Source organism: Helianthus annuus, chromosome 10 (genome assembly GCF_002127325.2).
Source record: "Helianthus annuus cultivar XRQ/B chromosome 10, HanXRQr2.0-SUNRISE, whole genome shotgun sequence".
NCBI lineage: Eukaryota > Viridiplantae > Streptophyta > Magnoliopsida > Asterales > Asteraceae > Helianthus > Helianthus annuus.
In genome coordinates, this window is record NC_035442.2 from 109,593,682 (window position 1) to 109,665,770 (window position 72,089).

Genomic DNA, 72,089 nt, shown 5'->3' on the forward strand with positions numbered 1-72,089 from the left:
CTTCTACGCATCGATGACTTATTCGACCAGTTGCAAGGGTTGAGCTACTACTCGAAGATTGATCTGAGGTCAGGCTACCACCAACTGAGAGTCCGGGACGAGGACGTCTCCAAGACAGCATTCAGAACTCGCTACGGCCACTACGAGTTTCTGGTCATGCCCTTCGGGTTAACAAACGCGCCTGCAGTCTTCATGGATCTTATGAACAGAGTGTGCAAGCCTTACTTGGATAAGTTTGTTATTGTATTCATCGACGACATTTTGATCTACTCTAAGAGTCAGGAGGAACACGAGCAGCATTTACGACTCATTTTGGAACTCCTTCGAACAGAACAGCTGTACGCCAAGTTTTCAAAATGCAACTTCTGGCTTCGTGAAGTCCACTTTCTAGGCCACGTGGTAAACAAGGATGGGATTCATGTTGATCCATCCAAGGTAGACTCGATCAAGAACTGGCCTGCACCTCGCACACCGACGGAAATTCGCCAATTCTTGGGTTTGGCGGGCTACTACAGAAGGTTCATCAAAGACTTCTCGAAGATTGCGCAGCCGCTTACTCTACTGATGCAGAAGGGCGTCACTTATCGTTGGGGTAATACACATGAATCATCATTTCAGCACTTAAAGGATAGACTTTGCAGTGCACCTATTCTTTCATTGCCAGAGGGCACAGACGACTTTGTGGTTTACTACGACGTATCGATTCAGGGTCTTGGTTGTGTGTTGATGCAACGGGATAAAGTCATTGCTTACGCCTCGCGCCAACTTACGATTCATGAAAGGAATTATACTACACATGATTTGGAGCTGGGATCTGTTATTTTCGCGCTCAAGATATGGAGACATTACCTGTACGGTACCAAGTGCACCATCTACACCGATCACATGAGTCTCGAGCATATCTTCAAACAGAAGGAAATAAACATGCGTCAACGACGATGGGTCGAGCTTTTAAACGATTACGAATGCGCAATAAAGTACCATCCGGGCAAAGCTAATGTTGTGGCCGACGCCCTCAGTCGAAAGGATACTACACCTAGGCGTGTACGAGCGTTGCAACTCACCATTCAATCTAGTCTTCCTGTACAAATACAAGATGCTCAGGTAGAAGCATTGAAACCAGAAAACGTCTGGGCTGAAGCCTTACGCGGCTCAAGGCAACGGATAGAACAAAAGGAAGACGGCGCCTACTATGTAACAGGACGCATTTGGGTCCCACTCTATGGCAAGTTACAAGAACTTGTGATGGATGAAGCACATAAGTCTCGCTACTCAGTACATCCAGGTTCGGATAAGATGTACCATGATCTCAGAACTACGTATTGGTGGCCTAGCATGAAAGCTCACATAGTAACTCACGTTAGCAAGTGTTTGACTTGTGCGAGAGTCAAGACGGAATATCAGAAAACATCAGGCCTAATCCAGCAACCAAAGATACCACAATGGAAATGGGAAGAAATTTCCATGGATTTTGTTACTGGTCTGCCTAGATCTCAACGTGGGAATGATACTATTTGGGTGATCGTGGATCGACTCATTAAGTTTGCACACTTCTTGGCTATCAAGGAAACAGACAAGTTCTCTACTCTAGCAGACATTTACTTAAAAGAAGTGGTTTCGAGGCACGGGGTGCCAACCTCTATTATTTCCGATCGTGATGCACGTTTTACTTCGGAACTGTGGCAAGCAATGCACAAATCTTTTGGCTCTCGATTAGACATGAGCACAGCTTATCACCCTCAGACGGATGGGCAGTCTGAGCACATTATTCAAACCCTAGAAGACATGCTCCAAGCATGTGTAATCGATTTTGGCAACGGCTGGGAAAAACATCTCCCATTGGTGGAGTTTTCTTATAATAACAGTTATTACACCAGCATTCAAGCCGCTCCATTTGAGGCATTGTACGGGCGTAAATGCCGATCACCTCTTTTTTGGGCAGAGGTAGGTGATAGTCAGATCACGGGTCCAGAACTTGTAGTAGACGCAACGGAAAGGATTGCACAGATACGACAACGAATGGCGGAAACCCGTAACCGTCAGAAAAGCTACGCTGATAAGCGCAGCAAAACCACTCGAGTTCCAGGTTGGGGATCGAGTGCTACTCAAAGTCTCACCTTGGAAAGGTGTAGTTCGTTTTGGCAAACGAGGTAAACTTAACCCACGTTACGTTGGACCGTTTGAAATCATTGAGAAAATAGGCAAGGTGGCCTACAAACTGAACCTACGAGCAGAACTCGGTGGGGTTCACAACGTATTTCACGTGTCAAATCTGAAGAAATGTCTGTCAGATGAGACCCTAATAGTTCCTTTGAAGGAGCTCACTATCGACGATCAGTTGCGATTCCTCGAGGAACCAGTTGAAATCACGGACCGAGATGTTAAGGTCCTCAAGCACACCAGAATACCTCTTGTTCGAGTTCGTTGGAACTCCCATCGTGGCCCAGAGTTCACCTGGGAACGAGAAGATCAAATGAAACTCAAGTATCCCCAGTTGTTCAAGAACAATGCAACCACTACTGAGGCTGAAGCTACTACAGAATTTCGGGATGAAATTCCAAATCAACGGCGGGATGATATGACACCCCAGGAAAACTAGTAAACTACACAACACAACTAGCTTCCTCAGTAACCGCATGCTAAATTTCGGGACAAAATTTCTTTCAAGTTGGGGATAATGTGACAACTCGAGTTTCCAAGATTTCCACTTTCGCATTTATTGCACGATAATTGTTAAGTTATTTGGTTGCACGACTTGTTTGCTCAGTAATTGTACACGTTGGATTATATATTGAGAAGTTTGTTTAATATGTTATCTATGTAATGTGATTAAGGTGTTTATCATGTATCCTGTTTGAAAAACTTAAACTACTTAAACCTTGAAAAGGCCCGACGAAACACAAGTGTTTCGCCATAGCCCACACGACGAAACAAGGAGTGTTTCGCCATAAACTATTCCGACGAAACAATTGTGTTTCGTCACACACATCTCGACGAAAAAGCCGTTTTGCCGGCCCAATGATTCGCCAAAGCCCATTAAGGGCCCAGTACGTTACACGGATATATATTGGGTATTCTGTTTCATTCGTCACACTGTTAGCAGTATATAAACCCTAGAACTCTCTCCCCTTCTGTGCGACGGCAGTTCGTGTTCTCCAAGCTCTCGATAGCGATCTATCCATCACTCATTCTATCTCGGTTAGCAACACTTTTGTTTAATTGATTCCGTGATTCTTTAAGTGATGGATATATGTTTACACATATGTTTTTGGATTGATGAGATGTTCTGTGGACATAGGTTTTGTTCTAGAAAATCACGACCATATGTTGAATTGATTAGGGTTTCATGAATCTTACAATTGTTGTTGCATGTTAGTAATGGTTAGTATAGTATCTGATTATTATTTAGATCATAACCACCTGATAATTCTTGTGATAGAAAACCAACAGAACTGAATGATTATCAATTGTGCATATGTATTGATAGTATAGATTTTAGGGATGTTTATAGACATAACTACATATAGAACATGTCTAAGAAGTAAAATTAGTACCACCAACGAACCAAATGTACAACCACAAACAAGCATGACATGAAACTAAGAGGACTTAATCTTTGTCACGGTATGCACAACTTTTTTTAACTTTAGCAATTGAGTAGACTTGTGAAACTCTAACGAAAGTTCACCGCCAAAAGAAATATTGCAAGATCTCAGATAAGAAGACCATCCAACAACAACGTAGTTGAATCCAGTATTGGTTTTTTGAGATGTTGTAAACAGTTCCTTGACTTCACATTTGAGATTCTGGATCTTGATAGGCTTAGGATTATCAGTATGCAGATCCAACGCAGAAGATACATCTGATGGCAGATGCTAAAAAACAGAAAATGAATAGTGAATTTTATAAAATATTGATATATAACTGAAATTGTTGAAATAACGAAACAAAGAAACGACTGCAAAAGCTTACAAGTCTGTCTTCAGCATGTATGGTGAAGTGTAAGACTGATTCTAAAGTGGATGATACTAAACGAACCTTTTGAACTTTACACGGTCTATCAGCAGCTTGGTTATCCTCTACAATTATCTTGCCATGAAGTTTGTGCATCTTATCCACCTAAGTAAATTAATTTAGAATATAACAACTCTAAATTCTTGAAATTTTATAACTTTCTTTATCAACACAAACTATCTTCTCAACTCAGCTTTGAAGTTTAAGACTCAATCATACAGAAGAATATCAATATATTGAGACAATAATAAAATAGACAGTATAAAATTAATAAACGCTTACATTAGATACAACACTTGAAGAGGCAGAAATGTCACGAACAGGAAAATCTTTAGACTGTAGTTGAGGATCGTTAACATCATCAGCTATTTTACAGAATGATCTTCAGGCTACAACAAAATTTAAAAAAAAACCTTCTTATACTTATTATACAATAAAATATATGCGTAGAAAATTATAAATTTACAGCATTTTTAACATCTGACTCGTCAAATGTGACAACTCGAGTTTCCAAGATTTCCACTTTCGCATTTATTGCACGATAATTGTTAAGTTATTTGGTTGCACGACTTGTTTGCTCAGTAATTGTACACGTTGGATTATATATTGAGAAGTTTGTTTGATATGTTATCTATGTTATGCGATTAAGGTGTTTATCATGTATCCTGTATGAAAAACTTAAACTACTTAAACCTTGAAAAGGCCCGACGAAACACAAGTGTTTCGCCATAACCACACGACGAAACAAGGAGTGTTTCGCCATAACCACACGACGAAACAAGGAGTGTTTCGCCATAAACTATTCCGACGAAACAAATGTGTTTCGTCAAACACATCTCGACGAAACAAGCCGTTTCGCCGGCCCAATGATTCGCCGAAGCCCATTAAGGGCCCAGTACGTTACACGGATATATATTGGGTATTCTGTTTCATTCGTCACTCTGTTGGCAGTATATAAACCCTAGAACTCTCTCCCCTTCTGTGTGACGGCAGTTCGTGTTCTCCAAGCCCTCGATAGCGATCTATCCATCACTCATTCTATCTCGAACACTTTTGTTTAATTGATTCCGTGATTCTTTAACTGATGGATATATGTTTACACATATGTTTTTGGATTGATGAGATGTTCTATGGACATAGGTTTTGTTCTACAAAATCACGACCATATGTTGAATTGATTAGGGTTTCATGAATCTTACAATTGTTGTGCATGTTAGTAATGGTTAGTATAGAATCAGATTATTATTTAGATCATAACCACCTGATAATTCTTGTGATAGAAAACCAACAGAACTGAATGATTATCAATTGTGCATATGTATTGATAGTATAGATTTTAGGTATGTTTAGCAAACTGTTATGCATAGATTACAGGCTGTATACGTGATGATCATTGGTTTCTGCTTCGTATGATAGCTGGTTGTTCATTGTTAGGGTGTAACGGCTGTTGATGAGAATTAGGGTTTTCTGTATGTAACTGATATGCAATGTAACTGACATCTTGGACGAAACGCAAAGCACGGCGAAACAGGGGGTGTTTCGCCGAAGGGATCATGACGAAACGGAGGGTGTTTCGCCGAAGGGATCATGACGAAATAGAGGGTGTTTCATCGAGGGGTTGCACGACGAAACAAGTATGTTTCGTCAAGGGTTTAAACTGCACAGTAAACTCAGTTAAGTCTGTTAAGGGTTAACTGAGTTAGTTAACTGTTGTTAAATGATAAGCATGACTTGCATGAACTTGAATACGTGCTTTGTGCTAATTGGTGATCACTGATTCAATGCCCACTGTGATTGTACTTATACGTGAACTTCGTGAATAAAAACTGATTATGTGCACGTGCATACCATAGGCCTTGACTGATTAATTGGAACCAAGTAGTTAACCAAACTGAGCAAACCATTGTGAGTTCACACTCTTTCCAAGGCATGGGATTCCCGGCGGGTTGGGAATAGGATTTGTGTGACTACCCGTACGTTCATCACTACTAGACTACTTAATACCGTCCTCGGTTTAGGAAGGACGCTAGTGCTAAAACCTACATAAAACCTACGTACTATTGTCCTCGGTTTGGGAAGGACACCAGTGTTAGAACCTACGTAAAACCTACGTACTATCGTCCTCGGATTGGGAAGGACACCAGCACTAAAACCTATGTACTCGTTACGTACTACTGTCCTCGGTTAGGGAAGGGCACTTACGTAAAACCTACGTAAACTTATACTTATCACTGTCCTCGGATTGGGAAGGACACCTATAGATACAACTAGTCTAGTACATACAACATGGGAAGCCCCCACTTATTATTGTAAAGATTTGGGAACAAGGGTACTGGGTAACGCATGACTATGAAACGATCTTACGATTTCTGAAACGAACTCATTAACTAAACAATCAACTGTGAACTCGCTCAACTTTGTTGTTGACTCTCTGTTACATGCCTTGCAGGTCGTTAGGTACTCATGGAGCTTACACTGGGAGGCGCAGTCGTTGTGGGACATGGACAGTGGATGCCATGTTAAAAACACTATGACATTTTCAACTTAATACTTATGTTTGGGTTTTCACATTTATGCTTCCGCTAAACACATAACTATGCTTTGTTTTGAACACCTTTTATATTGATGGGTTGAACTTTATTTAATACTTGCAATGTTCAATATGATTAGTGGCTTGATCCTGGTCAGTCACGCCTCCATGCAGTGATACTCCGCGAGTGGATTTCGGGGGTGTGACAGATTGGTATCAGAGCCATTGGTTATAGTGAACTTGGTTTTAAAAAGGGGAAAACTTTTGGATAAAACCAGACTATAACCAGAATAGTGCTCAACGATCCACAACGACGCTTCGCTCCACGTGCAAGACTCAACACTATAGGTGATATGGTTTATGTTTTATTGCCTACTTGTTAGTTACATAGAACTTTGCTCATAGTATGCTTAGATAAACGTAGCAACTATTGTTTGAAACACATGTGTGCTTACTCTCCTCTGTCATCGCACTTTCCCGAACCTCTCTCACTCATGTTTCCCTTTTGTTGTGAAGATCATGAGTGGACGTGTCAATATGACTCAAGCCCAGTTGACGGCTTTGATTAACAAACAAGTTGCTGCGGCACTTGCAGCCGCTCAAGCAGGAGGTATACCCTGCAGTCGCAACTCACTCTAGGATCTTTAGATCCTACACTCCTAAACCAACTCTTGTGTTTAACTTTGTCCTGTTCTTATACACAACAGGTCAGCACGCTCAGCCACCTGTATGCACGTTCAAGACTTTTATGGACTGTCGTCCTAGCACTTTCAGTGGCACTGAAGGGGCCGTTGGACTCCTCCACTGGTTCGAGAAGCTCGAATCGGTCTTCGAGATGTGTGAATGCCCTGAGGCTCGCAGGGTGAAGTATGCCACTGGTACTCTCGAAGGCATTGCGCTGACTTGGTGGAATGCGCAAGTTCAGATGCTGGGGTTGGCGGCTGCTAATGGCACCCCATGGAACGACTTCAAAGAATTGATCAAGCGGGAATACTGCACTCGTGATGACATCCACAGGTTGGAAGTGGAGTTCTTTAACCTGAAGATGACAGGGTCAGAGATAGAGGCGTACACGAAAAGGTCAAATGAGCTGGCTATCTTGTGTCCAACTATGGTGGATCCTCCTATCAAGCGCATTGAGTTGTACCTTAAAGGCTTAGTACCAGAGATTCAAAGCCATGTGACCTCTGCTAATCTTGCTACTATCCAGGATGTTACTCGTATTGCTCATCGTCTTACAGACCAGGCAGTGGAACAGAACAAGTTGCCTAAACGTATCAGTGCTACTACCACTACTACTTCTGCTATTCCCAGTGATAACAAGCGAAAATGGGATGGGGATTCCAGCAAGGGTTCGACTACAGTTCAGTCCCAGGCACAGCAGCGAAAGACTGACGACTACCAGAGTCCTGGTCAGCAATCTTCTGGTAGTCAGGGGCAGGGTGGATATTGAGGAAATCACCCAAAGTGTAACAGATGCAACAGACACCACAGTGTTCAGTGCAACAAGGTTCGTTGTCAGAGGTGTCTCAAGATGGGTCATGAAGCTAAGGATTGCAGGAGTTCACGGCCTGCAAATCAGATTCGCCAGCAGCAACAGCAAGCACCGCAGAATCAGCAATGACAACAGGGCAACAAAGGATGTTTTCATTGTGGCGCTGAAGGTCACTTCAAGAGACACTGCCCACAGCTCAATCAGAATCAGAATCAGAACCACAACCAGGGCAACGGGAACAATAATGGAAACAACAATGGGGGAAACAATGATAACAACGGTGCTAGGGGTCATGTGTTCGTGCTGGGTCAGGGTGAAGCAAGGAATGATCCTAACGTGGTGATGGGTAAGTTTCTTCTCGACGACTTTTATGTTACTGTTTTATTTGATTCGGGTGCCGATACCAGTTATGTGTCTCTAAAAGTTAGTCAAATGCTCAAGCACACACCAACACTTTTGAACACCAAGCATGTTGTAGAGTTAGCAAATGGTAAAAGTCTAGAGGCCCCACACATAGTTCAGGGTTGTAATCTTGTCCTCGCTGGTCAGACCTTCTCTATCGATCTCATTCCTATAGTTCTGGGTAGTTTCGACATCGTCATTGGGATGGATTGGTTATCCCAACAGCAAGCAGAGATCCTATGCAAGGAAAAGATTGTTCGTATTCCCTGTTCTGGTAAAGAACCTATCGAAGTTCAAGGCGACGAGAGTGGTGCCGTGGTGGGCATCATCTCCTTTCTTAAGGCCCAAAAGTGTTTACGAAAGGGCCACACCGCTATTTTAGCACTTGTTACTGACGCATCAACGAAAGAGAAGAGAATAGAGGATATTCCAGTAGTATGTGACTTTCCTCAAGTATTTCCTGAAGATTTACCTGGTCTAGCGCCTCATCGCCAGGTCGAATTCCAGATCGAACTAGCTCCTGGAGCAGCACCCATAGCTCGAGCACCTTATCGCTTAGCTCCAACTGAACTGGAAGAACTGTCCAAACAATTGCAAGAACTGTTGGATAAAGGTTTTATTCGTCCTAGCTCTTCGCCCTGGGGAGCTCCAGTGTTGTTTGTGAAGAAGAAAGACGGTACCTTCCGTATGTGCATAGATTACCGCGAACTCAACAAGGTGACCGTGAAGAATCGCTATCCTCTTCTACGCATCGATGACTTATTCGACCAGTTGCAAGGGTTGAGCTACTACTCGAAGATTGATCTGAGGTCAGGCTACCACCAACTGAGAGTCCGGGACGAGGACGTCTCCAAGACAGCATTCAGAACTCGCTACGGCCACTACGAGTTTCTGGTCATGCCCTTCGGGTTAACAAACGTGCCTGCAGTTTTCATGGATCTTATGAACAGAGTGTGCAAGCCTTACTTGGATAAGTTTGTTATTGTATTCATCGACGACATTTTGATCTACTCTAAGAGTCAGGAGGAACACGAGCAGCATTTACGACTCATTTTGGAACTCCTTCGAACAGAACAGCTGTACGCCAAGTTTTCAAAATGCAACTTCTGGCTTCGTGAAGTCCACTTTCTAGGCCACGTGGTAAACAAGGATGGGATTCATGTTGATCCATCCAAGGTAGACTCGATCAAGAACTGGCCTGCACCTCGCACACCAACGGAAATTCCCCAATTCTTGGGTTTGGCGGGCTACTACAGAAGGTTCATCAAAGACTTCTCGAAGATTGCGCAGCCGCTTACGCTACTGATGCAGAAGGGCATCACTTATCGTTGGGGTAATACACAGGAATCAGCATTTCAGCACTTAAAGGATAGACTTTGCAGTGCACCTATTCTTTCATTGCCAGAGGGCACAGACGACTTTGTGGTTTACTGCGACATATCGATTCAGGGTCTTGGTTGTGTGTTGATGCAACGGGATAAAGTCATTGCTTACGCCTCGCGCCAACTTAAGATTCATGAAAGGAATTATACTACACACGATTTGGAGCTGGGAGCTGTTATTTTCGCACTCAAGATATGGAGACATTACCTGTACGGTACCAAGTGCACCATCTACACCGATCACATGAGTCTCGAGCATATCTTCAAACAAAAGGAACTAAACATGCGTCAACGACGATGGATCGAGCTTTTAAACGATTACGAATGCGCAATAAAGTACCATCCGGGCAAAGCTAATGTTGTGGCCGACGCCCTCAGTCGAAAGGATACTACACCTAGGCGTGTACGAGCGTTGCAACTCACCATTCAATCTAGTCTTCCTGTACAAATACAAGATGCTCAGGTAGAAGCATTGAAACCAGAAAACGTCAGGGCTGAAGCCTTAAGCGGCTCAAGGCAACGGATAGAACAAAAGGAAGACGACGCCTACTATGTAACAGGACGCATTTGGGTCCCACTCTATGGCAAGTTACAAGAACTTGTGATGGATGAAGCACATAAGTCTCGCTACTCAGTACTTCCAGGTTCGGATAAGATGTACCATGATCTCAGAACTACGTATTGGTGGCCTAGCATGAAAGCTCACATAGTAACTTACGTTAGCAAATGTTTGACTTGTGCGAGAGTCAAGACGGAATATCAGAAAACATCAGGCCTACTCCAGCAACCAAAGATACCACAATGGAAATGGGAAGAAATTTCCATGGATTTTGTTACTGGTCTGCCTAGATCTCAACGTGGGAATGATACTATTTGGGTGATCGTGGATCGACTCACTAAGTTTGCACACTTCTTGCTATCAAGGAAACAGACAAGTTCTCTACTCTAGCAGACATTTACTTAAAAGAAGTGATTTCGAGGCACGGGGTGCCAACCTCTATTATTTCCGATCGTGATGCACGTTTTACTTCGGAACTGTGGCAAGCAATGCACAAATCTTTTGGCTCTCGATTAGACATGAGCACAGCTTATCACCCTCAGACGAATGGGCAGCCTGAGCACATTATTCAAACCCTAGAAGACATGCTCCGAGCATGTGTAATCGATTTTGGCAACGGCTGGGAAAAACATCTCCCATTGGTGGAGTTTTCTTATAATAACAGTTATCACACCAGCATTCAAGCCGCTCCATTTGAGGCATTGTACGGGCGTAAATGCCGATCACCTCTTTTTTGGGCAGAGGTAGGTGATAGTCAGATCACGGGTCCAGAACTTGTAGTAGACGCAACGGAAAGGATTGCACAGATACGACAACGAATGGCGGCAACCCGTAACCGTCAGAAAAGCTACACTGATAAGCGTAGCAAAACCACTCGAGTTCCAGGTTGGGGATCGAGTGCTACTCAAAGTCTCACCTTGGAAAGGTGTAGTTCGTTTTGGCAAACGAGGTAAACTTAACCCACGTTACGTTGGACCGTTTGAAATCATTGAGAAAATAGGCAAGGTGGCCTACAAACTGAACCTACGAGCAGAATTCGGTGGGGTTCACAACGTATTTCATGTGTCAAATCTGAAGAAATGTCTGTCAGATGAGACCCTAATAGTTCCTTTGAAGGAGCTCACTATCGACGATCAGTTGCGATTCGTCGAGGAACCAGTTGAAATCACGGACCGAGATCTTAAGGTCCTCAAGCACACCAGAATACCTCTTGTTCGAGTTCGTTGGAACTCCCGTCATGGCCCAGAGTTCACCTGGGAACGAGAAGATCAAATGAAACTCAAGTATCCCCAGTTGTTCAAGAACAATGCAACCACTACTGAGGCTGAAGCTACTACAGAATTTCGGGACGAAATTCCAAATCAAAGGGGGGATGATATGACACCCCAGGAAAACTAGTAAACTACACAACACAACTAGCTTCCTCAGTAACCGCATGCTAAATTTCGGGACAAAATTTCTTTCAAGTTGGGGATAATGTGACAACTCGAGTTTCCAAGATTTCCACTTTAGCATTTATTGCACGATAATTGTTAAGTTATTTGGTTGCACGACTTGTTTGCTCAGTAATTGTACACGTTGGATTATATATTGAGAAGTTTGTTTGCTATGTTATCTATGTAATGTGATTAAGGTGTTTATCATGTATCCTATTTGAAAAACTTAAACTACTTAAACCTTGAAAAGGCCCGACGAAACACAAGTGTTTCGCCATAGCCCACACGACGAAACAAGGAGTGTTTCGCCATAAACTATTCCGACGAAACAAATGTGTTTCGTCACACACATCTCGACGAAACAAGCGGTTTTGCCGCCCCAATGATTCGCCAAAGCCCATTAAGGGCCCAGTACGTTACACGGATATATATTGGGTATTCTGTTTCATTCGTCACACTGTTGGCAGTATATAAACCCTAGAACTCTCTCCCCTTCTGTGCGACGGCAGTTCGTGTTCTCCAAGCCCTCGATAGCGATCTATCCATCACTCATTCTATCTCGGTTAGCAACACTTTTGTTTAATTGATTCCGTGATTCTTTAAATGATGGATATATGTTTACACATATGTTTTTGGATTGATGAGATGTTCTGTGGACATAGGTTTTGTTCTAGAAAATCACGACCATATGTTGAATTGATTAGGGTTTCATGAATCTTACAATTGTTGTTGCATGTTAGTAATGGTTAGTATAGAATCTGATTATTATTTAGATCATAACCACCTGATAATTCTTGTGATAGAAAACCAACAGAACTAAATGATTATCAATTGTGCATATGTATTGATAGTATAGATTTTAGGGATGTTTAGCAAACTGTTATGCATAGATTACAGGCTGTATATGTGATGATCATTGGTTTCTGATTCGTATGATAGCTGGTTGTTCATTATTAGGGTGCAACGACTGTTGATGAGAATTAGGGTTTTCTGTATGTAACTGATATGCAACGTAACTGACATCTTGGACGAAACGCAAAGCACGGCGAAACAGGGGGTGTTTCGCCGAAGGGATCATGACGAAACGGAGGGTGTTTCGCCGAAGGGATCATGACGAAACAGAGGGTGTTTCGTCGAAGGGTTGCACGACGAAACAAGTATGTTTCGTCAAGGGTTTAAACTGCAAAGTAAACTCAGTTAAGTCTGTTAAGGGTTAACTGAGTTAGTTAACTGTTGTTAAGTGATAAACATGACTTGCATGAACTTGAATACGTGCTTTGTGCTAATTGGTGATCACTGATTCAATGCCCACTGTGATTGTACTTATACGTGAACTTCGTGAATATAAACTGATTATGTGTACGTGCATACCATAGGCCTTGACTGATTAATTGGAACCAAGTAGTTAACCAAACCGAGCAAACCAAGGTGAGTTCACACTCTTTCCAAGGCAAGGGATTCCCGGTGGGTTGGGAATAGGATTTGTGTGACTACCCGTACGTTCATCACTACTAGACTACTTAACACCGTCCTCGGTTTGGGAAGGACGCCAGTGCTAAAACCTACGTAAAACCTACGTACTATTGTCCTCGGTTTGGGAAGGACACCAGTGTTAGAACCTACGTAAAACCTACGTACTATTGTCCTCGGATTGGGAGGGACACCAGCGCTAAAACCTACGTACTTGTTACGTACTACTGTCCTCGGTTAGGGAAGGGCACTTACGTAAAACCTACGTAAACTCATACTTATCGCTGACCTCGGATTGGGAAGGACACCTATAGATACAACTAGTCTAGTACATACAACATGGGAAGCCCCCACTTATTATTGTAAAGATTTGGGAACAAGGGTACTGGGTAACGCATGACTATGAAACGATCTTACGATTTCTGAAACGAACTCATTAACTGAACAATCAACTATGAACTCGCTCAACTTTGTTGTTGACTCTCTGTTACATGCCTTGCAGGTCGTTAGGTACTCATGGAGCTTGCACTGGGAGGCGCAGTCGTTGTGGGACATGGACAGTGGATGCCATGTTAAAAACACTATGACATTTTGAACTTAATACTTATGTTTGTGTTTTCACATTTATGCTTCCGCTAAACACATAACTATGCTTTGTTTTGAACACCTTTTATATTGATGGGTTGAACTTTATTTAATACTTGCAATGTTCAATATGATTGGTGGCTTGATCCTGGTCAGTCACGCCTCCATGCGGTGATACTCCGCGAGTGGATTTCAGGGGTGTAACAAACCAGACGCGCAATCTTTGAATCAAATAGCCCATCATCAGCAAACTATATTTATAAGAAGGATCATATATAAGAAACCATATCTTAAATCATAATAATATATAAATATTACATGTGTATATATACATTAAAAATATCCGCAAAACTCGTAAACTGCTTAGAATTACTAACCGAAGCTCCAGTATCCTCATCATCCAAAGCAACTTGCCCAAAATCCAGAAGCTGTTTGTATTTAGCCTACAAAATGAGATTTCAAAAGTTATTAGCATAATATAATAAAAGTTACTTATCACTGTCATGTTATCAAACAATGTATTTTATCATCAAAATTTATACCGCAGCCAATAAATCAAACCCATCATCTCCATAAACTGAATCATCCAAAACAACTATATCGGCTTTCTTGAAGGAAACCTCAGTTCTAGTCTCAGAATGGAAAACAGAAAGCTCAAACGTTTTAGATGCAATCATGGTGAAAACCAACCAAGATTCACCTACTATGGGGACTTCTTCAATCAATTTTAACCATCCATTAGTAAATCCGCATCCATCAGTCCGTCCTTTCATCATCACATTACAAAACCTTTCGCCAAGATAGTTGCCATCCCATACTCGTAATTTTTACCATAGAATTGTTTCCAAAATTTGTCAGCAATTAGCTATAGAAGAAGCAAAGGAATATTTAGTGCAGACTTACAAATTTGATATGAACTAATGAGCAACAGAAGTTACAATGAATTAGTCAACAAAAGTTAAAATGAGAATTACTCAACAGGGTTAGTCAACAGTAGTTACAGTATTTACACATAACCTAACCACTGTTTGGCTATCAACTATTACATACCTCTGTTGCTATCCAACAGAGGTTTCGTAACAACTGTCATCCATTATGTCCAGCAGAGGTTGCAACGTGGACAGATCTTAAATATCAGATGTTAGTCAACCGAGGTTAAAAGACTTAGTCAACAGAAGTTAAAAAGGTTAGTCAACAGATGTTAAGATTATAAGGAAACAGACGTTAAAAGGGCAAACAGATGTTACCAAGCTGTTGAGCTAGCAAAAAGTGTTTACACTAAGTAGCAAAATAATATATCGTTACTTACAGTCATGCTAACTTCAGGGCTAATATTTGCTGAAATGTAAGAGTTCTCGTAGACATTTTCTTTAAAACATGAGAAAACGAATGACAAACGTCCAATAGCTTTCACCAATACAGCATCTTTCGTTTTCAAACAACAATCTCTAACAAACTTTGTCCATCCATCCTTAAATATACAATGATCATCTCTCTTCCTTACTCTTACTAACCATGATTTGTCACCATCAAGTAACTCTATAATTCGCCCATACGGGACCTCCTTGCCCCACAACAGAGTCTGAAAATCAAGTGGTATATTCTGCAACAGTAGTTAACAAACATCTTACATCAAAAATTAACGTAGAATCCTAATAGTAGCAAGAAAGTTAAAAAACATACCAAAAATATAAAATCATCTTCATTAAGGAATTGTAAAAAGGACGGTGTTTGATTGGATAGATTCATATCTGCAATAAACAATTTAAACTTACAAGCTATAAAGATGAACAACATCCAACAAAAGTCATAGACAAACAACATTATAAAATAGAAATGACTAACATCCCTTAAACTAAATCAGCACTTAAAAAACAAAAGTACTAAATATTAACCGGAGTATTTGTATAATCACACACTTAAGGTATTATAAAAACAAAGCACAAAACGAAAATCATCATCTCTCACAACAGTTAAGCAAATGAGCATCAACCAAAAATTATATGGTTGATTTATCAATCGTAATGTAGAAGACAACATCACGAAGATGCATGCACAAATTGTGACAGGGAATGCTATGAGTAACTTCATTTAAGTTAATGCAGTACTTAATCAATAAAAATACACCGGATTACAGCAACTATTATTTGCTTCAAGAGAGAATATGAAACGCCGTCGGTGATAAACACATACTCATAGCATTAAATAATGATTAATCTAACATATATAATAAAACAATAAATTCAAAGAAACAATACTTGATTTTATAGCGTGTAATCTATATTATGCAATAGAACCTTGCCGATTTTGATAAGAAAGTTATTTGAGAAAACTTCCGAATATGTTTTCTGGAGCTTATATTCAATAATGGAGATGAAAAGTATATTAAATGGAGTTAATACAGATGTTACATTTACACTGGTTGTTTGAAATTAAGTTTTGTAAAATTTATACTTTACCCCCTTTTACATAAAAACAGGGCAATTTTTACACAACAATAACCACTGTTTGACTATAAATTTAAAATGTAAAATACAAAAACTTATCTATTAATTTAATATATTTATATATTTATATTTATATAATTAAAAATAGTTTTTAAATCCCGATATTAAAGATTATTATAAGTTAAAAAATAAAGAATTACAAGTTAATAGATAAATATCTTATTTTCAACAATCCCAATACAATCTCACCTCTTCTTCTCTGGCAAAAAAACTCTACAGTTTCTTCTTCTTCAGACTTGATGATCAGAATTTTAAAGTTTTGGATCAGGTATTTTTTTTGTTCTCTTGTGTATTTTACAGGTATGCTTTAACATGTTCCTTTCAGTTTTCTCATTTCAAATTATGTAAACATCAAAATCATAATCTACTGATGTTAAAATAGATAAACTTATATGAACTTGACATAAACATGCATATATGAAAACTTTATTGCCATATAATACTTCTTTATTATACAAGAATATAAATTTGATCTTACACAGTGTTAGATTCATATAGTTGGTTGTAGGGACCATATTGAAGTACACCACATATAAGTTTGGTCCCACAGAGTGTTGGATATTTTTTTATACCTTAAATATAATGCTTTTCAGATATAATTGATTTTATTTTTTAGTATTTAACTATTATTGTATTTTTTACTTTCAGATGGCGTTTTTGATAATTATCAACGTCTCTGAATTGGCAGACCTAAATGAGGGATTGGTAAGCTATATATTCTTAGAACAAATTAGCTCAAATCACAATTGTATGCTAAAAACTGTATTTATAAAATTAAAGATATATTAAATGTTGTGTATTTTATATACATAGGTACTTCCAAGGATAATGAGTAACCAATTACCAAGAAAGTGTGAAGTAATAAAGTCGGTTGATTATACGGGTTTTAAGTATAAGATTGCAGTACAAAGCATCAGTCATAAAAGTAAGAGGATAAACGAGCCAGAATGGACTCAGTTTGTTGAAACTTATAGAAATAACAACATAGACAAGCTGTGTTTAAAAAAGAAGGAAGCGAAATTTGAGATAAATGTTTTGAACAATGAGGGATTGGAGATTAGAAACGATGGCTCGAACAGAGATTATGTTCATGGTTGCTTGATACAGGCTGAAGAAGAAATATACTGCAAACAGGTTAAAAATTGCTACCTTATTTTTATATATTGCTAGTGTATCTTTTGGACTGTTAGAAAAACTTCTAATTTATATTTTGTATCCTATATAAAATCTAATATGACATTTCTGAAATGTTTGAAAATTATAGCATTTACCACACGATTTGCTGAAGCTGTTGTCGGAGAGTAGATTAAAAATTGATAACTTGGTTGCAAAAGTACATGGATCAAAGCAGAGTAGTAAAGTTGATGTGTATTATGTTTTCCTTCCTGAAAACAAAAAGGGATTGGCTGCTGGTTTTATGGGACCAGGATGGACAACTTTTTGCTTCGAAAATGACATTGAGGAAAGCTGCCAACTGTTGTTTCAATGGATGGGAAGTACTCCTGAAGACGACTTTAACTTCACTGTGAAGATTTTTAACAAAGATGGGATTGGACTTCACAGGGAGACTAAACATCACTGCAGCCGTACCAATCACCAACACCGCAAAAAGCGTCCACATTATAAAAAACAGTTTGAATACCATGTTTTAAAGACACACAACTTGGTAGTTACATATCTACTTTTGATATGGTTGATTTTACTTATAATGTTGGATCTATCTGTTATTACTTAAAGTATATGTTGTTTAGAATGAATAACAAAAGAAAGAATTTTCCTTTACAGGCAATACCGAGGAACTTTGTTCGAGAACACCAGCTAAATGATTACCGTAGAGCTGTGCTGTCATTTGGTCATGTGAAGTTTTTGGTACAACTGGTTGTTAGGAGGGATCCTAGAAGACCTGGCGACAACAACCATCTAGTGATGCATACAAACTGGCAGCGTATCATGGATGAAACGGGAATATCTGTGGGGAAAAAGCTGAGGTTTGAGATAGTCGAAGAAAAAAGTGTAACAGGAGATAAAATACACTTTGAAGTTTGTTGACATAGTCTTTGAACATCTTTTCAGCCTTTAATAATTTATGTTTTAGTTGACATGTTTGATGGACAAATTTCTTCTTTGGAAACTAACTTAAGAATGAAGTTATGTAGTCTTAGTATATACTTTCAAAACTTTGTGGTTTTACCTTTTTATATTTTCAAGTAAACATTATGTTGGTGCACTTACGTCTGTCGACTACGTCTTACATCGAGTCTTTGAGATGAAGAGGATTAGACTTGGCACGGAAACCTAGAATAGCTTATTTGGAATAGGTCCGCTTATGTGGTTCTAACTAGGTCCGCTTATGTGTCAAGTAGTAATCAGGTTCGCTCATAGGGTAAGTTGTTGGTCCGCTCGTATGTACGTTGTAGATCCGCTTATATGAGCATGTTCATATAAGCGGACCACATTGCCTATATATAGGGTTGTTGTCTAAGAGCGAACTAGTTAGTGAGAACACATAGTTGAAGGTGTTTTTGTTCCGGCATGCTGCTGAAGTGCTGTCAAACCTTGTAATCGCGTTCAATATCAATAATACAGCAAGTTTAAAGTGAATACAGCTTGAATAGCACCAAATCATTAGTTTTCGCCTCTTGATTTGTATAGAAACTTCTCTGATCGACTCAAACAGGGCCGAAAACGATCCTACAATTGGTATCAGAGCTCAGGAGGAGGAGTTCTTGCCATTTTAGCTGCATTTCTTCTGATTTTCTACACTTTCTTCACGTTTTTCAAAATTTTTTACGGTAAAACCAGCTCAAAATCACACAGTGCACTCGGAATCATGAATTAACAAATCCTTGAAGTTTTCAGAACTAAAATTGACCTAGAAAGCTAATTTTTAATAGGTTCGCTCATACGTACTCGGACAAATAGTAACATCATCATTTAGGTCCGCTCCAGTGTACCTGTTAGATTCGCTTCAAAGAACATTTTTGGGTTAGGTTCGCTCGAAAGTTCAGCTTGGTTCGCTTTTAGTGACAGTTTCTGGTTCGCTCAAGAGTGCTAATTTCTGGTTCGCTCATAGATCTATCTGTGGTTCGCTCAAAGATATCTCTTTTGGTTCGCTCATTGATCAGCATCACTGGTTCGCTTATTGGACATTCATCTGGTTCGCTCCAAGTGATTAAAGAGTGGTTCGCTCATAAGACACTTGTGGTGATTCGCTTTTAGGACAGTGATAGTATCGCTCATACGACACTTGTTTGGTTCGCTCTTGGAACATTTGTTGATTCGCTTTTGTAACAGCTTTGCTCTTTTGAACAGTCTGCATAAGTTGTGAAAATTTTGTGATATTTGAACATTTGAACAATGGACAACGAGTTCTATAACGCTTTTGCAACCCCGACCTCGATTACTCAGAATGCTTTGATTGAAAATGAAACTGGAATGTCTCAGAAACCGCCGAAACTCATGGATATTGATGATTATAACGTGTGGTCTGAACGTTTTGGAAATTGGGTTGAAGCTTATCATCTTGATGCGTGGGAACACACCGAGGAACCATATGTTAAACCCACAAAGAACGATGTTTTGAATGGTACTCCGTTAACACTTAGAGAAATGAGTACTGCAGATAAAAAGAAATATCGAGATGAGAAATTGATGGTGAGTCTGCTTCAGCAAGCGATAAAAGAAGATATTTTGATATTGCTTCAACATGATGGAACTGCACATTCGATTTGGACAGAGTTGGAAGCAAAGTTTACTGGAAGTGACGACATGCTCAGGAATAAAATGTCTCTCATGAAAAAAGAATTTGATTTGTTTCGGGGATTGAAAAATGAAAATACCAAGCAAATTATTGATAGATATTGTAACTTGGTGAGAAATATGACGAAACTTGGTGTTAAGAAAGATACTGATGAATTAATTGAAAAACTTGCAGATGCATTACCATATGAAACTTGGGGAACATTTCTGATGATGCTGCGGGCAAACAAAGCAGATTATAAGAAAATGACACTGGGAGATTTCATAAAGCATCTTGAAGCTCAGGAGATGGAGCAGAGGAAGATCGCTAGGATGAAGAATTATGATGGAGAACAGGATATCAGTTTGTACTACAAAAGTGGTGTTACTGATTCTACAAAGTATTCTCCAAAGATTGAGACTGCTTACAGTGTTAAAGATTCTCCTGAGAAGAAAGTATCTCAAGGATCAAACAGCACAAGATTTTTATCATACGATCCTAACATCTCTGTACAAAGAATGGTAGAAAACTTCAGTGTAACATTGTGTTAAGCCTTGAAAATGATCAAGACTACACTGAAGATATTGCAAAAAATCAAATGTCTTTGTTAGGGATGATATTAGAGTCTTATAGTTGTTTTGTTGCAGGAAAGATCGGAAATCCAATGCTCACGAAAGAGGATTACGATCAAATCGATGCTGAGGAAATGGAATTGATGGATATCAAATGGTGTATGGCGAGTGTGATGAGACGTGCTGAAAAGTTTAAACAAATTACAGGCCGTGATGATTTTCGTGATGCAAATGTTTCAGCTTTGGGTTTTGATAAATCTAAAGTTACGTGTTTTCGTTGCAGGGAGAAGGGGCATTTCAAGAGGGAATGCAAAAACCGTGAAGCTACCGGAGCCCAGAATCCTTTCGGAAACAATGACTATCACAAGAAGGCCGTTTATCATCAAATCACACCACCAGCACAGCAGCAGGCACAAACAGCTCATGGGAGAGATGTGATGGATAATTCGAAAAGAGCATGTGTTGTTAGTCAGGGAAAATATAATAATTTTACCTGGGAAAAGTATCTTTCAAAAGACAGCAAAGTGTGTCTAGCTGAACAAGATGATGAGAAGTTGGCAGAAGGTTTTACTTGGGATGATTTTTGTCCAGATCAAGATCTTATGGCCAAAGAGATGTCCAAAAACACTTCTCATGCTTTCTTTGCTAATGCTTATGATTTGAAATGTGCAGAAAGGTGCAGAAAAGTCATGGAAGCGGCTGAAGAAAAACGAAGAAGGAACAGAGAAGAGGCAGAAGAGGAAGAGAGATTGAAGGAAGAAGCGAAAGCTGAGAAAAGAAGAAGAGCTGAGTTTTTACAACCGAGCAGAAGTGTCAAAGAAGTTCCAGAATATGAAGTGAAGATTGATGCAGAACGAGTTGAAGTTTCTGAAAAGTGCTTAAACTGTGATTCATTAATCAAACAAAACAACGAGTTGTTGCACAATATTCACAAATTGAAAGAATCGTATGACACAATGAACAGAGAAATCAACAAATATACTGATTCGAATGGTGAACAAGAAATGGCGATGAATACTTTGAAAGTAGCTTATCTTAGACAGCTGGATGATGCTAACTTTCATATCAAGAGATGTGCTGATTTAGAGTTGGAGCTGGCAACACAGAAGATAGAGACTGAGAAAGTTAAAAAGTTGTTAGACAGTTACTCATGTTCATCTTTTGTTGTTGACAGAATTTATCCCGTGGTGGAGAATTTGAAGACGTTTGAAGAAATGAAAATGTCTGAAGAAGAGAAAACTGTGACTGAAGATGAAGAAAAAGTGAAAATTTCTGGTAAGAAATCAAGTGTGGTCTATAATAGATGTCCGCCCCCGGTTGAAAATGGATTTATGCCTCGAAATCCAAATTCTGAAAGAGTCAATAAAGCAATCAATTTGCAATGGGAGTCTGGGCCGTTGGATAACTTGCCAGAAAGTATCGATGTCACGTATACGTCATCTGACACTGATCATGAGTCAAAGTTGATAAAAAGTGTGGTCGATCAGGTGTTAGATAAAGATGACAGTGAGGAGTCAAATCCGGAGTCCAAAACCGAGTCAAAGTCGACAAATAAAAAGGATAAACAGGTTTATGATAAAGAGTTTTTACTTTCAAAATCTAATTTGAATGATGAATCAGTCAAAGTGGCATATACTTTGAAAGGTTCTGACAAATTATATTCTGACGAGAGTTTTCCAATAAGAAGTGTCAGACTTGAAATGATTCAAAAGGTTTTCAAAATAACAGAAATTAATATTTCTGAAATAAAAGATTTCAATCTTAATGGAAAACCTAAACAATACACTTCAAGAGATCAACAAAGAATCAACAAGAAAATGGGTTACAATTGTGGTTATAGTTTCCAACAGAAACCAAACCATAATCGTAATTTCAAAAAGAAAGGTCTTGGTTTTGTCCCACCGAAAAACTATAAAAATGAGAAAATGTATAAACCAAAAACTATGTTTGTTTCAGGGAAAACGTCAGAAGCTGAAAAAGAACAATTATTCAGAAGACAGACAAATCAGGAATTCCTTGCCAAGAAGCAAGAAGAACTAAAGAAGAATGAAGTTCCGAAGAAGATTGAAAAGATAACCTGTTTTCAATGCAAAATTGCTGGTCATGTGGCAAAGGATTGTCCGAAGACATTCAAGCCAAAACAGGAAGTCTCTGGGAAAATGAAAGAAAAAGTTGTTGAAAAGACTGAACTGTTAACCCGAAAGTTTACTGGCTTTGAAAATTCAACTTTTGAGAAAGGAGAATGTTCAAAGAGTGCTTCAAAAAGGAAAGATAATATGCCAAATCAAAAATGGGTTATGAAGGGTTCAGGTAATAGTTCTGATGATGAATCTGATTCCATAAAATCAGAGGAGCCACGTGTTGAGAAAAAGGTTGAAAAGAAAGTTCCGATAGTGGACGATGTGAATTTTCCGCCACTGAATGCTAAAAATTACAAATCCAAAATCGGAAAGTTGAAATTTCAAATCAATTTTATTTTGACAAGAAGAAATTTGATGTTGAAAAAACTTTCAACGGAAATGTAAAACGTATCTTTGGAAAAATGGTCAATGGTAAGGCCAAAAGCATCGAAGATTTTTATGCTTCCAAAGGACGTGTTTACAAGTCGGTTGAAAGAAAAGATGAAAAAGATGTTGTTACACCCAAGGAAGGTCAGGCTTAGGTGGATATATTTTTCAAAGAATAAAAACCTGACTTGCGGGAGATCCCAAGTTGGTATCGTGGATCATGAATCGGCATCCTTCTTAATTTGTGTTTGAAGTTTTGCAGGACTTGCCGGAACTCCCAGGTTTGTAAGCGAGGAGTAGGAATCGGCACTTTGAGAATTCAATCAACAGATGGTAATTGGTTGAAAAACAGGTTTGAAAAGTTTAATTGCTAAATCTACAAGTGGTTGTATGTTTGTAATTGTTGTAAATCTTAAAAGTGGTTAAATCAAGGTCATTGAATTGAACTTGAATTAACTATCATTCATAAGATTGGTAAAACAATGTGATGATTTTGCCCCAATTTTACAAAAGGTAAAAACAACTAAACTTATTTTCCGGAAAAACCATTATGATTAAAACAAACTTAAGTGTTTTGAAATCATTATGGGAAAATAGTTTGTTGTGAGGGGGAGTTCTGATTGTTTAAGCCAAACGAATGGAGAATTGAAGTGTTTCGATATCAGTTGTCATGTTCCGTACAGTTTGTTTTCAATTTTCTTTAGATGTATTCGAATTTTAGGGGGAGTAAGAATTTTTAGAAAATCCAAAAACATCAGAATATTTGAAAAAATCAAAAACATGATAAAATTGAAAAATGAGTTTTGTTGCATAATAGAGGAAATGATAGCACATCAGTGGACTATCACAGCACGCTAAAGAATTGTAAAGTCAAAATGTGATAAACAATCTTACTGCGGATGTGTCAGTAGATTTTCACACATTTAGTAAATTGAAACGAGATATAAACCTAAGCAAGTTTGAATGAAGCTTAATTCATGGGTAACTATTCTTGAATATATGGGTAACCCCCGAAATCTTGTTTGAAAGGTCCTATATTCTGAGATACTAGGTCTTTATGCTCAGTGATATCTGGGGTATTATTCCGGGACTTCTGCTGTATGGAAATACTGACCTAGTCCCCGAATAATACTTTCTGCTAAAAGCTTTGAAACATAAGTTTGCCCTCAGCAATCTGATTAAACAATAAAATTGATAATCTTTGCTGTTGTAATAAAAGATCCTCTAAAGGGGACCCACCAAAAGTCGAGCCGTCATCTCTCTGCTGAACGGAAGTTCTGACCTGAGCTCTCACGGTTTCGCATCTACCCTGTACAGATATCAGCTGTGGTATACTCACCTGTAAGACTGAATATTTGGGATCTGGATACGGGAGTATATTCAAGTGGAGTGATACACAATTAAGTTTTAGTTTCTAAAACATTAATATCGTATCTCGAATCAGTTGAAATTTGTGTTAAAATTTAAGTGGACAAACATATTGACAATCTAGGTAAATTGTTTAGAACTTAATATGTAATCAAGCTTAACGGTGTTTGTGATATGTTTCATAACTGATATGATCCTCTTGCACAAGCTCACAAAAATATTGTCTGTAAATGGTTTATTTCTGCGTTTTCATTTTCTTTCAGAAAAATCCAAAAAGATTTTTGGTGTGGTTTAGCATAAATTTTGAAAAAGTCAAAAAGATTTTCGACAACTGGTGTTGAGATGCTGATTTTCGAAATTCAAAGTGCTAAACTTGAAGAACTGGTTTGGGAGAATGTATGTGAAGTTAGTAAGTTTGTTTGAAAAGAGCTAGTAATCGATTCTGAATGCAAAATCATTATTATAGCTTATTAACATAGTTTCTGAACTGTTGGAAAGTTTTAATTTTTAATAGAAACTTATGGTTAGGTAGAGATTGTGCAGGTTTTGAGTCAGGTGACAATTATGTGCTAAAGTGCCAGGTTACGATCTTGAACCTGATGAAGTTGTGAATTCCAGACTACGATCCCAGCTGTGTGAGAGGGGGAGTCTGAAGACACCGTGTCAACATTCAAGAGAGAAGAGTTTGTTGATGATGAAGATAGAGAATGAGGATTATTGAAGCGACAGATATTTCAAAGGCAGATTGTCAACTGATGAAGATTGTAGATTGACTTGTGCGAAGACTCTATGAAGACTCCGTCAACATCCGAGGGGGAGTCTGTTGGTGCACTTACGTCTGTCGACTACGTCTTACATCGAGTCTTTGAGATGAAGAGGATTAGACTTGGCACGGAAACCTAGAATAGCTTGTTTGGAATAGGTCCGCTTATGTGGTTCTAACTAGGTCCGCTTATGTGTCAAGTAGTAATCAGGTTCGCTCATAGGGTAAGTTGTTGGTCCGCTCGTATGTACGTTGTAGATCCGCTTATATGAGCATGTTCATATAAGCGGACCACATTGCCTATATATAGGGTTGTTGTCTAAGAGCGAACTAGTTAGTGAGAACACATAGTTGAAGGTGTTTTTGTTCCGGCATGCTGCTGAAGTGCTGTCAAACCTTGTAATCACGTTCAATATCAATAATACAGCAAGTTTAAAGTGAATACAGCTTGAATAGCACCAAATCATTAGTTTCCGCCTCTTGATTTGGATAGAAACTTCTCTGATCGACTCAAACAGGGCCGAAAACGATCCTACACATTACTATATTTTGCATCTAAACATTACTATTTTCCATTACATTTCCCGGTCACTCAACAAAAAGAAATATAAGACTCAAAATTAATAAAATAGTATACAACTTGTAATTACAAATAACATTGTTTTAAAAACTGATCCTACCAAAGGGACAAACTCAACATCTGTTTCGCTAAACTTTGTAAACCAAAACGTCCGTTGAAGACAACCACTGTTGAAAGAAAAGTCTGTGAATAAAACCAAACAACATTAGCTCATGAGCCAAACAAACTTTGCTGATGAACCAAAAGGTCCGTTAACACAAAGACTGCTGAAGCAAAGGTCTGCTAAAGAGAACCTCTGCTGATGAAGCAAAATGTATGATGAACCTAAGTTCTGCTGTGCACCAACAGATATTACACAATTCAACAAAAGATCTATAATATAAAATCTTTAACAGATGATGATCAACAGCTCATAAGGTCTGTTGAAGCACGCTATAATAGTGCTTAGCCTTTAACAGATCTTTAACAGTGCTTAGGGGTTAACAGATGTTAGCAGGCCATAGCACGCTATAACCTCTGCTGATGAAGCAAAATGTATGATGAACCTAAGTTTTGCTATGCACCAACAGATATTACACAATTCAACAAAAGATCTATAATATAAGATCTTTAACAGATGATAATCAACAACTCATAAGGTCTGTCGAAGCACGCTATAACAGTGCTTAGCCTTTAACAGATCTTTAACAGTGCTTAAGGGTTAACAGATGTTAGCACACTATAATAGTGCTTAGGCTCTAACAGATGTTAATGTATCTCAGACCCCAATAGTTTTCCGACTAGCCAATTGATTAAATTTTCATTCATCAATCTAACAATAATATACAACCCTACTACTTGATAACAATATTATATAACAAACAAAAGGTTAACCTTACTTGATATTCAACTCGTAGACATTACATACCATATTCATCATTGTAGCCCTTACAAACCAAACTTTTAACCATATTTTGTTAAAACAACAGTTAACAGACATAAATAAAAACCACAAGGATTCTTCAAAAATAAGTGGTTTCTACCTATCTCTCATAAGAATTGTTTTTTTAGAAGGCTGCATCTAATTGTTAAGCTTAATCAGCTTCTTCTGGGTTCTTCTCACATTAGTGGATAGCTCACCAACGCTGACAACATCAGCATCTTGAGCCATCCGCTTTCCATTGGGACTTGATCCAGAATCCTTTTCAACTTCAACGGCTAAAGAGTCGGCCGTAACAGAGACAACATCCTTGCAACAGATCACAAAACAACTATTGATCTCATTTAAGAAAATAATGAACTCTTTTTAAACATACTAAACATACTTTAAAAATAAATACTCACCCTTGAAGTTCGTTCAGCAGACACCTGGGAAGATTCTGAAAGGTTAACATCTTTAACATCAGCTACCTCTTGAGTAACCTAAAGGATTATAATATATGATATCATATAAAAAAGTGTAGAATCCAATGTTTAAAACTCAAAAGAAAAATAAATAGATTGAAAGAGTAATTTTATATGCTACCTCATCAGTATTTTCATCACCATTACCATCTCCACCAACCAACTTAGCAATTATTACTAGATCATCACATGTTTTTTTCACCGTATAAACACGAAAGTCATTTTTAAGATTGAACTCTGAAACATCAATCTTAAAAGCAGCCTTCTTATCAACCAATCGAAATATCTTGTGAAGGAATCCAGTATCATTGGCTTTAACCTACCTCTCTCTTATGTCACTCGCTGCTGATCCAAGAAGCTTCTGAACATCTCTATCAAACATAACAAAAGAAACACTACCACTCTCATCCTGCACCCGCACTTGCACCTTGAACTTGAAATATACACAAATAACTAAGTAAAATGCAAAACTATATTCAAATATCAGTCTTAGAATGTTACTTATATAAATATAATGCTAAATAATAATCATTGCTTACTTTACTTTATGGTGATCGATGTACATTCACTATGACATTTGGGACAAACCAAAGAAGTCGCAGGCAATCGAATAATATCATCTGAAACATTTTCAACATTCTGCAAGTATTTACTTTTACCCATCACCTTCTTGAAACACTTACGACAGGCATCATAAAACCAACCATACCCTTCTTGCACAATCTTAGTTGTCGCAACGACAGCACAAGACATTTCCTGTAAAAACAATATATGAACTTGCGAACATGCAGGTGAAAAACCAAACAAATAACCAAACTATAGACAAAGATGTGAAACCTTTTCTATCTCGCTAATCTCATCAACATGTTTCTTCACACCTTCAGTTACAAATTCTTTATGTAATGGAAAAACACTCTGAGACGATAGTATTGTTTGAGAAGTAGAACCACTCCCTTGTCCAAACTTCAGTATAAGCCTTTTTAATACCACAAATGATTAGAATTAGTATACAAATGACATGAAACCAAGTATTTGACTTGAACATCTATATACAATAAAAATTACATTGAGAAATTACCTCCTCCTTAGCTCATCAACTTCATCAATTTCTTCATTCAGAAAAATTCGTGTTGCAAACTTATCACTTTGAACAGTATATTCACCTACATGGAAAAGTATATAGATATTTAATGTATACCTGTCTTTATATTGCCAGAAATAAACAGTATAGTTATGATTTGCAGAAAGTAACAAAAATACCTTTCCATTCCTTATACTTTCCATGTTGTATAACAGCCATCACATGCTCATGAGGTGGGATTTTAGAAATGAAGTCCTTAATCTGCAGAGCATAAGCATTCCACACAGTAGACCGCAAAACCTTACCCCTACATGAAAAGAATATTCATATGACGATATACTAAAGACTAATTTATGACTATTTCTTTACAAATCTCTAATATCAAAACCACACTGAATGAATAAAAACAGAAAATCAAAGGAAAATTATGACATTTATTAAAGTAGCAAATGAGCCATCAATTAACTAACATATTCACTAACAATAAACTGTAGACCTCATTTATTACCATGATTCAGCATTAGATACAAACACTATAGATCTCATTTATTACCATTACCATGATCCCACATTAAATACCAACATTCTTCATCTTATTTATTAACATCATTAAATACAAACAATGATCAGTACATGACTGCACATGTAAACAACAACTTACAAACAATGCTTGAATCTTAGCACCCTGAAGAACATTTAAAGTAAGTATCTTCTTAGCATACCCCACTACATTCTCTAATAAAACAGAAAAGCAGAGATACAATTTACCTTTTCATCAATGAAGATGAGATCCATCTTGTAACCCTGATTCTATTTTCGAATAATTCTCGATTTCATGTTCCACATATCTTTCCCAGGATTCAAATCGTTAACAAAACTAAGATTGTTACTATCAACTGATATTGACATGCTTCTAATTTGAAATTCGGATTGTGATTAAATTTCAAATTTCAAAATCAGAGAAGATGAAAGCGTGATGAAATATGAAGAGGGAAATGAGAAGAAAAGCCTTATATAAGAAGGATGATTGACAGGAGTTTCTGAGTGACATGCATTAATTGCTAATTACTTATTCCCATGCATTTTTGAATTTGAATTTCCCGGTAATTAGCCTTAAACATTTGCTGATCTAAAAGCATTACGGAAGATAATAACAACTGCTCCTAGGTATTAAAGTAAACTCACATATAAATGAGCAGATGTTTGCCCTGGCAGAGGTTTAGGCCGAATTTTAAAGTGATTTATATATTAGGCTTTATGATGTATTAATGACAAAAGAAAAGCATTGTTGGACAACCTCTCCTGCTGACACATCAGCTTTTCATATGTCATTGGGATTTCTCCTTTTATAGAAAGTATAGATTGTCGAGTCCATGGCATTATAGTCTAGTGACATCTTAGGGGTGAGATAAGACTTAGAAACCATTAGGTACTTGGTTCGATTCCCACAAGAGGGTTTTTTCCAGAATTATTGGGTTTCCTCATGAATTGGTGTACAGACATTATTGCCTAGTGGAGATAGATATCGGGTGATTCCGCTGGTGACACGATAATATTACAATGATCCGTTAGTAATCCAAATTTTTCGTTTTAAAAAAAGCATATATATTGTCGAAACAGACGCTGTAAAAGAATGTGTTGTGTAGCTCACTAGTGTGCAAGATGCTTTGACTTTTACTTTGCCTGGGTTTGACTTTATGCAACTCTTTAATTCAAGTGGAGTTAAATGTCATTTTAGTCTTTGTGATTTGGGTCATTTTGTCAGTTTAGTTCAAATATTTTATTTTTCAAATGTGGCTCCAACTCTTTTACTTTTTTTAACAGCAAATTTGGATTATTGACAGACCATTTGAGTATCATTGTGGCACTAGTGAAACCACCAATCATATCCATCTCCACTAGGCAATAGTGTATATTCACCAATTCGGGAGGAAACTCAATAAAGCTGAGAAAACCCCCTTGTGGGAATCGAACCGAGAACATTATGATTCCTAAGACCGTCTCCAATGTAATGCATTTGTATTGCATTTGTGACATGGATGATGAGTTGGAGGAGAGAGAGAGTAGAAATGTTTTTGGTTAAGTGCATGCATTTGTTGAGAGAAAATGAGTTAATGAGTAGTGAGATCTTAAATGAAGAAAGAGAAAGAAGAAAGATATTCAATTGTGAGATAATGTGGTAATTTTTTTTTGCAATTTTTTTTACATGGGTGATGGTCTAAGCCTTTAACTATTTTGCTTTTTTTACTTTGATTTTCTTGTTTTTATTAAAGTAGGTAGACGCACAAATAATGAAGACATAAACACAATTTTGCTTACTCACAAATATGAAAACTCTCATATACTAACAACTTGTTTTGCTTACATGTTTTCATGGTTTTCCAGGTTTCTATAATATTTGGTTATGGGAATTGAACGGGTCTTATTGTTATAAATATGCACCTATTTGCTTTTGTAAACGATAGTGAAGGGGTATGGTCCCAATCATGCAGCGACACGTCAGGCGATGGGTAACCGAGCCTTCCACTTGCAACGCAGGCCCAATCATGCAGCGAGACGTTGAAAACCGGACCGACAGTTACACCAGATGAAACGACGTGACTGATATTGTGGCGACACGCTTTCCACAGTGTCAGCTGTCACATCCGTCGTACCTTTTTCACCAACCCTGCTGAAAGATTCGTTTTTTTAAATCTCAAAAGTGGGAAACGTACGCCGCCTAAACTCTTTCACAAGGAATTCGAATAGGCACGCCAGAACACAATAAACTAGTCAGACGACACATGCTTCTAACTGATGTCAAGCCTCAGCACCCATATATCGATATGTAGCGCAACCATGCAAAAAGATTTTATAGTCCAGCGCTCCAACCACTTGCATCCACGCATGGAAGAAGCACTGGACTGGGGGACTCGAAGGGGTATGGTCCCAGATCCTGTGCCGACATGCGCAACTACAAACACGGGTCACGCATAGAAAACCATACCCAAGTCAAACGTTTGTGACACTTAGTCATTTTCAATATATTAACGCAAGCCCTATGACGCAAGTCTCATCAACGCGAGCCTGAGCATGCCAATAAGGCATAATACAACCAGTACAAGCGGCCAATAGGCGCATGCCAGGTTGTGTCCAGTATAGCTGCATGATTAACAATCGTGCAGGGGACAAGAAGTACAAAAGGACAGTGACGTGTCACCAACCAGGGTGCGCCAACCACTGCTCCATGATCTCCATTAACCGTTAATGACAGACCAGACAACAAGAACAACTACCAGGCCACGTGGATCCAATCAACGTGCGTCATCTTTCCATTTACCTACAGACACTAGCAGTTGTGTCTAAGGGAACAAATGGGATATTCCTTGATGTCGACGGTGATCCCAAGGCCCATTAACCCATCCCCATTGCTACTCTCTTCGGTTATAAATAGAGGACTTCACCTCTAAGTCTAAGGTGTAAGATTAAATATTTTATTTATATGTATTTAATCTAGTAGCCATCATTATCATTTATATAATATGGATCAAAATATATTAAAACCTATAATAAATTAATTGGTAATTGTTGATGGGCCAGATTACCCTTATTAACTAATTGGGTTTCCCCTGGGGTGTATATAAGGAGATTACTAGAGAGGGATTAGGGTTAGACATTCATAACATCACACTCTAAAATCACCTCCTCCTCTCTGTCCATTACTACGAGTTCTTCAGCCCTAAAGAACTTGGTACTACCATTAAGAATATACATCCTAAAAGGGAACCAGATCAACCTGACAACTATGTCGAATTCCATGGCTGCGTCTCTGACTGGATTCTCTGCTGGCATGTCTGCTGTATCAGGTATTATTTACATGTTTTCTCTTATGTTTAAACAGAACTGATCAACATGTGGTATTAGAGCGTATGTTGCTCAATCAGTTCTGTTTGTTTCCATGAATCTGGAATTAAACTTAATATTCATGGATTTTATGTTCTAAACAGATGTTTAATCACATCATAACTTACAATAATTTTCGAAATCTGTATTAGCATCTTAAATTTCAGATTTCGGTTCCAGAATTTAATTTCATTAAAACTAGGGTTCTTCATGTTCTTAGTGAAATTTGAATATATTCCCTTATTTTGGAATGAATTCAGGATTAAAAGGCGTTTTCCTGTGTTTTGATTAATTTTTATGTCACACCCCAACCGATGGCGGAAACATCAGAGTGAGACAAAATAGATTGCTCATTACACATAACACTAAAAGTGACAATGGAATTTAAATAAACCGATTTCATTTCATTGCATAACAATTGTCAAAGTACAATACAAGGAAATTCAAATATAACAAAGCAAATTACAACATAACATAGTACACAACTTGATACAACAACGTAATCTAAGATTTCTAGGTGTGTATCTAAAGCATCCTCACTATGCCCAATTTTAATATCTTTATCTTCCTGCAATATGTTAAAAATACATGGCTCAATACAAACTTATTGGCGAGTATACAAGTTTTGATACATAGTATAGTAATAAAAGTTTAAACGAATCCATATGGCAAACTAGCTATTCAAGATTAACATTAAACAGGCATGTGAATAAACAAGTCAACCCAAGGTTTAACGCAAGTAAAAGACTTAACATGACCTCACGTTCACGGGCAGTGCGTTACTCCTATATCGCTACACATGTTAAGGGTAGGCTCGTACGAAGTTAATGACAAGTTCAACACAAAACGAACAAACCCAGACTAAAGTATCAAGTATAACGTATGCATGCATGTATTGGATTGTTTGTGCATTTTGTATAAAAGGCTAAGTGTAACTGTGTAGGTTTATAAGTTAACATATTGCACCCAAAGTGTGAATTTGAAAAAAAGGGAATATGAGTATACTCACAGTTTTGCTAAATCTTCTGTAGAAATCCCTTGAGCGTAGTTGTGGTAGGAGTGGTACAGGAACGCCAAGGTTATTCTACCCGGCGAGAAAAGGGATGGTGGAATTAGTACAGGAACACCAAGGTTACCCTACAGGGAAAACAGAGGCGTGAGTCAGGCTCGAAAGTTTAAGGAACAAAATCTGAAGTACATAGTATAATACGAAAATACAATTAGACAAAAAGTATATTCTATCATGCACTTGTCCTAACACTGAGTTCCTGTGTTTTTACGGGTCCTAGTTTGCCCGACAGAATCAGTGACAAAGAACACGAAAATCAGAATAACAGTAACTGAAATACGAACTGTTCGGACGAGAAAGTCTGGGACAAAAGTGCCATCCGTATGAAAGGGCCACTCGTACGAGAGGGACTGTGTGGTAACTGAGTCTCGTTTGAATGTTTTAACTATCAAACATTTATGTTCGTGATTTCTGTTTAGTTTGTTAGTCGTTATATTAGTATATTAATAGTCCAGAACAACCATAAGATTCATAGAAGTCATGCATGGAGGTTTTAACCTCGTTATTGTTCACCAAAGCACAAATCAGCTAACTTAGTTAACTAACCGGTTGGTCATGAATACTTAAAGGAAAGAAAGAAATGTAAAGATAAACCAAACAACCGAACAATGAACAACCCAGGTTTGCCAACACGACATAGAAAGAATTAACTAAGTGTCGGAGGCTGGACGAGGTTCACTTGTTCTAGGAGATTGTTTGGGTGTTCGTTTCACGAGTCAAGTGAGGTGGTGGATCTAGATTGAAAACCAAGGTTCCCACAGAACACACACTGACATTCCAAAATCATCTATATTGAAGATAGTGATCTAGACAGTCATTCAACACTTGAAAATCGTCGGAACTTAGTGAACAGTTGCATTCGGACGAACCGGGAGTCCCTCTCGTACGAGAGGGCGACCCTCTCGGACGACTGCGCCTGCACTTCATACGAAAGTGGTTGTTTCTAGGTGAAATCAGTTCGGTTTTGTTTAAACTGATTACCTACTCGACTGGAATTGGTTCACACTTGAATCCACAGCTATTGACCTAGCTTGTGAGCTTGGAGAACCTTAGATTCCATTGAGTTTTGAAGTCTGAACGTTTGTTTAAACTGGTTTGGTAAGATTTACTTCACCTTCTACTTGGTCCTCAACTGATTTTGAGAGTTCATACCAGTTGCATACCAGATCTAGAAAAGCAAGTGAAGATTCGTGAAGAATCTTGTAAAAAGTTTGATAAAACAGAAGAAAAGTAGAAGAATAAGGATGAAATCAGTTGTTTACGAGCTATATACTCACTTAGAAGTGGCTGAGATGACTTCTAAGTGAATTGCTCGAAGTTGGCTTGAGAGAGAAGTCGGAAGTTGAAGGTTTGAAATGAAGGAAATGGACTTGTATTTATAGACTGGAGATGGCAGTTTGGGGCGGATGCGCACCCGGACGAATGGGCCAGGCCCATTCGCTCGAGAGTGCCAGGCCCAAAAGCCCTACTTCCAATTTTGCTTGGTTTTGACGGTTTTAAGTGTTTTAAGCGTATAAGTGAAATGTAGAAGTGTTGTGCATAAATAAAGGAATGTATAAATGTATTTTGAATGTATAATAAGTATGACTACACATGAATTTGCATGGTATTAAGTATTTATGTAACACGAATAATCGACAAGTATTTATGAATAATGAATAACACAAGTAAATAAAAGATGTAATTTTCATTATGATTCAAGTCTCGGATTACAACGTTTGGAATGAAATATAAATACAAAGGAATACTAGTTTCCGTAAATGGAAAGTACGTCAAACTTGTCAAATAAGGGAAGTTACAAAAGCGGGGCGTTACATTTTATCCCTTAAGATTTCGAAAAATCTGTTAATATTATTAGATATTATTCGAAATCATTGGATAAAAATAAAATGTCTTTTAAACAGGAAACATGATATACCAAAACCCTAAGATTTCAAATTACACCCTTATCATAACTAACAGCTATTAATCATAAGAGATTTCGAGATTGGAGAACAACTTTTGAAATCTGATCATAAGATTTCGACAAGTCATAAGATTTCAAGATCGTCACTTAAGAACTCGAAATCATAAGATTTTGAAATCATCAAAGAGAACTTGAAATCTCATTAGATTTTGAAATCCCCAGACAACTCGAAATCTCAAGTTAACTCGAAATCTCATTAGTTTTCGAGAGGTCATCAATTAAGTTAACTCAAAATCTTATTATTTTCGAAATCACATAAGCCTACTCAAAATCACCATAGATCTCGAAACCCCACTTAAAAGTCAAAATCTTATCAGATCTTGAAATCATTAAGGGACTCAAAATCTCATTAAAATTTCAAGATTAAAAGGCTACTCGAAATCTCATAAGGAACTCGAAATCCATGGGGAACTCGAGATCTCATAAGGGACTCGAAATCCATAGGGAACTCGAAATCTCATAAGGAACTCGAAACCCATGGGGAACTGGAAACCTCATAACTACTCGAAATCTAAAGCGAACTCAAGATTCCATAACAAAGTCGAAATCTCATAAGTCGAAATCATATAAAAACTCGAAAACTTATGTTTTCAAGAATTCACCTGATTTCGAGATTTCATAAGGGACTCGAAATCACCATAAACTTGAAAACTTACACAAGACTCTCAAAAACTAAGTTTTTCTCGAAAACTAACATGTTCTCGAAATATCATTACTTTATCAGCTGTTATTTCGAATAGCTTAACTTGAATGAGCTTCTGATGTATCACTTCTGCCCAAAAGTGATTTAATACATCTATTTATTGTTCAAGTATTATAAAAGCTATGTTAATTATGCATTACAAACGTGAATATCTTATTTCTGGCCAAAGCTGATTTAATTCATTCATGTCTAGCATACTTAACAAGTGCATAACTAAGGTATTGTCTCATTTCTGTCCAAAGCGGATTTGTCACAATTACTTTGCACACATGCTTAGATGATTACACATCTGCCCAAAGGTGATTTATCTTCGTTTAAGTAGAATTTTCAAGTTAGTCTATTATTTTGATGTTAGTAATAGACATATCACAACTTCTTCAAATAATGATCCTCACATTAATGATCCTTCATTAATCTTATGATCATATTTTGTCTGCCTTATTTTTAGTACCCATAACATTACTCACTATAATTTTCTTCTATAAATTTGTATCTCATCCACTCTAATTCCTAAACCTAATATGTTTTGCTTTATTTAAAGTTTCTATAAGATTATATCTTAAATTAAATCATTGATTATCCCTTAAGACACAATAATCCTATTGCTCTATTCTAATAAAAGTACTACAGAAGAAAAGTAGAGCATGATTGAAGGGGTATGGTCCCAAAAACCTTGCGCAGGAACATTGGACCATACCACAACTTCACCACAATAGACCTTCTTTAAAGAGAACCCTGCGCGGCTGCGCACCGGTTCTAAAGAAGAAAACTTAAAAGAGAGCTATCTTCAACATCCGCGCGCCAAGAAAGAACTAATAACACATCCTTGCGCAAACTCATGTAACGGAATAGTTAAGCTGGGAGCAAAACCCAAAAACATCTCCACGCAATTACAACCCAGACCTAAACAGAAAGTGACCTTTCTGTTACAACAGAATTAACATGTGGCAGAGGCATAGAGGATTACAACTATAAACCTTCTAGAAGACCCCATCATGCACAACTATTCAGTTATAACTGAATGATGACGTGGCATCATCCTAAACGCTCAACAAGGTCACGATGATGGCACTAAATTGGAGAAGGATCCACACACATCCACTTTCCACGTGGCATCTCCCCAGCCGTTGATCATGCCCACGATCCGTGTGCATGAACGTCACGTTAGCGATTAACGTCAAAAAAAGATAACTGCATACGGAAAATGCTTTCCATTATTTCCTCTGTCAACAAACTTTCCCGCCCAAATCCGGTTATAAATAAGACAATTCAGGTACAATCTCTCAAGTTACTCTCACTTCACTTTCACTACTACTACTTCTTCATTGAGATCTGTACTTATTCTCACGCCGGAGGGTGGTCACGGAGAGAACCCCCATTCTCCCCATGGCGAGTCTAACGGCTGTCTGTTTTGCAGATATCGACTGGAGAAGAAGCTTAGCCAAACCCCGAATCAAACGAGAGGAATTACCCTTTTATGCAGAACTAAACCCCTGGTCCGATTGATTCCGGTCATTCGAATCAGTGTTTCTTCATTGGCACTCACCGATTCTTCAATTTCCATTCTCATCTTCTCGTTTTGATTCATTTCTTTTCAATCTCTGTTTTCATTGGAAGAGACTCCGACAAACCGTCCATCAGGCCCTCGGCCGACGAATTTCACACATAATCCTCATGTCGAAGGGATTGTGGAAGAAGCTTCCGATGATAACGAGGTCCAGTACAATGTTAATCATCCGAACGACCCTATTATTCCAAGAGCACAACCCGAGATCCCGATAAGTTCAATTTTACCTCCCGGTGAAACTCCCATCTCATGGTACGTCAGATCTCAGGGTGCATTAAACGCAGTATACGCACAACTTTATGCACAGGCTGCTCCTCCTGTTACCGAATCACGGAGATCTGCCTCTCATATATGGGCACCGTCTGCACCACGTACATCACACTACGACGCACCGTCACGAAAGCCTGTAGACGACACAGAGGTTTATTCCAGATCTCCTACTAGGTACGAATCTACTCACTCTGAGACTCGACGAAGAGATTATCGTGATGAACCATATTCCCATAGAAGGCAGTCAGTCCATTCTCGGTTGGGCCCGCGTTCTTACCAGAAGCGGGACACCCAAACCGACGAATACGACAAAACATATCAGGAAGGTGATAACACAAGCGTGTTCAGCCGGCTGCAACGGGACCATACAAATTATAAACTTCACGCGGTTTATAACCCGGATGCAGAACATGATTACAACCTAATCTACCGCCCGACAGAAGCAGCTGAGAACTCGAAATTCGTCAGTGAAATCGCTCTAGCCCCCCTCGAAAGGGCGAAACTACCATCAAACGTCGGAAAATTCAATGGGTTTACCCAAAAGCTGGGAAAAACTGATGGCCGTAGCCAAGGTTTATGCCCAAACCGAGCGTAACCTAAGCTCTAACAGACCACCACCACCACAAAACCGTCCGTAGGACATGATGGGAACAGCGGTAAGAAATTTAAGAAGAACTGGCGGGACTCAACCTCTAGAACATACTCGTCCGACGACGCTTGTGCAACAATTAACAAACTAGCAGCGCATAAAGAAGCAAAGCAGGAGAACCGTGTGCGGCAATGGACTCCTCTCACAAAAACACCGGCGGAAGTACTCAGCACAAAGGATTATCAATTTAAAACTCCCCCGCCAATGAAAAAGAAGAGAGGGCGAGATCCAAATCAGTATTGCGAGTACCATAAGGATAACGGCCACACCACAAATAATTGTATAAGTCTCCGCACCGAAATCGAGAAGGCACTAAAAAGTGGTGTACTCACCCACTTACTTCAAAATGTGCGGAAGGACATCAAACAGATTACTCGTGGGGATGAGGGGCCGAGCAAAAAGGCTAAAACTTAAGCCACGCCAGAGCAACAAGCATCCAATAGCTTCCTTTCATATTGGATAAGTTCTTCAACTTACCAAACTATGACACAGGACTATTCGTATGAGTAAATTAAGTCTCAATTAATTATCCTAAGAAACAACTTTGTAACTATGGCCTCTGAGCCCTATCCAAAACAACACAAAGTTTGTTATGTTATTTCTGTATTTATTACAAAGTGCATGCAATTCCTTTTGGTAAGCGCAAAAACACTATGGTAACCTTAACACAAGTCTCATGAACGGTCTGCGATCACACGTATCGCGCAAGGCCCAGGCTTACGTTCACACATGAGCTTTATACCACCTTTATTCGCCTTACCTAATCAAAGAAATTGTACTCATGCAAGATATTGTAATTCAAACATACATTATAACAGTTACTGGCACACCGCGCGCCTTAACAAAAAGCCATTTACATGCACGGCAGTGCATCGACAAAGTTACTTGCGCCATAGCGCATTAACAAACAGGGATCCACATCCCAAACCTATTTCAACTACCAATTGTTCATACAACCACAAAAACAAAGAAAACCTACTCTAGGTCTTCAGCATCGTCATCCTCTCTATCCGGGAAAACTTCCCTCAGTTACGCCACGAAATCTTCAGACTGCAGCGCAACAGTAACAAGGTCCATCACAGGAAGCTGCAGAGTCTTGTATTGAGCCTTCACAGCAGCAAGAGCAGCATCAGTATCCACACCGTGCGTAGCAGACCTACTAGTATCCCAATAAACTTTTAAAGCATTAACAACATGTTGAGTACATTCTGTGTACCCTTGGGCATACCCATCGTTACGCGCAACAACCAGCAGGTGTGCAACCGTTTCATCTAGCTCATTGGAATTAATAACAGAATTGGCAACCTGCGCAATAAAACAAGTAAGAAGATGCATAATCATCTCCAGACATTATCAATAGAAGATACACTTACACTTATGATCTCGCGATCTTTTAACCATAGCATGTCATTCTTCAACGATTCAATTTGACTCTCTGCCGTCACCCGGGCAGTTTCAGAGCTTTCCAACTTTTCTTTAGTCTAACCAAGACGGCGGGAAGTCTCAACTTTTTCAACCCGTTCAAGCTGCAAATCTTTTTTGGCAGACTCAAGCTCCGCCTTAATTTGTTCATGCTCAGATAATAAAGAGGTGAGTTTGTCTATCTCCTTATCCTTAAGGGCAAGTGTGGCGCAAGTTCGTACCTCTCTCTGTTCGCTCCTCTCTCGATGAGAGCGCGCTTCATCACGAGCCGCTTCAGCATCAGCTTTTTCTTGCTTCAACTTCTCAATATCCGCATCTTGTTTCTTCAGTCTTTCAACTTCAACTTTGAGATTATTGATGACATTGTGTTAGGCCCTAAAGTGTGAGACTGACGCATCAAATTAATACAACGGGCTATGGTTATGAACTGGGCTTTACCGGGTTAGTTTATATTAGGTTGTGGACCTTTATAGGTCACTTGGGCCAAGCTTTAGGCCATGTGGGCCAAGCAGGCCCAAGGGGAGCCCATGTAGTGAATTGGGCTTAAGTTAGTATATAAACAAGTTTCTAACTTGTTTTAGGGTTGAACCTTTGGAGCCTCATTTACACAAATTCTAGAGTTAGAGAGAGAGAGAGAGAGGCGATTTTGGAGTTGTGAGCTTGTACCAGACGATTTTGCTAGTTCATAGTAATAGAATCGTGTGCAAGTTTAAAAGTGATTTTCGGTATTGTGTTCTTCATATTTCATATTTTTTGGTTTTTCTTGAATCACCTATTTATTGGATTCCGCACAATCAATAGGTTGTTTGATATCATTGAAAGATCTGGTTTTCGGGACTTACAAGTGGTATCAGAGCCATTAGAACCTGTTTCTAGGCTCGGTGTGATATCAAAGATTCGAGATTTTCGATATTTTTGGTTCGGTGTTCTTCGCGTTCTTGGTACTGTTCATCGAATTTTTATCAAAATCATTATAGTTTGCTGTGTCAATCTGTTTTGAAAGTGTTAAAGATTTTCGACATTTTTGAATTTTAAAAGAAATATTCTTTCTGATTTTAAAAAGGATTTCAATTTCCAAAAATATTGGAAATTCTGTTCAGTTACAATTTCCAAAAAGTCTTCGAAATATTTCAGAGTCCAACAGTCTTGAGTCATCATCTTCTTCCACCGGTCTCGACTCACAAAGCGTTTAAGGTCTCGAGTCTCTTTTCATCATCGCTGCCGGTTTCGACTCACTTCATCTTCATAGTCTCGAGTCGCAACTACGGTTCCGAGTCGCAACCGAGATCTCGAGTCATCAACTTCAGGTCTCGACTCACTGGTCTCGAGTCATCTTCTTCCCGAGCATTTTCGAGTCGCAACTTCGGTTCCGACTCGCAACCTCATCCACCGTTCCAACTCGCAATCATCTCAACCATTCATCGATTGTTCACCTTCTCCGTTTGTCTCCACCTGCAACTTTCTGCTACACATCACAACCATAAACAACCACATCGTCTACACCATACTTCCGATCACCTTTCACTATCTCCGTTAACATCATCATCATCATCGTTCATCATCTCATCGTCATCAATCATCATCATCCCCGGCGACAGTGTTGTTGGAAAAGAGTTGACGGCTGATCATTTGGTAGGGTTCGGTGTGTTGTTTGAACGAAGAAGACGACAAACGTTATATATTCTTCTTTTAGGTTTTTATAATAATAATAATAATAATAATATTCATAATAATTAAAATCATTACGTAATCATTGCTTTGTTAATAATAATAATAATAATAAGTATAATAATAATAATAATAATAATAATAATAATAATAATAATAATAATAATAATAATAATAAATATAATAAGTATTCTTTTATAATAAGTTATCATATTCTAATTAAAAAAAAGTTTGTTTTGTTTGTTGGGTTTGTGACAAGTGTTGACAGATTTTTGAGGTGTGGTTCAGAAAGCAGGTTCATTCGACTGCTGAGTGTTTGAGTTAGCGAGTGCACGAGTTCTTGTTTGGTTTGTGTTTTGAGGAGAAGAACAAAAGTATCAACCACCCACTGAAATTATGGCATTCGTGTTTCACAAACCAGTGGCTCAAGATATTACCAGAGATGAGATACTTTCTGTCTTTTGCACTTCTGAGTGTAGACAAAGAGTTGAAGTTTATAGAATACACAATGCTGAGCTAATTCAAGATTATCAAGATATCAAAAATAAAAACTTTACTTTATCAAAAAACGAAAAACTTTATAAAGAAAAGATCGAAGCTCAGCGAAAAGACATCGTCAAACTCAAGGATGATGTAAGTGTGAAATCAAGTCAACTCTTTTATGTTCAGGAGAAACTTTGCACTGTAACTAAGGAACTGGAAGATATCAGAGATATATATCAAATAAATGAGCTTAATATTAAGAAATTTGATTCTTCCAGCAAATTAGTCAAAAACTTGTGTGATCAACAGCTCGCGTACAAGGAAAGGAAAGGGCGTGGTTTGGGTTATAATCAGACTCCTCCTCCCTACAATGATAATCATACTTATTTACCAATGACTAAGGAGGAGATGATGAATGAAAGTAAATTGACTTATGGTCCCAAAAACAATAAGTCATCATTTACTGACAGACCAATTGAGAAGCAGAGGTCTACTCAAACAAATTTTGTTTCTAAAGGCTCAATTGATCCTAACGTTTCGTCTTCATGTGCAGATTAATTTTCTGAAGTAAAGTGTGGAGATGTTCTTGGGAGTGAACCAGTTGTTCATTCAAATATTTCTGAAAATTATTTTGAACAAACTGAGTTTGATATTGCTTTTGGTCGGTATTTGTTTGCGCCGTTTTCTGCTTATGTGTCGTCAAGTGAGCCTGATGTTTGGGGCAAAACTGATGATGTTTGTGTTGAAATCTTGAACATTAATTCTGGTGATGAATGTTTGTCTGTTAATGTTTGTGATTGCGATGCTTCTAATTCTTCAGTTGATGATAGTGTTACAGGTGATGTCCCTCAGGGTACATTCAGTGAAACCACTGAAACTTCTTCTCAAGAAAATCAAGAATGTCCTGATTCTTCTTCTGAATCGGTCTCAGTGGACGTCCCTAATGTTGAATCTAGTGGGACCCCATTAGAAACCGTGGCTGAAAGCAAATCTCAAGAAGATTCACATGATACATGTGTTGACGAAACATGTGTTGATGAAATTTCAATTTGTTCTAAAATTGAAACTGAATCAGAGTTTGTTAAAGAAGAAAAAGTGGTTGAAATAAATGAACAGTCACAACAAAACGTTTCTGAAAAGGATGTTAAAACTAAAACAAAACCAGTTTTTCGAAATGATCATGATAATAACGAGAAGGATGAATCTCATCATCCGTCTACATCTCACGTTTGTGCCAGTTCTGATCAACAGGTACAGAAGAACTCAGAAAAGGCACATGGAACACAAGCAAAGCAATCTAAACAAGCTCATTCATCAAAATCTATCAAGATTGTTGCTAGCTCTCAGAATCTCCATACATTGAAACGAAAAACATGTTTCAACTGTGGAATTCCTGGACACATTGCTTGAAATTGTGTTCATCGCCCAAACGTGCAACAAAACGTTAATACTCACTCTTGTGCTGATGTTTGTGAGCCGGTTCACAACACACAGAAGGAGCCAAAACGAGTAGATCAAAATCAGGGATATAAGAAGTCTGCTCATCAAGGACAATCACAATCTCGTAAGGCTCGTGACAAGGTGAAGAAAAGCTCCAATAAGGGAGAAAAGACGAAGAATGGTGCTCAGAGCAACAAGACTTTTGCAAACAGCAAATACAAGCACCCAAATTCATCTTCATCTAAGAGTAATGTGCAGTCAAATCCAAAGCAAAAAGGACCGGTTTGTCCTTCAGGACCTGCTAGAGCAAATCAAGCTACTCAAAATGTCTTTCCGATGAAAAGACAAACTTGCTACAACTATGGCATTGCGGGTCATATTGCTAGAAACTGCACAAGGCGTCCCTACGTACCCTACTATATGCAAAATCAGAGGGTTACATCAAAGGAGAACAATTATTCCAGGCCAATGAAGGTATCTTCACCTAAGGCAATGAAGAATGTGAATCCCAAGGTTAAACCTTCTGATGGGGATTAGAATGCTGCTAAAAACAAACGCAAGGCTGTCCAGGAACAAAAACATGTTTCTAAAACTAACAAACCTGAAACAGCTAAAGTTGCTCAACTGAAGGCAACAAACGCGTTTGCTAGACCGAAACAGTTTTGGAAACCCAAATCCAAAGCAGCAACATCTCCAATCCTTCAAACGAAAGGGGACTTGTGTTTGAAGGAAGTGTCTTACTTTGATGCTTCAGGTAAACCCAGGACCACGATGGCCTGGGTACCCATGTCTTACTAATCTCCTTACTTTTCAGGAACAACCAAGGAGGAGCTGAACGGGTAACATTTCACTATTGCAAAAAGTTCAAATTTTTTTTTCAGATGATATGTTTCCTTTGGAGGAGATAAAAGAAGTAAGAAATGATCAGCAAAAGGTACCGTTTAAATTCCGTACTCTAATTTGAATTTGATTAGTCTCCAATCTGATGACAGAACGGTTAAGCAAAAATATTTTTTTTCTTAGTTTATAATTTTGTATATAAAGTGTCCTTTCTCTTGTAAATGGTAAATTTGCGTAAAAATACAAGATTTATGCACAAATTTAGGGGGGGGGGGAGAGGAACATATAGATAGATATAGAGCTTAAGGGGAGAAAACTCAGAAAAGAAAAATACAAAAAGAGTTTGCTGTATATATATGCATTGTTTTAGGGGGAGAAAATGAGAAAAATACAAAAACATTTGAAAAATGAAAAAGCCAAAAAGAAAAATTGCATGATATGGGAAGTGAAATAAATGTTCAACATGATAAAAGATACTAAGTGATATAAACATAACGAACTATGTACCATGTGGGTAACATACCAACGTCGTATGATTTTATGGTCTTAAATCTTGCGTTGATAGATAGCCAACATCTGAGGTTTCGGGTCTTTATATTGTTGAATCATCCGGGGATATCTTGGCTGTCCTTCTGTTCAGAACTAAAATTGACATGACCCCAGGAAAGAAAGTCATTTAGAATTAGCTCATTTCTATTTGAATGTCTGTATGTTGTCCCGATACACACAATTTTGATCTGATTCTGAAATCTTCTCTGAAAAAGTCGTGTACCTCCTTTGCTGCATCCAGATACATGCTGACCTGGAGGTGCTAGGCAACGACAGCTTCTGCTGCATCCAGATACATGCTGACCTAGCTGTACGTTGTCGCGCTATAGATCTAATACACCCGAAAGAGGCCCTCTAGTGCCCAAAAGAAACCCAAGAAACCTATATCAAATTGAGAAAAACTCATTTGATCTGTATATTATACCATCTCTGCAAAATATCTATTCTGTTCTCTTCTCAATCTATTCCCAGTTAAGATTTCAGAAATCTGGATTGGACTTGTGAAATATGTGGTAGGGAAGATACTTGCATGATAGAGTGTGCTGTTTACATTTCTGGGATTTGATTAGTATTTATTTGGGTGTTCATTGTTAAGAAATCAAAACATGATAAAACAGATTATATGCAGACCTAGACACTGTCATGATATCTTAAAGGATGACATCAGTATACTCAGCTGCTACGATGAATCGTTGTGCTTACCTTGATCGCGAGGGTATGCCTTGGAATGGGACACACGGGTATAATAGTATAATATTACCTTAAGCATATCACGAAGTTGAAAAATTGAAAGTTGAGCGTTAAAGTTTAAGTGGACAAACATCTTGGCAATCGCATAGACCAGTTTGATTAGGCTCGCACTGAAAAGTGTTCCTTAGTCTGCCTGAGAACGAATTTTGATCCCATTGCAATTGTAATTGTATATTATGGTAGTTGTTTATATTTTGAGTTTTTTATTGTTTTTAATTCTTAATATTAAAAATAAAAAAAATTCAAAAATTCAAAAATACAAAAATAGTGTCTTGTTTTTCTATAAAATCAAAAATCCAAAAAATAGAGTGTTTATTTGTTCTCTTAAAATTAAAAAAATGTAATCGTTCTTGAAGATTTGACTGATCATCAAAAGTTGAAAGAATTTAAATTGTGAAATCTGAGTACTAGTACTTGGATGTACCTAGTGTTCATATGGTACTCTCTCTGTTGCATAAGAAATGTTTGCTTATGAGTTTGTGAGCATGTGCAGAACTTGATTTCAATCAAGAACAAGGGTTGATGAAGATTGAGATGCTGTTAGTTGCTAAAGAAGCCTGAAGCAGCAAAACAACAAGATGTACCTGAGTCAGAAGAATCGGATACGAAGTCGTCTGACAGTGATAGTGCACTTGAAGTAGTACCATGAACCTGCTTGAAAGAAAAGGACTGAAGAAGAAAAGAGCTGTTGAGAATCCTCCCCTCACTTTCTTTTGACAAGACTTTCAAGCAAAAGCTGATCGAGATCCTGATATGAAGCTAACCACAAGAGCTGAAGAAAAGAGACCCAGTGCTCAGAGTTCAGAAGTCAAGAACTTCCACAACATCTGCAGCAAAGCGACAACCATAGACTTCGTTGAAGACGTTGCTGAATTTATGCTATGAAGACAATTTGATGGCATCAGTCTAGGGGGAGATTGTTAGGCCCTAAAGTGTGAGACTGACGCATCAAATTAATACAACGGGCTATGGTTATAAACTGGGCTTTACCAGGTTAGTTTATATTAGGTTGTGGACCTTTATCGGTCACTTGGGCCAAGCTTTAGGCCATGTGGGCCAAGCAGGCCCAAGGGGAGCCCATGTAGTGAATTGGGCTTAAGTTAGTATATAAACAAGTTTCTAACTTGTTTTAGGGTTGAACCTTTGGAGCCTCATTTACACAAATTCTAGAGTTAGAGAGAGAGAGGCGATTTTGGAGTTGTGAGCTTGTACCAGACGATTTTGCTAGTTCATAGTAATAGAATCGTGTGCAAGTTTAAAAGTGATTTTCGGTATTGTGTTCTTCATATTTCATATTTTTCAATTTTTCTTGAATCACCTATTTATTGGATTCCGCACAATCAATAGGTTGTTTGATATCATTGAAAGATCCGGTTTTCGGGACTTACACATTGCGGAGACCCATTTTTTCATTGTTATCCTTCTCACAGATCTCCCTCCAACGTTTGTGCTCCTCTGAAAGAAGAGCAGCCTCAGCCTCCACTTTCCTTTTCCAGCCAGCAACAGACCATTCTTCAGTCTTCCGATCATTCTCGAACCTGGCATGGTCAGCCTCCAACTTAGCCCTCAAAACAGGGCAACTCGGGCCTCTTCATCAGCAGCCCTTTTCCTGGATGCTTTAACAGTGGACCATTCTTTATACATGCTACGCCACTCGCGCAATATACGGTGGGTAGTAGAGGTAAAGCTAGCAGCTTCTTCAAGGTAAGCATGATAAGACTGCTCGTGAAAACGATCTTCTTGGAACTTCACTTCACCAGGCGGAAAGGTACCCTGTATCCAATCACGACAAACCCGCCAATCTGAAAAGGTATCGCCTTTTTTTAGCTTCCGCACCGGAGCATGAACCTCGGAAGCTTATTTCTCTGAATAGGTTCTTTAATAATAATCCCCCGGAGTTTCCTCTGGGCGGATAGGGGAGTTCTCCTCACTATGCGCAGTGAGACCTTGATCACCAGAAGGACTCCTAATAACATTCACCAGCGTAGGAGTGGTGGCAGAGGCAGGGATAGTAATCACCGGGTCTTCAGGAACTAACTTTCTCTTCTCTGGATCACGCGCCACAACTTCAGGAGACTTAGGATGGGTAGCATCAACATCCGTAGTTTTCGGATCCACAACCTTCTCTGATTCAACTTCAACAGACTTCTCTACTTCAGGGTTATTCGCCTCAACAATCTTCTCCTCCTCATCTTCAATGGCTTTAGAACCTTCTAGGTGTTCACTGATCGGCGCAGGAGGTGGTGAAGGTAGGAGGTCCTCATTAACAACAAATGATTGCTCCGCACGAGCAGCTGAAGCTGACTTTTCTGCAAAAGCAAAGTGCATATTAACATTTAGTATGCAGAAAAAACAAAATAAAGAAGACACTCACCTAGAGGAGGTTTTGTAATAAAAGCATCCAAGTTGCCTCGCTTGCTAATTTTTCTCCTTGGTATCTTCTTAGCAGGCTGTGCCTCAGCCTTAATTTCAACCGGCTTCCTCTTCCCTCTCTTCGTCTTCACCAAGGGTTCCGGACTTAACTCTAAGTCAATTAGATCTTCAGGATTCGAGGCAGGGATATCAGCGGTATCCCGAGGCTCCGCCTTCAGTTTCTTCACAACTACAGGCGCAAGTCCTTCCAACGAATCATACACCACTACATAATCACACCAGGAGTCAGAGGAATGGCGCATACCTTTCTTCTCTCCCTTGACATTTTTGACTTTTGACAATTGGGCTTTCGCCGCATCAGTATTTTTTAGCGTAATGTTAACCGCTGGAGCACGCTTTTTCTTCTCTGGGCCTATGCCTATGTTAGTCAACTCACCTACTTGAAAAAGCAAAATATTGCAATATTACCCCATGTGCAAAGACAGCAAAGAGTAATATTGCAATATCAATCAAAACCAGAAATACGCTTACCAGCACCAGTCGGAGGTTGTGCAGACAGATCTTCATCCCGCGGCAGGACAAAATTCTTGACTATCTGCAGGTACCAGAGTTCCTCATAAGCCCTTTTTGGAACAGTGGCCATCTTTTCGTGTTCTCTTTTGTACGCAACAACGTATAGAGAGACAACTACAAAAGGGGAAAATAGGAGCAAGTAAAAAAAAAAAAAGAAAGAGAGAAAGAGAGACAAGGTAAGAAAACCCCAGATCTTACTTTTTTCACCCTCCATATATACTGGCTTGTCTTCCCGCTCCATCCACCAGTAGAGACTCATACCAGCAGCTACTAAGGCTTTCTCCAGAAGTTCAATCGACGGTACATCTTTCAAATCTTGGTACCAAGTCTCCGAGAAAGGAGTCTGTATGGTCTCTGTCACAATATCTTCCTTGCCCCTGAAAGTCATCTTCAATCGGAATCACTCCGGCTTTGATAAAGAAAAATTTCGGTTTCCAATCATGAAAGGATTTTGGGGGGTTCAACAAGATCTTCTTTGCCGAAGCACGTTGTACAAAAGAGTAAAAACCCAGAGAACAGTGCATTTGATACAACACTCGGAAACGGTTAACCGTCGGCTCAATATACATTGATCGACAAAGGAATTCGAAGTGACGAATCCGGACCATTCCAATGGGATGCATTTGAGAAAGATGAAATTTGTAATATGCAAGGATTTCAAGGAAAAACTTCGTTAGAGGCAATCGAAAGTTGCCCTCAGCAAAGTAATCCCAAAACAGGGTAATGTACCCGGCTGAAGCATATGCCGCCGTCTGACCCTCATCGGGATATCAAGCATCCCAACTGTTAGGGAACCTAAAATTTCGACCTATAATGTTGAATGTCTCTCGGGACCACTTCAGTGGTGGAAGACTGGCAGAGATCTCTTCAGAAGAATCTTCGTGATGTTCTCCGGTAGACATAAAGGAAAAATTTGCAGAGAATAGTTGGGAAGACGAAAGAAATCAAGAGCAAACAATAAAAAATGAGGCACTAAAAGAGGTTTATATACTCACCGCCATAAATGCCCTAGAAAACCGTAATAGCCCCTTTTTCCGGAAAAACCCAGTTATCAAAACATCAGGGGCAAGTGAGAAGCAACAAACACCCTCACGCGTGCGTGTAGGCCATGGTTGACGACACGCATCTGACAATTGATAGTTTGTCATCAAAACATCACACGTCAACATTCAGCATCGTACTTTTCACCTGCCAAGGATCACATTTTTCAAAATTTGAAATCATGAGCAATTCAACTTAAAAGAGTATATTCTCCAAGAAGATTCCACATGTTTCGTGCCAAAACTTCACAAAGCACAAATCTCACTTCTCTTATATAGTCCAGTGCTCCACTTACTTGCATAAGAGCAACACTGGACTGGGGGGACTTGAAGGGGTATGGTCCCAAAAACCTTACGCAAGAACATTGGACCATACCACAACTTCACCACAATAGACCTTCTTTAACGAGAACCCTACGTGGCTGCGCACCGGTCCTAAAGAAGAAAACTTAAAAGGGAGCAGTCTTCAACATCCGCGCGCCGAGAAAGAACTAATAACACATCCTTACGCAAACTCATGTAACGGAATAGTTAAGCTAGGAGCATAACCCAAAAACATCTCCGCGCAATTACAACCCAGACTTAAACAGAAAGTGACATTTCTGTTACAACAGAATTAACATGAGGCAGAGGCATAGAGGATTACAACTGTAAACCTTCTACAAGACCCCATCATGTACAACCATTCGGTTATAACTGAATGATGACGTGGCATCATCCTAAACGCTCATCAAGGTCACGATGATGACACTAAATTGGAGAAGGATCCACACACATCCACTTTCCATGTGGCATCTCCCCAGCCGTTGATCATGCCCACGATCCGTGTGCATGAACGTCACGCTAGCGATTAACGTCAAAAAAAGATAACTGCTTACGGAAAATGCTTTCCGTTATTTCCTCCGTCAACAAACTTTCCCGGCCAAATCCAGTTTTAAATAAGACAATTCAGGTACAATCTCTCAAGTTACTCTCACTTCACTTTCACTACTACTTCTTCTTCTTCATTGAGATCTGTACTTATTCTCACGCAGGAGGGTGGTCACGGAGAGAAACCCCATTCTCCCCATGGCGAGTCTAACGGCTGTCTCTTTTGCAGATATCGACCGGAGAAGAAGCTTAGCCAAACCCCAAATCAAACGAGAGGAATTATCCTTTTATGCAGAACTAAACCCCTGGTCCGATTAATTCTGGTCATTCGAACCAGTGTTTCTTCAATGATGAATAGGACAAGTCGAACATGACGTCTCTTATGATAATCAAGAACTCATCTAACACAAATGCTATCACTAAAGTTATTCCAGATTCAGTTTTTCCTAAGACTAATCTATTATTTCTGGAATAATCACAAGAACTCCTAAGGTGCATGCCTTCATTTAAAATTCTAAACTATAAGGTTAAGTGGTATATGTGAATACATTAAAATGTACAATACGATGACCCATAAATTAAGGGCTTAAACATGGAAATAAGTACATTTTTTCCAGTACATTACATACTAAAAGAATTTCACCTGTATATTCTGATGCATTAAAAATTAGCTATAACACTCAAAAGTACCAAAGGAAAATGAGGGTGTTGATAAGAAACATATGTACATAGAAAGAAATGTTAGAAACTAGAAAATAAGATGTTATTCACCTTACAACCACCAAAACCTTTGAAAGATGATACTTCTAAGGTCCATAGTCAAAATACAAGTACAAAATTCCAACTCTAAGTTTCTTTAAAGGAGAATCTCACTGCATAATTTTGCCATTAGACTAGGCATAAGCAACGAGACTATCCATAATTCAAAAGAACAGTTGGATGAATTAATTAGGTAGTAACCTACTAATGATATTTAAGTCTGCTAATCTTAATATTCCAATTAACACATGATAAGTTGACTCTAGTTCTATACGTTTCCTTACAAGAATTAAACAAATAACTAACTTGAGAGTTAGTGATAAATTAAATGTTAAGGCTATAAGAACCATAATAAGCAATCTTCTAACAACGCTTTTCGATACCTTACATATTCTAAAGATTAATTAGAATATAGTATCAATACTTAAGCTATGTCATGAAGGTTGTGAGGTTTGCATAACCAACATAAAGTCACACTGACCTTAAACTCTCATATTATTTGTTCTCAATATTTGGATAGAAACATTAATAAGATGATACCTTACACTTTCAAACTTTTGTTATCATGCAAATGAGAATTTGACAAAAGGAAAATGAGACCTATAAATTTCATCCATCATAACCGAAACTCATGAGAAATCATGACATAGTTAATGAGGATGATTTTTTTTCTAACTCATTCTAAGTGATTTTAAATCATGATGTTAAAAGCCCTAAATCATTACTTGGCTTAAGTATAGGTCCACTATAAGTTATTCATTGACATTCGTAGAACTTATTCCAAATGGAATATTCAGACATAATTCATTTATCAATTAAAGACTATCAACTTGTATCTAAATTTGTTTCACATGGCCAACGATCTTAAAAGAAATCTATTCATATATATACTTAATAAGATTTCTATTAAATATGTCCCTAAGTTTCTTATGACATGTGGACATTAAGGAAATCAAATAAAGTCTAACATATGTATGATAGGTTCCCACATCACGTACCTTGATGTGCGTGCAGTGTGGTATATTTTTATGTATATTTTTAGCCCTTTTTAACACATTAGTCAAGTTTTAAATTTATAAAACACGATATTTACTAACAGCAAATACACATATGGGCAAGTGCACCCATCGTGAGCGTAGTATAGTGTTGGTAAGATACCGAGGTCGTCCAAGGACACAAGAGCTTTTAATACCGGTTTATCCTCAACGTCTAATCAAATCAAAAGTTTAGAAAAAGGTTTTAAACTGGAAAATAAAAACTAAAAATGCTGAAAATAAAAATAAAAATAAAAACAGATAGACAAGGTGAATCACTTGGGTCCGACTCGCCTTTAGTGTAACCTTTGATTATTTCCGCACTTTTGCACTTTTTAAGAGATTATCTTAGTTATAGTAGTAGGCCCCTCTTTTGAAGGTGGCGTTACCCTCAACCAGTAGTTTGAGTCAGCATGGATACAATCCTAAAGGGTTGGATTATTGAAAGATAATTAATTAAGTTATTAATGCGTAATGTGGTAGGCCCCTCTTTTGAAGGTGACGTTACTCTCGGCTAAGTAGTTTGAGTCAGCAGGGATACAATCCTAAGTAGTCGGGTTAATGTTTTAATAGTAGCTTACATATGAGGGGATCAAGAAATTCGAACCCCCGCCATCCAATACCAGTGGGTATTGAAGGAGGTCCTACTAAGCTTGACCCAGGTCCTTACAGGATCTATACACTGAACAAGGCAAGACTCTTACCAAACCATTCCCTTAACCCCAGACCAGGTAGCCAACATATCTCCATATATACCAAGGAGATATGAATGGTGTAAATCTTTTATTTTATATAGACAGTAACATAACGCCAAGACACCACAGACACGTGATAAGGAAGATTCACCTTCAACATAAGAAACTAGTTATTAAAGTCATTAATACATAACCTAATAAAAAGTGCGAAAAGATTAAAAATAAAAGTATTACACTAAATGCTTGTCTTCACCAAGTGATGTAAGAGAGTTAGGCAAACATGGCCTTTGATTGTCAAGAACTCTTACTATCAATCTTGGATCCTGAGACTACTACACACACTCTATGATGGATGATGGACGATGGTGGTGGATGTGGGTTGTGATGGTGGTGGTGGGTGGGTGAAGTGTGAGAGAGGTGGTTTACCAATGGATGATTTGCAAGTGAGCCAAGTGTTGGTGCATATGTCTGTCGACTTCGTCTTGTATCGAGTCTTGTAATAGCTTAGATAGATCAGGGCACGAAATACGAGAAAACGGGAAACATTTAGGTTTTGTCCATTTCGTACGAAATGGACCTGGCCATTTCGTGTGAAGCATTTCGTGCGGAATGGCTGTGCCTGTAAATACGTGCCTTGAGTTTTCATTTGTAACGATCTGATTCCGGTGACGAGGTGCTGCCGAAGTGTCTACTCGCTGTAAAACGTTGTTATATCAATAAGCAAGACAATTAGAGTGTATATCAAGCCGAATCAAAGTCGATACATTAGTTACTGCCTCTCGTATTGACAAGAACTCTTCTGAACGACTCGTTTTGGTCGTGCAAATGATCCTACAAGTGGTATCAGAGCTCAGGAGGAAGAGTTCTTACCAAATTCAGCTTGATTTCATCGAAATTCTGACTTCTACACCTTTTTTTCAAAATTAAACAAGTTTTCACGGTTAAAATGGCTTGATTTTCTCACATTATAAGCGAAACTCTGTTTTAACAAAGCCTTGAAAGAATTAGATCTAAAATCGACCTAAAACTTGATCAATTTGACAAAAACATGGCCGAAGGTATGACATCAGCAGCATTTCGCACGAATTGAACTGTCCATTTCGCTTGAGACTTGGTTCTTTTCACACGAAATCATCATTTCGCTTGAGATTAGGTTCATTTCGCACGAAATCATCATTTCGCTTGAGACTTGGTTCATTTCGCACGAAATCATCCATTTCGTTTGAAAGCAGTCCATTTCGTGTGAAGGGTTCATTTCGTGTGAAGGGGTCATATCGTGTGAAAGGTTCATTTCGCTTGAAGCAGTTCATTTCGCTAGAAGTAGTTCATTTCGTTTGAAAGCTAAGTTTGTGAAATATTTTTCCGAAACATGGAAGAAGAGTTTTATAACGCGTTTGCTACTGCCCTGAGTACTCCTGTTAGCATTACTCAGAGTGTGAACATGGAAAATGAAACAGGAACATTGAAGAAACTGCCAAAGTTGATGGGTATTGAAGAGTACTATTGTTGGAAAGACCGGTTCGAAAACTGGGTTCAAGCAAATCATTTAATGCCTTGGGAGTGTGTTGAAAAGAAGTATGTTAAACCTCATACAGATTTGGGAGTTAACAAAACTATTTCTGAACTTTTGGATAAGGAAAGAGACATGTACAAAGCAGAAAAAATGATGATTAGTCTACTTCAGCAAGCTATGAAAGAAGACATCTTCATATTGCTTCAACACGATGGTACTTCACGTTCGATTTGGGAAGTACTTCGTGTTAAATTTGAGGGAAGTACGGATATGATCAGGAGTAAGAAATCATTGTTAAAGAAGGAATTTGACTTGTTTACAAGTTTGCCGGGTGAAACTACAAAGAAACTGATTGAGAGATATTGTCATCTAGTGCGGTCAATGTCATTGTTAGATATAAACAAAGATCGAGAAGAATGGTTGACAAATTAGCTGATGCTTTACCTCAGAAAGAATGGGGTACATATCTGATGATCTTAAAAAACACTGATGAATATGATAAATTGACAATATCTCAGTTCATTGAAAAGCTTGAAGGACAAGATCTTGAACAACAGAAGATTGCTAGAATGAACAATCCTAGTGGTCAACAAGACATCAAAATGTATTATAAAGGGAATGTTCAGAATGTTGAAGCAAGTCCAAAGGTTCAAACTGCTTTCAGCGCAAAAAATTCTTCAGGATTAGTTAATCAAAGTCCAATCAGCAACAGTGGATTTTCTTCATACTCGAGTGTTAGTCCGAATGTTTCAACTTCAAGTCATCAGTTCCAAAGCTTAAATAGCAGTAATGGTCATGTATTACACTGTAACATTGCGTTGCATCTTCAGAACGGTCAAAATTTCCTTGAAGAAGTTGCTAAAGGTCATATGGCATTACTAGCTACGGTGTTAGAATCATATGAGGGTTTGGTTGCAGGAAGGATCGGAAATCCTATGTTGACAAAAGAGGATTACGATCAGATCGATGCTGAGGAAATGGAGCTTATGGATATTAAGTGGTGTTTAGCGAGTGTGTTGAGGAGAGCTGAAAAATTTAAGCTGATTACAGGAAGAGATGACTTCCATGATGCTAATGTTTCTACTTTAGGTTTTGATAAATCTAAAGTTACTTGTTTTCGATGCAGGGAAAAAGGACATTTCAAGAGGGAATGTACCAATCGAGAAGCAGGAGGAGCTCAGAATTCGTTCGGGAATAATGATTATTATCGAAAAGCTATATATCAACAAGTTGCTCAACAATCGTCATCATCCCATGCTATTGAAGATGGAAAGAAGAAAGCTTATCTGGTTAATCAAGATGATGAAAAAGTGGCAGAAGGTTTTAGCTGGGACAAATACATTCCGGCTGATTCAGGGCTTGGAGCATTTATTGCACAAATAGTTCAAGAACCAGATTTGATGAAAGAATGGATGAAAGTGTTTGCTAATGATGATAAAAGTCAAGATGAAGAGTCTGTTTTTTCAGAAGAAAGCTCAGAAAAGACAATAGTCTTTGATGAATCATCAACTGATAGCAGTGATGATGAAGAAGAAATACAAATAAACATTGGAAAAACTCAATTATCTCCTGAAAGTTTTAAATTTTATTTTGCAGATAGATTGGAGAAACTAAAGGAGAAGCGAGCAGTGAAAGAACATAAAAAGGTAAAATGCAAGAATGTTGCTCAGGAAAAGAAGTTTGAACAGAATGAAGAAGGTAAAGTTGCTGAGAAGGTGGGTGAAGCTGAGAAGGTGGGTGAAGCTGAGAAGGTGGTTGAAGTTGAGAAGATAGTTGAAGTTGAAAAGATTATCGAAGTCGAAAAAATTGTTGAGATTATAAAACCGTGTTTAAAATGTTTGGAACCATGCAAACATTGTGTAGAGAAAGATGAGAAGCTTAGTGAGCTTGACAAGATGAAGGAAAAATTATTGTTCGATGTTAAGTATGTGAAAGAATCGTATGATGTGTTGAACAGAACGGTGAATAGTCTGCAAAAGACAAACTCAGAAAGGGAAGATGCTTTAACCATGATGAATGCAATGATGATGTCTAAGCAGAAGGCTACCAATCACTATACTGAAGAATGTGCAAAGTTGAAGCAGGAGTTGGAAACAGAAAAAATAGAAAATGAAAGAATCAGACGGTTGCTGCAAATTTATTCAAGTTCTGATTATTTAATTGATAGAATTTATCCAACTGTTGCAGGTTTTGAAGCATTTCAAGATGAGAAGCCGAAAGAGAAGGATACTGGTAATAAACAAAGTGTCAGTTACAACAAGTGTCCGCCTCCGATCTGGGAAGGTTATTCTCCCAGAAAACCAAATGAGGAGCAAGTAAAAAAGGCAGTCAATATAAAATTGAAGTCTGAAACAACTAATGAATTACCAGAAAACATTGACGTCACGTTTACATCATCTGACACTGATCATGAGTATGAGTTAATAAAGAAAGTGGTCGATCAGGTGTTGGATGAAGATGAGGAGTCAGAGTCAAAGTCTGAATCCGAGAGTTCGGGTTCATCAGTTGACAGTCCAAAATCGTCAGTCAAAATGGTTTACAATAAAGAATTTCTGTTATCAAAATCTAATTTGAATGACGAACCAATCAAAGTGGCATATACTTTGAATGATTCAGACAAATTATATTCTGATGAGGAATTTCCAATAAGAGGTGTGAAAAATGAAATTATCAACAAGGTTTTCAAACTAACAGAAATTAATATTTCTGAAATAAAAGATGTAAATCTTTCTGAAAAATCTAAAAAATACACCTCAAGAGTTCAACAAAGGTTAAACAAGAAAAAGGGTTACAGTTTTGGTTTTGGTTTTCAAAAGAAACCAAACCATAACAGTAATTTCAAAAAGAAAGGATTAGGTTTTATTTCACCCGAAAATCATAAAAATGAGAAAATTTCTAAAACAAAAATGATATTTGTTTCAGGGTCAAGTTCTCAGGAAGAAGCAAAGAGCTCATTTTGGAAGCAATCGAACAAAGCGTTCTTTGCAGAAAAAACAGAAACATGAAAAGAATGGAGTTCATTAGAGAAAAGAAACAAGAACTTGTTACCGATGTCAAGAAGTTGGTCACATTGCCTAGAATTGTCCAAAGGCAACCAACACAAAACATGAAGTTGTTTCTAAACTCAAAGAAAAAGTTGTTGATAAAATCAAACCACCAACTGAAAAATTCAAAGTGTTTAAAAACTCAACATATGAAGTTGGTGAATGTTCGAAAAGGTTTTACAAGAGAAGAGTGAATCTTAACAACCAAACATGGGTTGTTAAGAAAACAGATGTGAAATCTGGCGATGAATCTGACTCGTCAAAGTCAGAGGAGCCACAAGTTGAGATTAAGAGTGAAAATTCAGTACCGCCAATGGATGATGTCAATTTTCCACCATTGAGGGCTGAAAATTTAAAATCGAAGGTTGGGAAAGTGGAGATTTCGAATCAATTCTATTCTGAAAAGAAAGAATTTGATGTCGAAAAAATTTTTAATGGCAAAGTGAAAAATATTTTTGGGAAAATGGTTGATGGAAGGGCAAAAGGGGTGAAAGATTTTTATGAAGAAAAAAGGAATGTTCAAACCCCGAGTGAAACCGAGAAGGTCACACCCAAAGCTGGTCAGGATTGGGTGTCTGTATTCTTTGCTTAAATCCTGACTTGCCGGAGCTCCCAAGTTGGTAATCATGGAGCAGGAAACGGTATCATTCTTGAATGTGTGTGTTTGAAAAGCCTAAATGTGGTAAAATTGAAAATTGTTATATCAAGTTGATAAGTGAATATACAGGTGGATATTCCTACAAGTGGTTAATCAAGGTCATTAAGTTGAACTTGATTTAACTTTCATATGAATGATTGAAAGAACAAAGTGATGAACATACCCCTAACCTACAAATGGTTTGCAAAAATCAACAAAACTTATTTTCCGGAAAAACCATTTTGATTAAAACAAACTTAAGTGTTTTGAAATCATAATGGGAAAATAGTTTGTTGTCAGGGGGAGTTCTGATTGTTTAAGCCAAGAGGATGGCGAATTGTAGCAATTCACATCAGTTTGTCATTTTATTGTATAGTTTGTTTTCAAATTTTCCTTGAAAATCAAAAATTGAAACATATTTTTGATTTTAGGGGGAGCAAAATTTTTTTAGAAATTTCGAAAATTTGATAAATCCAAAAACATGATAAAATCCAAAATCCAAAAACAACGAAAAAAATGAAAATGAGTTTGTTGTGAAAAAGAGGAAATGATAGTACATCAGTGGACTATCACAGCACGCTAAAGATTTGGAAAGTCAAATGTGATAGACGATCTCACTAACGATATACCAGTAGGTTTTTATACATTCAGTAGATTTTTTTTGAGATACAAACCTAAATATTAAATTCTTTCTTATCTCGTGGGGAACATCTCTCGGATATATGGGTAACCCCCGAAATCTTGTTTGAAGGGCTTTCTATTTCTGACATACTAGGTCTTTGTGCGTGATGATATCTGGGGTATTATACCTGGACTTCTGATTTTGTGGAAGCAATAGCCTAGTCCTCGTATAATACTTTGATCAGCTTTAATCTTAAAGCCCACCCTCAGCATAAAAATGATGAAACATTGAAAAATGCTATTCATGTGCTGTTGAAGAAAATATCCTCAAACGGGACACACCGAAAGACGAGCCATCATCTCTTTGTCTGAATGGAAGTTCTAACCTGAGCTCTCATGGTCTCGCATTACCCGTTTACAGATATCATTAGTGTACATTCACCTGTAAGACTGAATATAGGAGTCTGGATACGGGAGTATATTCTGAGGTGGTACACGCGAATAAGTTTAAGTGCTTAAAACATTAATCTCGTATCTCGAAACAGTTGAACTTTGTGTGAAAATTTAAGTGGATCAGTATACTGACAATCTACGTGAATCATTTAGAACTTAAAATGTTTAAAGCTTAACGGTGTTAGTGATTTGTCTCATAAACTGATATGATCCTCTTACACAAACTCACAAAAATAGTGTTTGTAAATATTTCTTTACTGCTTTCCATTAAAATCAAAAATCCAAAAAGAGTTTAAGTGTGTTTTAGCATAAAATTTTGAAAAATACAAAAAGATTTTTAACAACTGATGTTGAAAAGCTGATTTTCAAAATTCCAGGTGCTAAATATGACGAACAGAGGTTTGGGAGAGTTTGTTTGTGATGAAATCTGAGAGATAAAGTTTGAGATAATTTGGAAAATGTCATATTATATGAAATGATGTTTTGAATTTATTTCTACAAGTGGTAAGTAGAGAATAAATTTGTCAAATTTTAAATTTGTGAAATTTATTGTGAAATAGAGAGTTATGCAGGTCCCCGTGCCAAACCTGAGCAGGGTGTGAGCCAGGTCATGATTCTAGAACCTGTGAAAGTCAGACTACGATCCCAGCACAACTTAAGGGGGAGTCTGTTAGGAAAGGGGAGTCTGTAGATGCATAGAGCCAGCTTCTGATCCTGGAAGCTGCTGATGCTGTAGAGCTTAAGGATTCAAGAGATCTGATCAAGAGAATGTGAAGAGTCAGATTGAAATTCTGAGAAAGAGATAAGAAGAAATTGAAATTTGTTAGATCAACATCCAAGGGGAGATTAGTTGATAAAGAGAGGAAGAGATAGAGATTGAGGATGCTTACACTGTCAGATACTTTGGAAAGCACGAAAAGACTGATAAAGACTGAAGACGTTGAAGACTCGACCCTGAAGACTTCGTCAACATCCAAGGGGGAGTCTGTTGGTGCATATGTCTGTCGACTTCGTCTTGTATCGAGTCTTGTAATAGTTTTGATAGATCAGGGCACAAAATACGAGAAAAACGGGAAACATTTAGGTTTTGGCCATTTCGCACGAAATGGTGATGTGGTCATTTCGCACGAAATGGAACATCCATTTCGTACGAAATGGACCTGGACATTTCGTGTGAAGCATTTCGTGCGGAATGGTTGTGCCTATAAATACGTGCCTTGAGTTTTCATTTGTAACGATCTGATTCCAGTGCCGAGGTGCTACCGAAGTGTCTACTCGCTGTAAAACGTTGTTATATCAATAAATAAGACAATTAGAGTGCATATCAAGCCGAATCAAAGTTGATATGTTAGTTTCCGCCTCTCGTATTGATAAGAACTCTTCTTAACGACTCGTTTTGGTCGTGCAAATGATCAGCACCCCTACTTATAGCCTGCACAGAAGCCTGGACACGGCCCCGTGTTAACTGGGCACGACCCCATGTCCATCCCTCTTCTCTTTCTTCATTAATTGCAGTTTGTCTGCATTAGTTGACCACGCCCCCGTGTCCGCTAGGCACGACCCCGTGTCCGCTGGGCATGACCCCGTGTGTAGAAGCGTATCTGTACTATCAAGATTTGCTTGGATTCTGCGAATCTTAGCGTTGACCACGACCACGTGTCCATTGGGCACGCCCCCGTGGTGGGTGATAGAAGCTTCTACAACTTTATCTTTTCTGCAGACACTTGGGCACGCCTGTAGGTCCCTCGGAGGTTGAGGTTAAACCTTATCCTTGTTATGTTTAACACTCTAGCAAGTGCGGAATCCAAGCTAGAATGCAAACCGATAGTTTATATGAAAGCACAAGTAACAAAGAGAAAGAGTAGACACGCAAGATATCAAAGTTTTCTCTTGTATTTCAGTGGACACGGTTACAGCCCTTGACCAAACTGAAAATGCTCTCTACAAGACTTGGTTCACTCACAAATGCTCTCACAAATGTCTCAAAGTGTCTAACTGTGAAATGAACCATACATGGGATATATATACCCATAACAGATTACATGCTCGAAGGATAAGATAGTCTGGTCGAAGGATCATCTATCGACCAGAAATCTACCGAAGGATCCATACATACCTCGAAGGATGATATATCCTTCGAGGTCCATCTGTATCCATCGAAGGTTGTCTTTCGAGGTCATCGAAGGATATAAACCATCCTTCGATGACATCCTTCGAAGCAATCAAACTTACAACTAAGTGTTGACTGTTTGGCCAAGTCAAACCAGGAGGATGGTTGACTTGGTCAAACTTACATTCATACACATATACAAATAAACAAAAGACGTAAACACGACAGACAAAAGACATCGTTTTATAACATTACAAAATACAGACAAAGTACAGACACAATTGCACCAACAAACTCCCCCTTGGCTGTAGCTTTGTCTCGATCTTCGTGTCTTTAAGTCTCGGACGTCCTTTCAACTGTCAAATGATGCGATGACCATGCACTTCCCGCATTAACCAGTAGATTGAAGCAGTACAAGGCCATCTTCTGAAACTTCATTGCTTGTTCCCGATCCCGAACCAAGTAGTTGATCTCGTGATCCTTAAGAACAATAATATCCGACCTGGACATGTTAGTAATCCACATCGGATCTATTATTCGAAAGTTCTCTTGACTATCTCGGAATAAGATCACGGCTTCTCCAGTATCCGCATCATAGACCCAGCAACGAAAGTTTCCTAGAAAGTCTGTCTTCATTTTCAACAAAGGTATCTTCTTCATCACTTTTGGAGGATCATAAACCAAACGATAGCGAGTAGTGTTGGTTTCTGGATCAAGCGTAAACCTGATCTGCTCGTATCGAGGAAACTGCGGCTTGTATAGTGGATCCTTCCAACCCCTTATTCTTTCCAACCTGATCTTCTTTGCAAACAGATCCACCATCTTTTCTTCGACTCGATTGATAACATCAAGTTGAGCCAATACTGCAACATCATAGTACGGAAGTGAAAGAATGCTGAGAAGAGATCTGAAGTACTGAAGACCATATTCTCGCTTCACAACCATGCAGTGAAGCTCCTTAATGAACATCCAGCTAATGATACGACCTCGAGCCTGATTCTTTTCCAGACTCATGTAATTAACCTGATCTAACGGAGCGAGCGGAGGAGGATTCCTAGCTAGGAAATCCGCTCGCCATTCGTTTACTGTCTTCTCACGGTTTTCTTGAGCTGTCGGAGAATCTGAAGAAAGATTGGCAAATTCTGTTGTCTTTTCTGCCACATACTCATCATCAAGAGCATTAACATCTGTATTATCTTGCCCAACATAGACAGGACGCTCAGGATCCGAACCGATGAAGATTTCATCAATTGTAGAGAAATCGGTTTGGTCCTGAACCAACGGAGTAGCATCAATCATGCTCACATCAACTTCATCCAATTCTGTCAGAGCCAGTATCTGTTCATCAGACATTTCGGTAACATGTTCTCCCTCTTCTAACAGTTCACCGGTGACTGGATGATACTGAAGAACACCTGAGGATTCAGGGAGATCTGCAAACGTTTCTGGTTCCAGACTAACATGCTCATGCCCTGTCGAAGTTTCTAGTGTTTCTGTCTGTTCAGATGGGCCAGTGGTAGCTGTTGGAGGAGCAGAAGGAGCATCTTGAGATGTACCAGATCCACCTGCAGCACCGGATGCAGTTGCACCGGAACCTGAGACAGCTGGTTGATCTGGATTTGCTGCATCATCATCCTTGTCATCCTCACGCCTTGAGGGTACAATGCCTAATGCATTGCATCTTTCATTCCACAGCGTACCCACTTTCTGATTAATCTTCTTGAAGTTTGCGTACACAGGCTTGAAGCCTTCTATTAATCGATCATCGCGATTTTTATAGCGCTCTGACAGCTCTTCATGCTTCCGCCTTAGTGCTTTTGCCTCATTCTCCAACACGGTACTATGCCTTTTCATTATCTCGACCTCCCTATCACGAGCCCTGTTGGCTTCTTTTAACCTTTCGATTTCTATAGCCTGTGCATTTATCTTAAGATTCTGGGCATCAACAATTGAAACTAACTTGTTGTGTGCCTCCACATCCCGTGTTCGTTGCACACGATACTCTTCAATCGTTCTTGTATGCCGACCGACTATAGAACCCAATTCACTGACTTGTTCAATCAGGAACTGAATCTTTTCAGCTTCAGATAAAACAGACAAGGTTTCTACCAGAGTCGGTCGCGAAGGCTCAGGTCCTGAGGAACCAGACTGGCCAGCCTGACCAGAAGCACCTGTGGGACCAGTAATAACAAGAGGAGGTCGGACATGTGTACCTGAGGCGGGAGTTGCAGGCGGCTGTTGATCAACAGACACCGTGCGCGTCCCAGAAGACCTCTGAGGAGAAGACATCAGGTCCAGCGTCTCTGATGCAGTCAGTTGATCACTAACAGGAGGCAGCTGTTGCTCTGGAGCAGTTGAAAGCTGAATAGAAACAGGAATAGAGGAATCACCAGCCGTTTTCTTTGAAGCACGAGTACCCTGTCTTTTTGCTTTCCTCTTTCTAATAAAACCCGAAGCAGCAGGGATATAATCCTCATCTTTGTCAGATTCTCCAGTTCTAAACGGAGATTCCCGCGATTATCATAGACCTTTCGCATCCCTGGAGGAGGAGGATTATCATCCTCAGAAGACGAACCATCGTCACCAGAACCTCCTTCATCTTCAGACGACGAACTACTCTCATCTATCAACTTCCTCGGCTCGTCCGCCTTTCCTTTGCCTTTGTCAGTCGCAACATTACCTGACTGACTTGCAGGACCACCATCTCCACCTGCACTACCGCCTGTCTCACCAACTACAGTACCACCATCACCACCTGCACCAACACGAGCATCAGGATCGACAAACACTCCCTGAACTTCAGCAGCAACATTAACATCAACTTCAACATGTGCTGCAGCACTAGAACTGCCAGCAGATCTCTTGCTTGATGCTTTGATTCCATGCTTAGCCCCGAGCTGCGTGTCAGCCAAAGCGATTAACCTTGGCTCTTCATTATCAGAATCACTCGCGTCTCGACGCCATTTGTTGTTCTGCGGTGCCTCGTAGTTCGGAACATCGAGATGACCAATAAGCTTTCTAATTGGATCCGATTCCTTATAGTTGGACATGGTCTTGAAGATCAGTAGTGTACGCTCATTCATCGGATTGACAGGTAGAACATCTGCTTCAGCTTTAGGAAGATCAGGAATCTGATCATCAATCATCATCTGTAGAAATCTAGGATATAGCCAAAACTTGGTAGATGTTCGTTGGGTTGCTGACGGAAGTGGCCTTCGAGCATTTTCTTTCAGATTATCGAAAATATAACGCGATATGTTGAACGGCTTGTTCAGAATCAGAGCCGTAAACAATCCCGTTAAATCAATCGGCGAGAGATCATATCCAGATCGCTTGTTGCTCAGGCAGTGAATAAGGATATGCAATAAGAACTTGTATCGAAGCGGCATAAACTTTTTGTTGATCTGATTTGCAAGAACATTGTCGCTGTACCGTAGCCTCATCAGTAAGCCCCGCTGACATTGTAAATCAATAGAAGTAGAGTCTTCTGGTTGATCTCCAAGCTGCAAACGTGCTCTGATGGTGTTCTCTGTAATTACCATGGGTTTCTCAGCAACTGATCCACTAATCACTTCCTTGTTCTCCACGGTTTCAACCACAGCCGAGTTCCAGAACTCCTTGATATGAGATTGATAAGCAGTGTGCTGTGTAGTGATTGCATAGTTGATACGAGCGCGATGAAGATATTCCATAATTCCCGTGAATTCCGGACTGATTTTGCCTTCCGGTTGTAAATAAGCAGCCATGTTATGTCTAGGTTCAGACATAGATTCAACCTCAGATTTTTCTTTCTTCGTTGGCTTTGCCCGTTCTTTCCTCACTTTCGGTGCCATTTCTGTACATCAAAACATTGACACGTAATGAGAAAAGGTCAAACAGTCAATCAAGGATTTCACACTTAGAAAAATTTCAATTTCTTGAAAAATTTCTAAGTGTTGAACCCTCGAAAGATATCATTTAGCCATCGAAGGATTGAAACATTGGCTCGAAGGATGACAGATTGTTCGAAAGATGTTACTTTCCTCGAAGGATGAAATTCCTTATCGAAGGATCATCTTTCGAAGAATCAAGAATTTGAAAGATATCTTGATCATTCGAAAGGTCTGATCAATCGAAGGATGAATCCTTCGAGAAACTTATCATCTTTCGAGTCTCAATTCGAAAGATATTTTACAGCTCATCTTTCGAGGTTGAGAATCAACATCCTTCGTGTTGATTTCCGGCAACTGTTCATCGGCGATATTCCGGTGGTCATTTTAAGTGATTTCCGGTGATATTTTTTTAAGTGGAATTCAAGTATGTTTTATATCAGATACAAACAACATCAAACACCATTTGAAACATCAATATTTTAGACCACATCGGACACAAAACACACACATTTCACTGATTTAAACCAAACACCCCAAACAAGACTCTGTTTAACCCAAACCAAGGCCCTTTGACATCAAAATTTAATCCAAAACTCTGTTATGAACATTATAAGCATCAAAAACTTATCATTATCATGTTTAGAACATTAGCACATTACATTCAACACATGTCAATCATCATTTTCAGAACTACAAAAAAAAAAAACAAAGAAATGAGAAGCACATGATCAAAGAGGATTATCCTAATCACAAAATGTTGTTTGTAAAATGTATTAGGGTTATCCTACCGAGAATGTTATGTAAAAATCCTGATCTTAACAAGTTTTGATTTTGGCAGAGTTTCGAGATGATCAGAGGGTTTTGAGAGATGAATTTTGAAATTGTTATGTTGAAATGAAGAAGATGACCTTTTTATACTCTGACCTCGAAAGTTGAACCATCTCGAAGGATCCATGACCTTTCGAAAGATGAAAAGGTGTCTCGAAAGATCACCTTTGGGTCGAAGGATCCATATTTGGATCGAAGGATACCAGATATTTGAAAGATCTGGATCGAAGGATACCAGATATTTGTGGGGTCCCCGAAGGATGTCTTTCGACCTGATCCATCTTTCAAGAAGGTCTGATTAGCTCGAAAGATCAAATTGGTCAAGTCCTTCGTTGACCAAATCATCTTTCGACTGAGATGATTGACTTTCGTTGACTTTCATTGACCATCTGATCTTTCGAGGGCCATTGCTTCCTCGAAGGATCAGATTTCCACCAACACTTTGGATTTTTGGGAATTTCCAATTCAAACTCTTCAAAAATTTAGAGGATTTCAGAAATGACCATTTTGAAAAATTGTCCGTTATGAAGTTCTGCAAAGGTTAGTTTTATGAAGTATCTCGGCTTGCCAGGTATCGGATCGAGCACCAACATCAGATAATCAAAAATAATATTAACTTGAAAATCTTTTTGGATTTTGGATTTTAATAAAATAAAAGACAACAATTTTAGTATCCTTTGAATGTTATCAAACGACATCACCGCTAATGTCGTGCTGATACGCACCAAACGACAAAAACTGTTTAAAATAAAGCAGTAAATAAATATGTACAAACACACAATATTTTTGCGAGTTTCTGGCGAAGAGAATCATATCAGCTTGCGGTCTTTTGTCAAAACACATTTCCTTTTAAAATTCTTTTACAGAAGTGGATAAGTATTCTACCACAATTACCGATATTGTTATCCACTTAAACTCAGTGATCAAGTGTAATCATAATACAATGAGATACATTTAAGGTATGATTTATACTTACCGACCGGTGTTCATCCACTCACGACACATTCCCGTATCAAGGTATGCACGAGAGTTCATCTTACTGGGGAGTATACCATTTATCATCCGTTTTTAACGTATATAACATGTGAACAAGTCACTTATTTGAGTTGAAAACAAGCCCTATGTGATAGAATCACTTATTGATGAGGAACTTGATTTTCGATGCATGAGGGCACAGGAGCAAGTCCGTGAACAGGTCAGTACTTCCGTACAGCAGAGAGACGAACTTGACTCCCGGAAAAATGTGATATTTTATCACTTATTTTGTTTGGACATGTGATTGTTTATCACTTATTGAGGTCGAATGCAGTATGAGATATGTACACGTATGTATGGTATCATGGAAGAACTTAGACTTTGTCTTTTATAGAAACAACCATGATACCCAGATGATAAAACAGCATAAACCCCGAATATCTCAGAACCTTGGCAATCTATCAAACGAAATTTCGGTACCAAGACCATATGCCAATGAACGGTTCCCACGCGGTTTTCAGTTCGTTATGTTTATATCTCCTGCATACTTTAAAATGATCGTGAGTCTACCGGTACATCATTAGTAGAGCTACTTATACTTATCATTTTCTTTTCTTTTGATTTCTAGAAACATGTTTCAACCGACCTCTGATGTAATATCATTTTCTCTTATATTACCAAGAAACTCATTTTTGATTTTCTATTGTTTTTGTGTTTTTCTGAATTTTCTCCCCCTTAAATGCAGAAAGTAAATAAATTAAAGACATATTTTTGTATTTTTGTGGTTTTTCAATGTTTTTGTATTTTTCTTGAAACTTTCTCCCCCTAAAATTCAAAAATAAAATAAAGTAAAAACATATTTTTGGATTTTTGGTTTTAGAAAAATATTTACAAAAACGATTTCCTGATGTCGGTTACTCTTGCTTCACCTTTATGCCGTTTACCAAAAGTAAATAATCGAATCTTGATTTATCAAATGCTTTGGTAAAAAGGTCGGCACGTTGGTGATCGGTATGAATGTGAACCACATCGATAAGTCTCTTTTCAAAGCAATCACGTATGAAGTGATATTTAATATCGATGTGCTTCGTTTTTGAGTGCTGTACAGGATTTCTAGTGATCTGTAAAGCAGCTTCATTATCAACATAAATAGGAGTAGTTAGGAATTCAAAACCGTAGTCCCGCATCTGTTGTTGGATCCATAGAACCTGGGAGCAGCAACTAGACGCAGCAATGTATTCCGCTTCACATGTAGATGTAGCCACACATGTCTGCTTCTTGCACTGCCAAGTGACTAGGCGATTGCCTAAGAACTGACATCGTGCTGTAGTTGATTTTCCATCTTTCTTGCAGCCACCGAAATCAGAATCACTGTAAGCCTTGAGATCGAAGTTATCATCCTTAGGGTACCATAACCCGGTGTCAGGGCAACCCTTCAGATAACGAAAAATCCTTTTGACAGCAGCATAGTGAGAGACCTTCGGATTCGCTTGGTACCTAGCGAGAAGACAAGTTGGATACATAATGTCGGGTCTTGAAGCGGTGAGATACATTAAGGATCCAATCATAGCACGATAAAGTGAAGAGTCTACAGCATCCCCTTTTTCATCCGGAGTAATCCCGTGATTCTGCGGAAGAGGAGTAGAAATTGGCTTCGAATCGGACATCTGGAACCGGCTCAAGATGTCTCCGACGTACTTGGTTTGATGGATAAAAATTCCAGATTCGGACTGATTAACTTGCAAACCCAAGAAAAACGTCATTTCACCCATCGCACTCATCTCGAATCGATCTTGCATCACCTTTTCAAATTCCTTGCATAATTTATCATCGGTAGAACCAAAGATAATGTCATCGACATACACCTGTACCAACAGAAGATCTTCACTTTTTTCCTTGATGAAGAGGGTACAATCGATCAAACCCCGTCTAAACCCATTGCTCAGCAGGTAGGTAGACAGTGTCTCATACCAGGCCCGAGGCGCTTGATGAAGACCATATAATGCCTTGTTAAGTAATAAAACTCTGTCAGGATGTAATGGATCTTCAAACCCCGGTGGTTGCTCGACATATACTTCCTCTTCGACTACTCCGTGAAGAAAAGCACTTTTAACATCCATCTGGTACACCTTGAATTTCTTGAAGGATGCGTAGGCTAGAAAGATTCTAATAGCCTCCAGACGAGCAACAGGTGCATACACTTCATTGTAGTCAATACCTTCGATCTGACTGAAGCCTTGAACAACTAACCTTGCTTTGTTTCGGACAACAATCCCACGGTCGTCCTTTTTGCACTTAAACACCCAACGAGTTCCGATCTTCTTGTAGTTGTCGGGCCTATCAACCAATTTCCATACGCCCAACTTCTCGAACTGCTGAAGTTCTTCTTGCATGGCCTCCACCCAGGAATCATCTTTCAATGCCTCCTTCCAAGATCTAGGCTCTTCTTGGCTAACATAGCAGGCGAAAGACCAATCATTTTGTTGTCCCGATTCTCGTATCTCAGCATACAAGCCAGCATTTTCGTTATTTCTGATTTGATTCCTTGTCCTTACACCACTGAGAACATCACCTATAATATTCTGCTGAGGATGAATGTTATGAATTCGGGTTTCAGAAACTGGAGGAATTTCAACATTTGACCTCAAGTTATTGATATTTAAATTCCTGATATCATTCTGAAGCTGTTGAGTTGTAGAAGATGATGCATTTTCTTCTTGGATAATTGGCGCAGACACTGGATCCGTTGCTTCTGAAGTACCTTGAACCGGACGCAGTGCTTCACCATCATTTGCATCAACATACTCCTCATCTTCCGATGACAAATTGTAGTCAACAGCATCATTAAACACCTCATTTGAAACGAGATTGTTGACAGAAGAAGATGCATGTGAGTCAACAATGATTGGGCGAGCTAACTGAGAGCCAGTCGCATTCTCGCTTTCAGACAACATTTGAGCAATTGCATTGTCATCATCAAATGTCGGCAGATTAAATGAGTCGAAAAGACCATCATAATCGAACATCCATGGATCTCCAGAAGGCTTCGGAGGATTAGAATATCTTTGAACTCTTACTTCACCCCATTCTTCAATCCTTTTGGTAGTCAGGTTCCATACTCGCAGATTAGGAGTAGCATACCCAAGGAAGTAACCTTCGATAGCTTTGGCACCAAACTTCCCGTCAGGCTCAATCATGGTACATGGTGCACCAAAAGGTTCTAGATATTCCAAGTCAGGAGTCTTCTTGTGTAGGAGTTCGAAGCACGTTTTGCCATGTCTTTTCACTGTGAGAACCCTGTTTAACGTGTAGCAAGCCGAGGCAACAGCTTCAGTCCAGAATCGAACTGGAAGCTGAGACTCAACCAACATGGTTCTTGCAGTCTCAATTAAGGTTCTGTTCTTTCTTTCAGCGACTCCATTTTGTTGTGGTGTATACCAAGAGCTGTATTCATGAAGGATTCCTTTTGCAGTGCAAAATTCATCCATAACCCTGTTTTTGAACTCGGTTCCGTTGTCGCTTCGAATTCGCCTCACCTTTAGATTATAAAGATTTTCCAACAAGGTGATCAAATTCTTTAGAATTTCTGGAGTCTCACTCTTGTGAACCATGAAGTCAACCCATGAAAATCTTGAATAGTCATCAGTAACTACCAAGCAGAAAACCTCCCCATGCACACTCTTGTGTTTGACTGGGCCGAAAAGGTCCATATGCAGACGTTCGAGTGGCATGTTGACAGTGTTAACCTTCTTCAATGGATGTGATTTCTTGATCTGCTTCCCTTTCTGACACGGCACACAGACATCTTGAAGTTGAAAGTTCTTCACATTGACACCTCTCACCAAATTGTTTTTGACCAAGGTGATTCATTTTTCGGAGGTGAATATGACCCATCCGTCTGTGCCAAGAGATCGTCTCCTTTTCAGTGGCTTTTGAAATAAAGCAAGTAACTTGTTTAGACTGAGTTATTGCTTGACTCATATCAAGGACATACAAATCATTAACTCTTGGTGCTGATAAGAGAATCCATTCTGCGGGAATCTTGAATCCTGGCTTCAGCACATAACATCCGGCATCATCAAAATGCACGGTGAACTTCTTGTCGCAGATCTGAGAGACACTCAGGAGATTGTGATCCAACTGTTGCACATAATTGATTTTGTCGAAGCTCACAATTCCATTTGAGATCATTCCCTCACCGGTGATATACCCTCCTTTGTCTCCAGCAAACGCAACATATCCTCCTCTTATACTTCGCACATCGAAAAGAAGACGATAGTCGCCCGTCATGTGCCTGGAAGCCCCACTATCAACAATCCAAAGACTATTAATAGTTCCTCCTGGAGCCGCCTGCACATGCAACTAACTTATCAGTTTGAGAGGGGGACCCAAGCCTTTGTGGACTTGGGTCGTCCTTGATCATCAAGGAAAGTGATTTCAATCACTTGATGATTAGGAAAAAGAACTTGTGGTGCTCCCCTGATTGAATTACCTGTTTTTGTTTCCAAGCTGTTTGTCCTTTACCAGTATTTCTATTAATTGTTTTTGCATTTACAGGTTTTACAGTTGTAGATTTTGCTTGTACAGGTTTTTCTTCTTTGACCTCTGATTTTAAGGCCTTCTCAATTACCTTTTGATTCTTTTGTTTTAACTTCTTTTCCCTTTCTTTCAAGACACGTGAGTCTTGTTTCGGGGAAACTGGTCGTTTTTGGTAATTGATTTCTTGGGGAGCACTCGTTTTTGCCTTCAACTTTTGCAGGTATGGGCAGTATCTTACAATATGCCCAGCTGTGCCACATTCAAAACATGTTCTCCGCTCTACAAACCTCGGAGAAACATGTTGATGACCAGACGAAGAACCAGACAATGAACTTTGTGATCTAGATGTACTAGGACCTAAATCACATCCGTTGGTGTGTTGGGTGTAATTATTTTGATCATTTCGTTTTAAAATTCTAACTTGTTTTACAAAATCAACGTTAGATTTATCCTGAAATGTTTCAAGTTTGTCTGAACCAGTGGATCCAACAAAGTTCATTTTTGGTTCTTGTTTCTTAACAG

The 72,089-nt window shown here is 38.7% G+C and overlaps 1 protein-coding gene across 1 annotated transcript; it reads right to left on the minus strand.

Annotated features, from left to right (window-relative positions):
- Nucleotides 1-26,969: 26,969 nt before the first annotated feature.
- On the minus strand, nt 26,970-29,168 carry LOC110881668. The gene is made up of 10 exons (XM_022129860.1): nt 29,142-29,168; nt 28,743-28,765; nt 28,553-28,680; nt 28,371-28,455; nt 28,130-28,268; nt 27,881-28,048; nt 27,632-27,725; nt 27,414-27,529; nt 27,233-27,310; nt 26,970-27,137 (listed from the first exon to the last, which is right to left on the minus strand). The coding sequence occupies exons 1-10, from the start codon at nt 29,166-29,168 to the stop codon at nt 26,970-26,972; spliced, it is 1,026 nt and encodes a 341-aa protein (XP_021985552.1).
- Between the last annotated feature and the right edge of the window lie 42,921 nt (nt 29,169-72,089).

Bases quoted from the DNA above. Each gene is read 5' to 3' on its own strand.
- LOC110881668 (XM_022129860.1), bottom strand. From the start codon at position 29,168: ATGGATCTCATCTTCATTGATGAAAAG. The intron at 28,766-29,141 runs GTAAATTGTATC...TTATTCATTCAG, and splicing joins TCATCTTCATTGATGAAAAG to TGTGGTTTTGATATTAGAGA. The intron at 28,049-28,129 runs GTTTCACATCTT...TTGTTTTTACAG, and splicing joins AGATTAGCGAGATAGAAAAG to GAAATGTCTTGTGCTGTCGT.